The 70,760-nt window shown below is 47.3% G+C and overlaps 3 protein-coding genes across 3 annotated transcripts; all 3 read left to right on the forward strand.

The window, feature by feature from the left end:
* Window positions 1–2,928: 2,928 nt before the first annotated feature.
* On the forward strand, window positions 2,929–4,026 carry CNR2 (cannabinoid receptor 2). The gene has a single exon (XM_066638749.1). It carries the CDS (start codon window positions 2,929–2,931, stop codon window positions 4,024–4,026), a length of 1,098 nt encoding a protein of 365 aa, XP_066494846.1.
* A 9,322-nt stretch (window positions 4,027–13,348) lies between these two features.
* Window positions 13,349–36,197, forward strand: FUCA1 (alpha-L-fucosidase 1). Its single transcript, XM_066638315.1, has 8 exons — window positions 13,349–14,006; window positions 23,593–23,727; window positions 23,867–24,004; window positions 25,308–25,413; window positions 25,878–26,078; window positions 31,965–32,155; window positions 33,653–33,752; window positions 34,763–36,197. The coding sequence occupies exons 1-8, from the start codon at window positions 13,654–13,656 to the stop codon at window positions 34,901–34,903; spliced, it is 1,365 nt and encodes a 454-aa protein (XP_066494412.1). The 5' UTR covers window positions 13,349–13,653; the 3' UTR covers window positions 34,904–36,197.
* A 2,630-nt stretch (window positions 36,198–38,827) lies between these two features.
* HMGCL (3-hydroxy-3-methylglutaryl-CoA lyase) lies at window positions 38,828–55,270 on the forward strand. Its single transcript, XM_066638352.1, has 9 exons — window positions 38,828–38,910; window positions 41,000–41,083; window positions 42,513–42,620; window positions 44,307–44,402; window positions 44,700–44,848; window positions 47,014–47,077; window positions 49,242–49,430; window positions 50,826–50,951; window positions 52,701–55,270. Exons 1-9 carry the CDS (start codon window positions 38,860–38,862, stop codon window positions 52,800–52,802), a joined length of 969 nt encoding a protein of 322 aa, XP_066494449.1. The 5' UTR covers window positions 38,828–38,859; the 3' UTR covers window positions 52,803–55,270.
* Window positions 55,271–70,760: the final 15,490 nt, after the last annotated feature.

The following is a 70,760-nucleotide window of genomic DNA, read 5'->3' on the forward strand; positions in this document are numbered from 1 at the left end:
TCTCTCTTCAGGACATTCTTAGGGATCCAGGGCTGGCCTGAGACCTTCCAGGACCTGAAGTGGCATGCCAAGTGCCGCCTCCCCTCTACACAGCAACTTGCTGCCCCAAAGGCCAGCCCCAGGGCCTACGAGAGGAAATCTATCAGGCGGTAGAAAGTTTCTTCTGGGTCCCTTCCCAAAGGGGGGGGCAATGGGAGCAGGCAGACCAGGGGGGTCAAAATAGGGCAGGGGGAGGGTGCTGACAGTCACAATAGTCTTTGGAGCCCAGGTCTACTAGGCTTCTTGATGCAGAGCCCGTGTGGCATTGGCAGCTAGATACAGTAATATGGAAAACCAAACACACTCCTAAGTTTCTCTAAAATCTTTGAAATGTAGAAAATCCATTGCAGAAAATTAGCATCATTGTATTTAGGCTCACACTCAAATGGACCAAAATGAACTTCTGCAGCAGCTGTAGCTCCACAGCTTGGTCCCTGAGCTTCTATACACTCCTTCTTGGTTATAGGATCCATAAGTCAAAGAGCATTCCTGGACCTGGTGTGCAGGGCTTGCAGCAGCAGTTAACACTGCATGCACGTGGTTGTGCCCTGGCGTCATGCGCAGGCAGTGAGTTCAGGTGAGATAGGAAAATGACAGATCCCAGGAACTTTCTGGGGCCTCCTTTGGCTCCTGGGCCCACTTTCTGACACTGGGCCTGGGTACAAATTGCCCCCCTTTCCTAGACCCTGGTCAGCCCCTCTGGTGGCCCTCTATCCACCACCTCCACTACTCCTCCACCTGGGATCTGAAAAAGAAGAGGGTGCATATCTGATACAACAGCCCACATTCTCCTCTCCTTCACTCTTCTGCTTCCTCTCTGCTTTCCTGCTTCCCTTCCAAATCCAGGCAAGAAGAGGAATGGCAGAGGTGGGTGGCAGGCTGGATGAGAGGGGAATATGATAAAGACTTCCGAAATTACACATGGCAGAAAGCAGCTGTTTTCAACCAGTGCGCCGTGGCATATTAGTGTGCCACAAACGGTCCACAGGTGTGCTGTAGGAATTTGGGGGAGGGGCCATTGGGGGACGTGAGCCCCCCCCCCATCAACAGTACAGCATGCTTTGTCAATTGTAAAAAAAAACCAATGGTGTGTCCTGAAAATTTTAGTCAGTGCGCCATATGAGTTGAAAAAGGCTGAACATCACTGGCATAGAGAAAGCAGGTAGATACTTTTTCTTCCTCTCTGAGGATGGTACCAAAACTCAGGATAAATCTCATGGGTAGTAGATTCAAGTCAGACAAAGACAGGACCTTCACACAGCACAGTGAATTCCACAAATTCACTGTTAACACAATAGGGCAATGACTGCTGGCTTGGATGACTTTAAAAGGGGGTTAGACAAATTCATGGAGAAGGATGGATCTAGTGGCTATTAGTCATGGTAGCCACACATTGTCACAAAGGTTGAAGCTACATAGACCAAGATCCATCCAAAACTTTGAACTTATGCCTGCACTAAACTCTGCACTTAAAAACATACAGCAGTGATTTTCAACCAAGGTACTGTGGCACACTGATGTGCTGTGAATGGTCTGCAGGTGTGCTGTAGGACTTTGAGGGAGGGTCATTTATTAATAGGACTATTGGAGGATATGAGCCCACTGAGCATACCTTGTCAATTGTAAAAAAAAAGAATGGTGTGCCTTGACAATTTTGGAATCTTGTCAGTGTGCTATGAGATGAAAAAGGTTGAAAAGCACTGCCTTAGTGAGCCACATTGTTGCTGTGCAAAATCACCCATACATACAGCAATGTATTAATTGCTGTGCAGCTTCCATGTTTCAACCTTCCTCTGCCCTACTCCCTTGGACACAATCAACACAGAAGGGAGAGGGTGACCCTTCAGCTTGGCAGTAGCAAGAGCAAAAGCAGCAGAAACAAGAGCATGATGGGACGGAAGGCCCCAAACCTTGGGGCAGAGTTTCTAGCTCCTTGTAAATCTAGCCTGATAGCACTGCAAGCTTTACTAGATTTCCCCAAAGGGCTTCTAAGGCTGTTCCAGTTTACGAAATTTACAAAAACAGGAAGCCTAATAGAAACTACTTCCCCTTTAGAAAGATAACACCTTGAGAGCTTTCTTTTTACTCTTATTACATCACTGTTTTTGTGTTTCTGCTCGCCATTCTACATGTGGAGTGCACAGCAAATCAATACAAATCAACATGCATTTGTGCAACCTACATACACACATGCACTGAACTTCCAGTGTTACTGCACAGAATCAAAATAGAGTTTGACTGTATTTAGACCATAGACCAGTCATTTTCAACCACTGTGCCGCGGATGGTCTGCAGGTGTGCCACGGAAATTTGGGGGAAGGATCATTTGTTAGGAGGGCCACTTAGGGGTGTGAGCCCCTGCTTTCAGTGTGGTGTGCCTCGTCAGTTGTCAAAAAACTGATGGTGTGCCTTGACAATTTTAGTGCCTTGTCAGTGTGCCATGAGCTGAAAAAAGTTGAAAATCACTGCCATAGACCATAGAGAAGACCGTAGAGGTCAGTGTGCTATGAGAAGAAAAACATTGAAAATGGTTGGGCTATAGTATCAGAGACTCTCCTTCCCTTCAGACTTTTTCTTCGGCTCTGTTCCTATCTTCCTTTCTGAATCCAAGAACTGGGGGGAAGAAGCAATGGAGGCAGGACAGCAGAGGCGGCTTCTCTGTCAGTCCATTGCCTGAGGCAAGTGCTTCACTATGGGAACATAAAAAATGGATGCAGGTGGGGCAGCTGAGTGGTTTTATAATAAATTCTGGCTTTGACATGGGATAATATTTGTACTCATTTTGGTCTAATTTCCCCCTACTTGCAAATCTTTTGCAGTCTCACCACATAGACTTCCAAGGAAGACAACTCTCTTCTGAAGAAAGCTTGCTACTCTGAGTTGGCAGAAATGGAGATATGCAAGAGGAACGAAACCCTTAATGCCTCCAGCTGCGGCTCTGGGGCCATGATCTTAGAATGTTACATAGTCCTCAGTTCTCCATATCAGAAGACCTTCATTGCAGCGCTGTGTGGCCTTGTTGGAAGCCTTTGTGTCTTGGAGAACTTCTTGGTGTTGTACCTCATTTTTTCTTCCCCCAGGATCCGTAGGAAACCTTCCTACCTTTTTCTCAGCAGCCTGGCCTTGGCAGATATGCTAGCCAGCATGATATTTACTTGCAGCTTTGTGGAGTTCCACGCTTTTCAGAGGATAAATCCCTCCAAGGATATCTTCCTGCTTAAGCTAGGAGGGGTCAACGCGTCCTTTACAGCTTCCCTCGGCAGTCTGCTGCTGATGGCGGCAGACCGGTACATCTGCATCCTCAAGCCATCAAAGTACAAGGTTCTCGTAACCAGCAGAAGAGCTCTGGTGGCCCTGGTGGTGTTGTGGGGCACCACTATCTCCATTGCTGCCTTACCTCTCCTGGGGTGGAACTGCTGCAGCCTGGGCTCTGCTTGTTCTGAGTTGTATCCCTTTGTTGACAACAAATACCTCTCCAGTTGGATTGCTTTGGTGATGGTCCTTCTGGTGTCCATCTTCTACTCCTACATGCATGTCCTTTGGAAGGCCCGCAAGCATGCCCTGTATATGAAAAGGCACCACAGCCAAGTTGGCCAACAGAGCACAAGAATAAGAATAGACATTGCACTGGCAAAGACCTTGGTGATCGTCTTGGTGGTGCTGGTGATATGCTGGTCACCAGCCTTGGCCCTTATGACCTACAGCGTGTTTGCAGAACTGGATGAGTCTGTGAAGAAGGCATTTGCCTTCTGCTGCACCCTCTGCCTAGTGAACTCCATGGTGAACCCCGCCATCTACGCTCTGCGGAGCAGGGAATTGTGCTCCTCTCTGAAGGATGCCTGCCCCTGCTTCAGAAGGACACCAAGGAGCTCCGACAGCCAGCCAGAAGCGGAGAGCACTCAGAAGACCTATCCACCAGAAACCATTTGCACCGACACTGTTGTCTTGCAACATGCTGGCACAGACAGGGTGGGCTCCAGAAGGTGACAAAAACACACACCAAGAAATGGATGTTTTCTTTCTGCCGGAGGGAGCTGTAATGCTTGTTTTTTGTAGGCTAAATTTGTTCTTTAGAGATCTGGAAAAGTGGTGATTCCCCAACACGTCAGCCTTGGTGATTCCCCAACACGTCAGCCAGCCAGTGTTCTTCAACCTGTGGGTTGTGATCCCACTGGGGCGGGGGGGGGGTCACTGCTACCTTTCAAAGCCTGTGCAAAGGAAAGCTTGGATCTGATCCAATCATGGGACTGCCTTATTGAAACTGAGTTCTTGATATAATCCTGCACAGCCTCTTTCTCGCTCTCTTGCCCTGCAGCTGCTAAGGCCTGCCGTGTTCAGGCTGCAACATCACAGGGTTGTTGTGGGGCAGGGATGGGCAGATTGTGTCCCAGAAGGGGGGCAGGATTGGCAGTGTGTCCCCAGCCTCATACTTTATTTCCTTATTTGGGGGGATCATGGCACAAAAAAGGTTGAAGACCACTGAGCTAGAACAGACAAAGAGGATGCAGGACTCAGAGGAGCAACTTAAAAGTAGAGGTTCTTAAATCTTCTGTGCCTCACGCACAGGAGAAATTCAAACTGCTGTTGTTATTATGTGCTCTCCACCTGAAACTGCACTGAACATATATGGCAAAAAGTGGAACTTTGAAACAAACATTAAATTCCAATTGCAGGGGAAAATATGCACTGCAAATACTTGCCTATAAGTCAATCCCACAGATAAGTCGAGGGCAGGTTTTGAGCCAACAATCATGGAATTTTCTATGACCCTTGGATAAGTCGGGGGTTAAACTTAGGGGGTATCTGACTATAGTTTTGTCTGATTTTACTCAAGGCCAGATCCTGAAGAATAACCTACCACTAATTGTTACCTAAGAACTATAGTCTCTAATTTATTAAAAACACCGTAAAAGATCATAAGATACATTTTTATTCTTTTTAAATTCTGGTCTTCACCACCTTTTTGTAAGCGCTATCAGAGTAAGTGCACTGTAAACAACATACCAGTAAAACAGTGGTTCCCAACCTGGTATTCATGTACTCCCAGGGACACTCAACAGGACCTTTAGGGGTACTTGAAAAAGAATGGAATAATGGTAGAAAAAGGCAGGTCATGCTCCAGAATGCCTTGCAAGACTGGAGTGCCTTGCAAGGACCAGCAAGGCAGGAAGGGAGGTAGCTAGGTGGCTGCGAAAGCCCCACCAATAGCTAGTTTTTTGGTCATCAATTCATCTATGAACCAGTGACTGAAAACCAGCACAGTAAAAAAGCTGAAACATAATATAGAAAGTGATCAATCACCCAGAATTTCTCAGCACACTTCTGGTGCAAAACAGTGCAAAGGCAGAGTCTTCTGTTCTTCAAACAGATAAAAAGAGAAAACACTGTGATAAATACATGAAGTCTGGGCTTTCATACAGAGGAGATGAGGGCTTGTATTATTAATTACAAACATCTTGCTAATATGAAGGGTACAATTTATGGAACATAAGAACAGCCCCACTGGATCAGGCCATAGGCCCATCTAGTCCAGCTTCCTGTATCTCACAGCGGCCCACCAAATGCCCCAGGGAGCACACCTGATAACAAGAGACCTGCATCCTGGTGCCCTCCCTTGCATTGGCATTCTGACATAGCCCATTTCTAAAATCAGGAGGTTGCACATACACATCATGGCTTGTAACCCGTAATGGATTTTTCCTCCAGAAACTTGTCCAATCCCCTTTTAAAGGCATCCAGGCCAGATACCGTCACCACATCTTGCAGCAAGGAGTTCTACAAATTGACCACGCGCTGAGTAAAGAAATATTTTCTTTTGTCTGTCCTAACCCGCCCAACACTCAATTTTAGTGGATGTCCCCTGGTTCTGGTATTATGTGAGAGTGTAAAGAGCATCTCCCTATCCACTCTGTCCATCCCCTGCATAATTTTGTATGTCTCAATCATGTCCCCCCTCAGGCGTGTCTTTTCTAGGCTGAAGAGGCCCAAACGCGCCGTAGCCTTTTGTATTGGAATCGCAGAAGATCTGGCAAGGAGGTAGATGTGGTGTCAGCAGTGGCCCCTTTAAGGGTAAGGCCTGGGCATCCAGCAGAGTGTGCTGCACAGCTGCAGCCACTTGAAGGCAATAGGGCCCTCAGGGATATAAGGAGCACCTGAGGCAGGAAGGGTTTGTGGAGGAGACTGACTGAGTTGGCTTCTTGACTTTGGAATCTGACCTCGGATTGTGACTTGGCTTATTGACTGTGGACTTTGCCCTGGATATTCTGACTGACTGTGTGACTAAAGGACTGCTGGAACAGACTGCTTGACACACTGGAGTTTGGTGTGTGGCTGCTGTGCCCCAGACCTGCTGAGGATCAAGGGTCTGCTGTAGTGGGGGGGGGGGGAGGCTGCTGGCAGGAGAGAGGACCTCTGCAGGTTGAACAGGCGAGCTGCCCTGGAGGTGGGGTCCAGCAGGACTGCAGGGCAGAACCAGGGTCATTTGTTGGGGGAAAGAAGGGGAGCTAATTTGCTTAAAGTGGGCATAATTCTCCAGGCAGAGCTTGGATTGGGATTTGGCAGAACTCCTCATAAGGAAGGTGCCCCAGCCCAGCAATCATCTTAGTTGCCCTCTTTTGCACCTTTTCCATTTCCACTATATCCTTTTTGAGATGTGGCGACCAGAACTGGACACAATACTCTAGGTGTGGCCTTACCATTGATTTGTACAATGGCATTATAATATTAGCCGTTTTGTTCTCAATACCTTTTCTAATGATCCCAAGCATAGAATTGGCCTTCTTCACTGCCGCCTCACGTTGGGTCAACACTTTCATCAACTTGTCCACCCCCCACCCCAAGATCTTTCTCCTGATCTGTCACAGACAGTTCAGAACCCATTAGCCTATATGTGAAGTTTTGATTTTTTGCCCCAATGTGCATTACTTTACACTTACTGACATTGAAACACATCTGCCATTTTGCTGCCCATTCTGCCTGTTTGGAGAGTTCCTTCTGGAGCTCCTCACAATCACTTCTGGACTTCACCACTCTGAAAAGTTTGGTGTCATCTGCAAACTTAGCCACTTCACTGTTCACCCCTGTCTCCAGGTCATTTATGAAGAGGTTGAAGAGCACCAGTCCCAGGAATGATCCTTGGGGCACATCACTTGTCACCTCTCTCCACTGTGAAAATGGAAACGGGCTGCCAAGGGATATGCAAGTGAAAAAGGTTGGCAACTGTTACAGGAGAACCATGAATCAAATCCACCTTTAAGGTGTCTGGTGTGTTAAGCCAGAAGCTCTGCATACAACATACAACCCATAACACATAACTGGGAGTGTGCAATTCAATTCACAGCAGAGAGATGCAGCTGCATATATTTGCAACCCTTTTTACTCAGAAGTAGACCCACTGCTTTCCATGGGTGCTATTCTTAAGTAAGGGTGCATTGAATTGTAGCCTGCTTCAGATGGAAAGGAGGATTCCCATCCTAGTGTTTCAAAAAACAGACCTGCTTTGCAAGCATTTGCAAAGCAGAACCAGGCTGCAGCAGAAGGAAGGAGAATAAAAGGTTAACCAATTGCTTCTAAGGAGTTGTGCCTGCCTGAGGCTTGAGAAACTTTTCAGAGCTGAAAGGCTTTGCCCTCTGATTGACCCAGAGATAAGGCAAAGTGATAATTTGAGCTTGATTACGTGGCAAAAATTTCACATACTATAGGCGAGTATCTACGGTGTATCAGGGGAACATTTTTTAATTAATTCTGGGAGCACCTCATGGACTGCTTTCATGAACCCTCTAGGGCGGCAGGCCCCACACATTAAGAACCCCTGACTTGTAGTAAACCACCATTTACCAGCAATGGGACAATACGGCACCAAAAGTTTTAAAGGGCTTCACTTCCAGGTCAATCTATTCTAGCAGGTGCAACGAATCAAGCAACGACTACGAGCAACACCAGGTGGTCACCAGGGGATTCATCTCCACATCCCAGAGGGTAGTTCTGGCTCACTTTCACCCTTGGTTTCCATTCCAGCCCCTTGAATCAATTCTACTTGATTCTTGCTGCAATTGGGGGAGAAACTGCCTCTTCTTCTCTTTCCCACTAATCACTCAAGGTGGGGGGGGGGGGTTGCAATGAGTGACCTCACACATCCCCCAAAGCTTTTCCCTAAGGTCTAACTACATTTTACAAAGTTCTTATTATGCCTAGAGAACCCTCTCACTAAGGAAGTACAGGTTGTGCCTTGTTATCCATGGAGGTTCCATTCCGGAACCCCTCTGGTTAAAATAAAAATCAATGGATACCAAATCAGTGGAAAAATGGCTTTAAAGACCCAGTTCCAGATTTCTTGCTCCTCTACTGTCACCCAGTATACATTTATATAGACCCTATATCATATTCAGCCAATAGATGGGGTGAATAATGGAATCTAATGGAATGAAATTATAATTATTTAACAGCAGAAAGATAGGAAATGAGTTTTTGGTGCGTTTTTTTCTTTGTTGCAAGGCATTTAAAGGTGAACCTTGGTATCGTGGTGAGTCAAATCAGTGGATACAAAGGTTCCACTTGTATCCAGAAGCAGCTCACATCTTTTTCTTGAACATTAGCAATTGTCTGTGTTGCCAGCCAATGCTCTGCATATTGTTTCCCTAAGATTCAAAATGGTAACCCCACAATCCTTTTCCTAATGACTCCTAGCATGGCCTTTATCTTCTTCACAACTGCTGCAAAATGGGTCAACTGTTTCCCTGGAGCTCTCTCACACCATGACCACAAGATCTCTTTCCCGGTTAGTCACTGACTTCTCAGACACAGATGACTTCTCAGGCACAGTTATAGCAAAAGCACTTTAATTCCAATGCCTTGTCTCTTCCTACTCTTACAGCGTAATGTCTACTCAGAAGTAAGTTCCATTGTGTTTGTCATGGGGCTAACCCCCAGGAAAGTGTGCAGAGGACTGCAAACTGAGGCAGCTTCTCAGGAGTCACTTCATTCAGGGAAATGTGAAGATTGTTAGTCTCTTGATAAAAAGCTGTTAACTTGCATGTCAAGAAGTCATGATTGGTCTGCAGCAGGGTGCTCTGGAAGGGTGTTCCCCCAGCACTGCTAGGCCTGGGACAGCAACAAACCCAATGCGTGCTCAGATTTCTCAAGCAAACACAGCCTCTGTGGAATCTGTACCCAGCCCCTGCCAGCTGCCCTGTCTCACTTCTAGGAAGTACACAAGTTGCAGAAGCCATAGCCTCCTTCTCTATTCTGCAAGCCCACCCTACTTACAACTGCCAGGTGCTGACATAAATAGAGCCATCTATTGAAAAGCCAATCCCCAGGGGAGCCCTGAGGTAGAGCCAGAGGATAGATGTCCTTCTTTTTGGACTTTGACAAGTCCAAGGGCAATCCCCAGGCAGGTTGGGGAGGGGGGCAGAACTTCCCCCCTCCCCAACTTCCTGGAGTGTACAAGGCATTGTACAAAAAATGGCTGGGGTGGGTGGAAAAGTGCCTTGACTTTTGCTGTTCTGGTACCTGGTCCAAAAGCAAAGAAAAAAAAGTAGAGGTGTTTTATTTTTCTTCTGATCACATGGCAGTTTATAGGTAAGAGTCAGTGAGGACTGTGCCAACCAACTGCGTCCAGTGGGCTGTCCTTGCCCTCTGTAGGATTAACTGCTTCCTGCAAAGTTTCCTAGGCAGGCTGATTGCACCACACCAGGGTGTCAAAAGAGCAGCCACAAAAGCATGTACAAACAACCTTTTCCTTCAGTGGAAGTTCCCTCAAATACAGTAACCCAGTGTTTCTCAAACTATGGGTTGAGATCACAGGCCAATTTCAGGTGGGTCTCCATTCATTTCAATATTTTATTTTTAATATATTAGATTTGATGCTACCATGGCATGTGGCTACATTTGGGGAAATGTTACAAACCTGTACTTTTAACAAGCTACTATGCATATTCTTTTAACAATGATAATCAATGAGACTTACTCCTGGCTAAGCATGGGTAGGATTGCAGCCTAGGGGCCCAATCCTATCCAACTTTCCAGCAGTAGTGTTACTGCAATGCAGCCCTGAGGTAAAGGAACAAATGTTCCCATACCTTGATGATGCCTCTGTGACTGCCTACCCACCATAGGATGCAATGCATGCCCCATTGGCATGGTTACACTGCCCCTGGAAAATTGGATAGGATTGGGCCCTAGGATTCTTAAAAATTGTCCTGCTTGATGATGTTACTTCCAATTACGACATCACTTCTTGTAGGTCTAACAGATTTGCATTCTAAAAAGTGGGTCCCAGTGTTAAACGTGTGAGAACCACTGCAGTAACCTATTTCAAGTGAAGCCAATTTTCTCTGAGCTTCTGTCACTGACCACTTACCATACACCAGGCCTCTTGGATATTTACAAAGCAGCCAAGATAAACGTCATCCTTTACCGGTAGACACAGAACAGGACGGAATTTCGTCACTTACCAAAGGCACTTAAATAGGTTTAGGATTTATCCATCCACACAACAATTTTCCTAGCAGACTATCAGCAGTGCGAGCAGCCCTAACTGTTCCCTTGGAAGATTTCAGTCCAATTGTAAGAAGCTTGTTAAATGCTGCTCTGTGTGTTTTTAAAGATCGCATGTCAAAAAGTAGCACAGGCTCACAGCAGAGTGGCCTATTATTTAGAACAGGGGTGTCCAAACTTTTTGCCAGGAGGGCCACATTATCTCTCTGACACTGTGTTGTGGGGGGGGGGCAGGAAAAAAAAGAATTTACATTTACAATTTGAATAAATTTACATAAATGGTTAGATGGAACTTATATGAATGAATGAAGGTCATGCAGTAGTTCAAGGACCTTAAAAGGCCTTGCACAAAGCAAGGCCAGCCTTTCTGTTACCTGAAAATCCCCTTTTGCCTTTTAGTTGTGATTTTCTCTCTATCTGGTTATGTACTATGGACTAAAATATCATGCAGGTTAAACCTCAGCACACAGGCCACAATCAGGTCAAGTCACAAGCTCATGGTTACAAAATCCACCTCCCTATGATTCACATATTATAGGAAGAAGTCTGGCATAGTAAATCATTGTTTAAGTGTCTCCTACATTACTGTATTCATTCTATTGTTTTAACCCAATCACTGCTTAAGTACCATATGCAAACTTGAACTGTCTTCCTGGGTTGCTGATTCATTGTATTGTTTAAGTTCCCCCAGCTAGGAAGCCAGCCATTAGACCCCATTGAATTTTGCTGATAAGGGACATCCTGATCTTTTCAATGTTTTCCCTGCTGTGTGATAGTAAGCAAGCTACCATCCAGCTCAGGTGAAAACCCTTTTTAAGAGAGGGCTTCCTGCCACATGCTCTCTCTGCATCTCCCTCCAAGGACCAACACATCTGTGTTGTGTCAGAGGGTCCTCTACACAGGACTCCCCCCCCCAACTGCTCTACAGGACAGGTAACTATCTTGCGCCTGAAACTCTTTCCCTTCTCCCCCCCCCCTTTTTCTCCCCTTCTCTCCCCATCTTTAGTCAGCAACTGGGTTTGGCAGACCAGGGACCCTTAAAATCCTTCCCTACAAGCTTTCCTTTTTTCTAATTTCCTCAGATGCACCAAATACTTTCCACATGCAACCACCATGAAAGCTAGGTACATTGGATTCAAGTATTAGGACCAAGAAACATACACTTATCATTTTTCCATGTGCATTATGTTTACCTTCATGCTTTTGTAATAAAACTATAATCTTTTATTAAAAGTTATCTTTCTCTCAGTCTCCTCTTTAAGCAAAAGGGAATTTCTCTGCATTACGCCGTCTTGTTATCCAGCCTGCGATCCTAAAGTTTCAATAAGGGCAGTATAATAATTCCCCTAAACAAAACAGCCCTTTTGGTAACATTTCCACTGCTGCTGCTGCTGCTGCACCACAGATGTGAACAGCAAGCAGTGGAGGGAGCCCTCGTCCCACAGCTCAGGTGAGAGGTCAAACAGCTGTCCTCACACTGAGAGCAGTTGTGTTGGGCCAGCAGGGGCTCCAGCAAGTCTCTGGAGGGCCAGAGGCGGGGGGCTTCCTGCAGGCCGGATTGGGAGCCCCCGAGGGCCACAGGTGGCCCCCGGGCTGGGGTTTGGGCACCCCTGGTCTAGAACTTGCAGGTTGTGACCTGACTTAGGGTGGTTTGCACCAGAGGCACCATCACAGTGATAGCAAGATGGGTGAGGAGGGGGGCAACGAGAAGCTGAACAAGTACTGGGGCCACTTCTGCATTACAACTGTATACTGATTTGGCACAAAGTTTCATACAATCATAGAGCTGGAAGGAACCTACAGGGTCATCCAGGCCAACCCCCTGCAAGCAGCAGGAAACTGGAGCATCTCTAGCAGGAGAGGAGGGACCCCTTGTCCCACAGCTCAGGTGACAGGTCAAACAGTTGGCTGTCACACTGAGAGCAGTTGCATCAGGCCAGCACAGGCTCGCGGGTGCCAGAGGCTCATTGGAGACGGGGTGGCTCCTGGGGGCTCCCTGAGGGCCGGACTGGGCGTCCTCGAGGGCCGCAAGGGGTTTGGGCACCCCTGATTTAGAAAATTTCTATGCTGCCTTCCCCCAAGCTAAGATTCCTTATCCCAGGTTCGACAGCTGGGCTACCTTGCTCAGCACTGGCTGGCAGCTGCTCTCCAGGCCTTTGGGCATAGAAAGGGCTGACCCAGCCCTGCCTGGTGATGCTGCAAGGGCCCAGCCTGGGGCTTCTGGCACACCAAGCGAGGGTCCCAGACTGAGCAAAGGCCTGTCCAGGCCTTGGCCAAGCCTGTGTCACCCCCTTCATGGAGTCCTGAGGCCACTGTGGGGAAAAGGGCACCAGCCTAGCCAGCTACCCCCTGCCCAGTGCACCAACCAGGCTCTTCCTATGTTCCTGGAAACAACAGCACCAGTGGCCATTCACAGCCTCCTTCTCCAGCAGGAACAGGCCCCATTCCCTCTGAAGCCACATCTTGTGGCAAGGAGTTCCACAGGCAAACTGCGCACGTGCACCACAGGCCCAGAACAACCCAGTGTCTGTTTTGCGCATGCGCTAAGCAAGGGGCTCTTCGCCCCCTCGCTCGATCTCCTTCATCCGACCAATCAGGAGTGGCGTGCGCTCATTATGCAGGCGCGAGAGACGTGACCGGAACGCCATTGGCTGAGGGAGTGGCAGGAGCATCATCACGTCTGGGAATAGACTCAATAGAGCCGCGGGCGTCCGACAGCTCACAATCCTCTCACAGACCCCGGTCTGCGCACGCGCCAAGCAAGGAGACCCCCTCCCCCCGTTCGCACAAACGCCGTCGGTCGACCAATCAGGAGCGGCGCGCGCTCATTATGCAGGCGCGAGGGCGTGGCCGGAACGCCATTGTCTGGGGCTGCGGCGGGCAACAGTCGCTCGCGTGAAGGAGACTAGACGGCTATTACACGCCTCCACACAGCCCCAGTGCCGGGCCTGCGCATGCGCCAAGCAAGCGGCTCTCCCCCTCGCGCAAACTCCTTCGCCGACCAATCAGGAGCGTCGCGCGCTTATTATGCAGGCGCGAGGGGCGGGGCGAGGATACCACTGGTGGAGGGAGTAGCTAAAGTCCGCGGGAAGAGCGTCGTCCTCGTGAGGAGACTCGATGGAGCGCTGGGCACTGTTGCTGCTGAGCGCGGCGGCGTTGGCGGCTCCGGCGCCGCCGCCGCCAGGGCGCTACACCCCCGACTGGGCCAGCCTGGACGCGCGGCCGCTGCCCGGTTGGTACGACGCGGCCAAGGTCGGCGTGTTTCTGCACTGGGGCGTCTTCTCGGTGCCCGCCTGGGGCTCCGAGTGGTTCTGGTGGCACTGGCAGGGCGAGCACAACCGCGCCTACCAGAACTTCGTCGACCAGCGCTTCCCGCCCTGCACCACCTACGCCGACTTCGCCCCCCACTTCACCGCCCACGACTTCCAGCCCATGGAGTGGGCGTGGCTCTTCCAGGAGGCGGGCGCCAGGTTAGCCACGTCCCTAGGAGGGAGGGGTTTGCTAGCCCTGTGCTTCACCTCCTGCTGCACCCAGCAGTGGGACAGCTTTTCTAGGAGTTGGGTACCAAGTTAGCCACGCCCCTAAAGTGAGAATGGGCGGGGCTTGCCCTCTGCCTGCCTTCTCCTGCACCCAGCAGTGCGTGGGGCTCCTCTAGGAGGTGGGCACCAGGTTGGCCCGCCCCCCAAGGAGGGAGGGCGGGGCTTGCTTGCCCAGTGCTCTTCCAGGTGCTGGGTTAGCCATGCTTCCATGGAGGGAGGGGTGGGACTTGCTAGCCCTCTACGCTGCCCCCTGCTGCTACCACCACCACTACCACCCTGTAGTGCTCTTCCTTGACTGCAACTGGCTTCTTCGTTTATAGCTGATCAATGATTTCCATTATATGAATCAAGATATTAATGATTATGCCCATTTAGATAATTATTAGCCTGTATTAATTGATAATGTTGGCAACCTTCAGTCTCGAAAGACTATGGTATCGCGCTCTGAAAGGGGGTTCTGGAAAAGCGTCTAGTGTGGCTGAAAAGGCCAATTCAGGAGTGACAATCCCTTCCATGCTGGGAGCAAGTGCAGTCTGTCCCTGATCTGTCTCCCTGGCTATGAGCCTTCCTTCTTTGCCTCTTAGCCTCAGACTGTTGGCCAAGTGTCTCTTCAAACTGGGAAAAGCCATGCTGCACAGCCTGCCTCCAAGCGGGCCGCTCAGAGGCCAGGGTTTCCCACTTGTTGAGGTCCACTCCTAAGGCCTTCAGATCCCTCTTGCAGATGTCCTTGTATCTCAGCTGTGGTCTGCCTGTAGGGTGCTTTCCTTGCACGAGTTCTCCATAGAGGATATCCTTTGGGATCCGGCCATCATCCATTCTCATGTCATGACCGAGCCAACGCAGGCGTCTCTGTTTCAGCAGTGCGTACATGCTAGGGATTCCAGCACATTCCAGGACTGTGTTGTTAGGAACTTTGTCCTGAAAGGTGATGCCGAGAATGCGTTGAAGGCAGCGCATGTGGAAACCGTTCAGTTTCCTCTCCTGTTGTGAGCGAAGAGTCCATGACTCGCTGCAGTACAGAAGTGTACTCAGGACGCAAGCTCTGTAGACCTGGATCTTGGTATGTTCCGTCAGCTTCTTGTTGGACCAGACTCCCTTTGTGAGTCTGGAAAATGTGGTAGCTGCTTTACCGATGCCTTTGTTTAGCTCGGTATCGAGAGAAAGAGTGTCGGAGATCGTTGAGCCAAGGTACACAAAGTCATGGACAACCTCCAGTTCATGTGCAGAGATTGTAATGCAGGGAGGTGGGTCCACATCCTGAACCATGACCTGTGTTTTCTTCAGGCTGATTGTCAGTCCAAAATCTTGGCAGGCCTTGCTAAAACGATCCATGAGCTGCTGGAGATCTTTGGCAGAGTGGGTAGTGACAGCTGCATTGTCGGCAAAGAGGAAGTCACGCAGACATTTCAGCTGGACTTTGGACTTTGCTCTCAGTCTGGAGAGGTTGAAGAGCTTTCTGTCTGAACTGGTCCGTAGATAGATGCCTTCTGTTGCAATTCCAAAGGCATGCTTCAGCAGAACAGCAAAGAAAATCCCAAACAAGGTTGGTGCAAGAACACAGCCCTGCTTCACGCCGCTTCGGATGTCAAAGCGGTCTGATGTGGAGCCATCAAAGACAACAGTGCCCTTCATGTCCTTGTGGAAGGATCTGATGATGCTGAGGAGCCTGGGTGGACATCCAATCTTGGGGAGAATCTTGAAGAGGCCATCCCTGCTGACCAGGTCGAAGGCCTTCGTGAGATCTCTGAAGGCTATAAAGAGTGGCTGTCATTGTTCCCTGCATTTTTCCTGCAGTTGTCTAAGGGAGAATACCATATCAGTGGTGGACCTGTTGGCTCGGAATCCGCACTGTGATTCTGGATAGACACTCTGCAAGTACCTGGAGCCTCTTTAGTGCAACTCGGGCAAACAACTTTCCTACAACGCTAAGGAGAGAGATGCCACGGTAGTTGTTGCAGTCACCCCTGTCGCCTTTGTACAGAGTGATGATGTTTGCATCCCTCATGTCTTGAGGTACTCCACCTTCTCTCCAGCAGAGACAGAGGATTTCGTGCAGCTCAGTGACGATGATCTCTTTGCAGCACTTGAGGACTTCAGCAGGGATGCTGTCTTTTCCAGGTGCCTTGCCAAAGGCAAGGGAGTCCAGGGCCACGTGAAGTTCTTCTAGGGTTGGTTCACTGTCAAGCTCCTCCAGCACAGGCAGGCACTCAATGTTGTTCAGCGCTTCTTCGGTGACTACATTTTCTCTGGGATATAGCTCAGAGTAGTGCTGCACCCAGCGTTCCATCTGCTGCGTCTGATCCTGGATGACCTCACCTGTGGCAGACTTCAGAGGGGCAATTTTCTTCTGCGTTGGACCCAGGGCCTGCTTGATACCATCATACATCCCCTTGATGTTGCCTGTGTCAGCTGCTATCTGTATCTGGGAGCAGAGCTGGAGCCAGTAGTCGTTAGCACATCTCCTGGCAGTCTGCTGGACTTTGCTGAGAGCAGCTCGGAGGACCTGCAGGTTGCACTCACTGGGACAGGCCTTGTATGCTGCTTGAGCTCTCCTCTTTTCCTCAATGACTGGTGTCAGCTCCTCAGAGTGGGCTTCAAACCAGTCTGCCGTCTTGTTGGTCTTCTTGCCAAATATGGACAAGGCGTTGTTGTAAATGGCATTCTTGAAATGTTCTCATCTGTTGGATGCGTTTGCATCGGCCGGGCCTGGAAGAGATTCCTCAAGCGCTTGTGCAAATTCCTCCACTTTTCTCTGATCCCGGGTCTTGCTGGTATCAATGTGAGGTCTTCCTTCCATTTTCATGTGGTACAGTCGCTTTGTTTGCAGTTTCACTCTGCTGCACACCAGGGAGTGGTCGGTGTCGCAGGCAGCACCCTGATAGCTGCGTGTGATCTTGATGCTGGGAAGGCTGGAGCGTCTGGTGAGAATCAGGTCGAGCTGGTGCCAGTGCTTTGATCTTGGGTGTTTCCAAGAGACTCTATGTTGGGGCTTCGTGTTGAAGAATGTGACACAGAGACCATGATGACAGCAAAACTCTAGCAGGCGTTGGCCATTTTTGTTCATCTTCCCAGTGCCGAACTGACCTAAGCAAGTGGGCCAGGAACTGTTATCAGCACCAACTCTAGCATTGAAATCGCCGAGGATGAACAATGGCTCTTTTACGGGGATCTTCTTGATAGTGGTGGCCAGGTCATCATAGAATTTGTTTTTGGCTTCTGCTGGAGACGACAGAGTCGGTGCATAAGCACTGATGAGAGTGACAGGTCCTGCTGATGACTGGAGCTTCAGGGACAAAATTCTTTCACTTCCCACAGTAGGTGGGATGATGGATTCCAGCAGGGTATTTCTGACTGCAAAGCCAACACCATGTTCCCTGGTTTCGTTTGGTGGTTTTCCCTGCCAGAAAAATGAGAAATTTCTTTCCTTGACAGATCCGGAATCTGGCAGCCTCATCTCCTGAAGGGCGACGATGTCCATCTGCAGTCTGCTCAGCTCCATGTCGATGACAGCTGTTTTGCGTGCGTCGTCTATTACTTGCAGGTCATCAGAGAAGCCAGGTGTCATTGTCCTTACGTTCCAGGTGCCCAGCTTTAGGGCAGGAGTTTTCTGTTGCATGGTGCAGAGTTGTTGATCCGCTTGTCAGTTTTCACCCTAAACCCCACGTACCCCGTGAGGTTAACGGACCGTGGCGAGGCAACACCTTACTGACTGGGGACTGCCCAGCTTAAGGCGGGTGGTAGCTGCCCAATGAGATGCAATGATCTCTCCCACCGTCGGAAGCAGCCCCTGGCGTCACGCTCTACGCCAATCAAGCGAAAACTTATAACCGGTAACTGCTGCTTCCCGTGTTGTGCCGACGCTGTATGGCGAAGTTGGAGTGTCCTCTCCAGTGCACGAAGCCTGGGTAAAGAAGGTATGGAGGATAGGCTGTTACCCATGCAGCAAATCCCCCCTCTCCACGTCGCTGGAATGGTCCAATGGAAAGGCAAAAGCCAATACGTTTGGTTCCAGTGTCGTCGCAAGAGTTGCCAGAGTGTGACTGTGTACAGCCACGAACTGCCTCAGGGACTCCGGCTCCTGATTTTGCCTTGAGGTTGACTCCTGAAGCCTTTTCCACAACTGGATGTAGCCACAAGGCAGTGGAGGTTTGGGATCAGAGTTTTCCTTCTCTTAGATGAGCTGCCTTTCCAGGCTGACGAGGCTCATCTACCCGGTGGAAGAGAGAGCAGTGTTGAGACAAACAGGGGGTGCAGGGGGGAGGGGGAAGAGAGGGGATTGTGGGTATCTGGAAATTGGAGAGAGCAGTGGTGAGACAAACCATTATTTGTGCTTATAGTACAACACTTTAGTTCCCAGGAGAGACAGTTTTCAGTGTTCACCATCTTTGTTCTGGTTGAAAACCAGTTTTGCAGAATACTTGGCTGGTTCCTCAGTGGAGCGTACAGTCTCCATGAACACTGCTGAACCGTCTGCCTCAACCGTCATAAACATGAACCGTCTGCCTCAATACTGCCTCGGCGCTGCTCTCTCCAATTTTCAGATGCCCGTGGTCCCCTCTCTTCCCCATCCCCCCTGCGTCCCCCGTTTGTCTAGGCACTGCTCTCTCTCTCCAATTTCCAGGTGCCCACAGTCCCCCTCCCCCCTGCGTCCCCCGTTTGTCTCACCACTGCTCGCTCTCTCCAATTTCTGGATGCCCACGGTCCCCTCTCCTCCCCCTCCCCCCTGCGTCCCCCGTCTGCCTCGGCACTGCTCTCTCCAGTTTCTGGATGCCCACGGTCCCCTCTCTTCCCCCTCCCCCCTGCGTCCCCCGTCTGCCTCAACACTGCGCGCTCTCTCTCTCTCTCTCTCCAATTTCCAGATGCCCCCAATCCCCTCTCCTCCCCCTCCCCCTGCATCCCCGTCTGCCTCAACACTGCTCTCTTTCTCCAATTTCTAGATATCCACAATCCCCTCCCCCTCCCCCCTGCATCCCCCGTTTGTCTCACCACTGCTAATTGATAATATAATACAATGAATGTATTAACTGGTAAGGCTTTGAAGGTGTCAGTGTGCAACCAGGTTGATCACATTCACTCACATACATTCACACACATTCAAAACAAACATCTGGAGGAACTGAGAGTTCTGTAGAACAATAATTGTAAAGACCTCATCTGAAAAAAGGCACTTATGAGCAACCTGCCAATTTATAAACCGCCTTGTGTCTTGAGAAAGGCAGTATAAAAATCTTTTATATCAATAAATAAATAGTTGATGCTCAATAATAAGGAAAAATTGGTTAAGGGTGCAATCCTAACACACATTCCAGCCCCACCATAAGGGCAATGCAGCTCCAAGGTAAGGGAACAAACATTCCCTTACTTTGAGGAGCCTCCGTGAGTGCTCCCCAACTCCAGGATGCAGCACATGTCCCATTGGCGCAGCTATGCCAGTGCTGGGAAGTGGGTTAGGATTTGGGCCTAAGTGGGTCACCAAAGGGTGATGGAGAGATCAAATAACTGCCTCAAGCCCTGGGTCTATTCAAAAATCAGACACTGTAGCTGCTAATTACCCTGCAATGAGTTCATTCCCTCTTCTATGCAATGGTTAAAGGTACTGGCAAACTTTGTCCTGCATTATATCTGGTCACGCAGATATAATTGCATTATATCTGGTCAACGCAGAGATGCCTGCTTTGGCTCGGTCATGTCGTGAGAATGGATGATGGCCGGATCCCAAAGGATCTCCTCTATGGAGAACTCGTGCAAGGAAAGCGCCCTACAGGCAGACCACAGCTGCGATACAAGGACATCTGCAAGAGGGATCTGAAGGCCTTAGGAGTGGACCTCAACAGGTGGGAAACCTTGGCCTCTGAGCGGCCCGCTTGGAGGCAGGCTGTGCAGGATGGCCTTTCCCAGTTTGAAGAGACACTTGGCCAATAGTCTGAGGCTAAGAGGCAAAGAAGGAAGGCCCATAGCCAGGGAGACAGACCAGGGACAGACTGCACTTGCTCCCAGTGTGGAAGGGATTGTCACTCCCGAATTGGCCTTTTCAGCCACACTAGACGCTGTTCCAGAACCCCCTTTCAGAGCGCGATACCATAGTCTTTCGAGACTGAAGGTTGCCAACCCAATATCTGGTCACCCTGCCCATATTAATTACTAATTATTGTAGCTAATGAAACAGTTGACAGTGATTGATATGTGATTACTAATCATTAATATCAATGGATAATGATTTCACATATTAGATTGCATCAAATCAGTGTGAATAAAATTAATTTTTTACAATGGTGATTTTTAATTTACAATATACTTCTTTTTAACAGAAGAAGTTTGATGTATACAAATAAAGTGGGTGGGGGAATAGCTCCCTGCCCCAAAGGGGATCTCACACACACAAAGAAAGGAGATGTCAACAAACCACTGCTAGAAAAAAAAGGTGTTGGCACCAAGTTGGTGCCCTATGTAAAGCCTCCTTGTGACACCCCATTACCCTGCCAGCACGGCAACTGGTGTGATGGTGGGGGTTGGGCCAACTTCTGATTTCACCCTAGAGTATTGTTTTAATTAAACAAGGCAAGTAATCAAAACTAACATCTACAGTACATTGGTACATGTATAATCAGATTTGCCACCCCCAAATACCAAAAACTACAAGGAATATTGTTGCACTTTTGACAAATTTCTTGTGGATTAAAAATAAGGACATGTTCATTAGGCTGCAATGCTATGCTTACGTGGGAGTAAGCCCCATTGACTAAAATGGGACTTCTGAAAAGACATGCTTGGGATTGGGCTGCAAGTCTTCCTGCTGTCGCTGCTTGCTTTCAAGTTGGCATAAAAGTGCTTTACAGCACTTCAGCCATTGCACCAGCACAATACAAGGATAGGATTGCACTGTAAGAAAGTTGGTTTTGACTTATGGCCAAATCCTGCATGTCTACCCTGAAGTAAGTCCCATTGAAGTCAGTGTAAGTTACTCCCAGGAAAGTGTGTACAGGATTGCAGCTGCAGTCGAATATGCATTTTCATGGGAGTAGGTTGAACATTTCTACTTCTGAGTGGAAATGAATAGACTTGGACTTTAACCCATTTCTCCCCAGCCCACAGGTGAACATTTTATCCCTGTTGTGTATATGCAATGTTAGGCAGAAATGGCTTAAGTTCCATTGATTTCAATGGGGCAAAAATCCAGAACAAACGTTCAGTTATTGTGTGGAAATTTACTGACTTGGGATTTGTTCCATGGTGGTTTTCCACTTCAAAGTGTGCTCAGATGTTCAGAGAATTTAGTTTTTTTCCACTTTTGGGTATCTCAGAGTGTGATTAAATATATATGCTTACCTCAGAGTAACACTGAATGAAGTGGGACTTCCTTCTGAGCAAACATATGTAGGCTTGAGCAGTCAGTCAAGTCCCACCCTTCTGTGTGTCTCATCTGGTGGAGGTATTTAGGTTTACACTTCTGAATTCATGTAACCACATGAACATATCAAATGTTAATTGAACCTAGTGGGAAGGCCTGGAATCATCCAGAGCAGGGAGAAACCCTTTCAGTTGTGTGGGGTTGGGGGGGAACCTTGCATGAAAGTACTTTACCCTCTATCCTGGGTTGCAGTTAAAGAGATAGGAGAAGAATTGGTTCAAAAACAAGAGGCAAGTTTATGTGGGTGTGCAACCACTGTACAGACACCAATAGCACACTCCAGTGTGTGTTCTCAGAAGTAAGTCTCATTTACTTCAGTGTAGGTCTTACTCCTAGGTAAGAACGCAGGACAGCACCCTTAGGAGAATGTGATAGTTTAAAGGTAGATGAGCATGGCTGCTGCTTTTCATTCTGAACCACTGTTTTGGGCATGACTGCTGCTTTTGTATTTTTTCACCCTTATACTGGAATTTGGGAGGGGGAACACAATGAAATGGATGGGTGGTAGATAGGCATAAGGAAGTACTTCAGCCAACACATCTTTAACAAGTGGAATTTGCTATTGCAAAATGCACTAAGTTCCATAGAAGAGGGCAAGCAAGAAAAGGCAGAGGCATGAAATAGAGGAAGTAACTCAGAGCTTAGTTACAGCATTATAATTTGACCAATTTTTTGTTTATCTGAATATTTTGACATTTCTTTATTAATTTTGGTGTGAAGATTCAAAAAATGCTGTTTTTTGCATAGCGTCGATAGTTTAGCCACAATTTATGCTATGTATGCAGTTGTAGGATATGGTACGTATTACAATGCATTAGGCCAGCAGTCTCCAAACTGGAGACCACTGTGCAATAGGAAAGGGGTCCCCGGTTCCGTCAACACTTACCATTCTGCCAGGGAGCCATTTTTTCCTGCCACTTATCTCCCCCAAACTGAGCTCTAGCCTGCTGCACCTGCCCAGAAATCTGGGCGCAGTAGCTCCTGGGGCGACAGAACCCAGAAGCAGCAGGCCAGAGCTCAGTTTGAGGGAGATTGATGGCAGGGAAGGATGGCTCCCCAGCAGAATGGTAAGCGCCATTCAAGGGGGGAGGGAAAAGGCAGGGTGCCGGATCTGGCCCGCAGGACAGGGTCTGGAGAGCCCTGCATTAGGTAATAGGATAGATATAAACACAAAATTTAAGATAACTAATAAGTTTTGATGATACACAAATGCTAAGACAACTCTTGGAATCAGCATCTCTGAATTGTATAAGATACATTAAAAATTCAACATAAACCATTTTTGTATTATACAGTGTTATTGGCAGAGTGGAGAGAAGGAGGCAAATACAGATACAATGGAGGACAGAGTGCCTGTACCTTTAACCACTGTATAGGAGAGGGAATTTTGACAGCTCAAAATGGGTGTAAAAAGCTACACCTGCCAAAATTCCCTCTTTTATACAGTGGTTAAAGGTACAGGCACTCTGTCCTCTATTGTGTCTGGTCACCCTGGGCAAATAGAAAGAAGATGAATTTAAAAACACAATGCTGTGACTTGGGATGAGATCCAGTAAGGAAGTGGAATGGATGGAAAGGAGGTGAAATGGGAAGGGAGAGACAAAGCCAAAAGAAAATAATTTTGTAATCAGATTGTGAAAGGGTAAGAGACTAGATTAGTATCTTTGTGGTGGGTGTGAGTAAAAAGCAACACATTTTAGTCATGTCTAAAAGTTATATGCAGCATGTTTTGCATTAGCTTGAATTTAAAAAAAGTAAAGAAACTAGTCAAAAGAGATCCCCTGGGCCTAAGCATAGAGAGAAGAGGAAAAATGGAAGTGAAAAAGAAGGCACACATGGTTTGTGAAGAACAGGATGACAGTACAGTAGCTCAGTTTGGATGAGTTCTGATGATAATACATCCAGTCAAGCAGCAGGTCTTTCTCTCTGCCTACTTCAAACTACATTGACCAAGAAGGTAGCAGCCCTTTCAGATTTCCTAGTCCAGAGAATTGGCAGGATCTCCTGACAACAGTGAGGCACTTACCCAACCTATTCAGTCCCCTGTTAGTTTGGGGGGTATTTGTGGCATTTCCTTTCCTTCTGAAGCTGTGTCTTTGGTTCCCACAGGTATGTAGTGCTGACCACCAAGCATCATGAAGGCTTCACCAACTGGGGGTCCAATGTGTCTTGGAACTGGAATTCAGTGGATATAGGACCCCATCGAGACTTGGTTGGCGAATTGGGGGAGGCACTCAAGCAAAGGTATCTTGTCAAGTGCAGGACTAAGTGGGTTTAGAAGGTGGGGCTAGTGTGTGTATATGATGCATACTGGACTTAATAACTCATTGAGTTTCAAACCTCTATATTTCATGATCGACTTTCCCCTTTCTTTAATCTTCAGGAACATTCGCTATGGACTGTACCACTCCCTCTTGGAGTGGTTTAATCCACACTATTTATCAGACAAAAAGAACCAGTTCAAGAGCCAAAATTTTGTCTTGAAAAAAACTCTACCAGAACTTTATGAGCTCGTTTTAAGGTGAGAGCAAAAACTCTGACATTCCAGGTTAAATACACACTTACTTAGGGTGAACATCCCATGGAACAAAGTATGACTTCTGCGTAAATGTGGATAGGATCAGGCTGCAAGGAGCATTCTCCCTCCCATTCTGATTATTTCCCTCTCTTTGAGACAATGGCCTTAACTTGATATTTTAGGCACCAGTTGCTTTTGTTCCAGAGTGGCTTTGGAAGCCTGTGCCAGTGGGGTGTGTGCTGCATCCTGCCTTGGTGCTGGAAAGGATTGGACCCTACGCCTGAGGAACAGTGGGAGGGTGGTGGTGAAAGGAGCTGCTTCATCCATTGTCCTCTAGCACATTTGTTCCCAATCTTCTACTCGAAGTTGGAACTCTAAGGATTTGAGCGCCACTGCAACCAAGGGACTTCATTATGTGCCTGGGGGATTGCACCTTCCATTATCCACTCTGGGGGATATCACTGTCCGGATAGCCAGCGCTACCTCCTATGTATGTTACGAAGCCCCTTTGTTGCAGTGGTGCAGCGATCGCTGAGGTACCATTGCTGCCATCATTGTTGGGCCACTCTTCTTAAGGGGGAATGACCTGCTTCTTGTTCCCCTAGTGGGTCACGACTGCACTAGCAGTTTCAGCACTCAAAATTGTAAGCCCAAAGACAAGTACTTAAGGTGGTGATTTCCTGACCGTGGAGTTGTGGGAATCTTGTGGGTGGATAGCTGCAGTTGGCTACAGCACATACTGAGATTATAGGTTTTCTCTCATGTAACTCCTGACTGAATGGGCAAGAAAGCACAAGGTCTTCTTGCCACTGAGATCCAGCACAGTGCAGCTATAAGTTGAGTTACACAAGGAATCATGGAGGTCCATTGGATGCCCTGGCCAAGAAACTGGCTTGGTTCAGTGTCTTGATTAGATCTGGATTTGGCTGCTGAAAACACTGCTGTGGCCATCTCCCTCTGTGTTCCAGTTTTCTTTTCTGCTTTCACTATGATTTGCCAGAACCATAATTTACACTGACAACAGAATGTTTTGGGATGGGGGATATTTACTATTTGTTCCAAGTACCTCACCAATTTTATAATGCGAGTTTCCTGTATGCAAACACAACACGAGCAGCTGCACTACAGCGGCCTGATATAATACAGCCTTTTCCCTCTGTGCCCACTCCCCAGCCATTTGTAGTCAATTGTCATTGTCATGAAATGGTCCCTAGTGGCTTGTCTCAGCAGTACACCTACTCAGCAGTCTCAGCAGTACACCAACTGTATTGTTAAATCATCTGGTTTTGTTAATATGCATTTATAGGTACAAGCCAGATATCATTTGGTCTGATGGTGAATGGGAAGCTCCAGACACATACTGGAATTCAACCTCTTTCCTTGCCTGGCTTTACAATGACAGTCCAGTGAAGGTATACACTCTTTGACATTTATGAATCGGTTAAAAGGTATTTTCAACCTGGAGAGTTTTCTTCCAGTGCTTGTATCTGAGAACCAACCTTAGAGTGATTTCTGATGTTTTGGACAGTGGACAGAGATGAGACATGCTCGTACATTTTCCACTTTCCTCCTGATTGTCTGTGTATGTGTTGCCAATGGTGGGTTCACATTTTGCAGCTGACCCAAGTGACAGGAAAAGGAGCAAAAGTTCAACCCTGGGTAATACCAAGAAGCATGGAGAACAGAGTGTTACTCACTGGCTCTTTGTTTTCCCACCCAAACAACCCACATCTGGAATGTCCAGAGCAACTCTTTGTTTCTGAACCTTTGAATGCCGTACCCTCTTACTTGTGCCTTTCAGGTCTACAGTTGTTCCTGAAAGTTTTTAGCTTAGGCAAAGTGACCTCAGGCCTTTCTTGCTGCTGTTTCCTCCTAGGATACTGTGGTAGTGAACGATAGATGGGGCATCAATTGCTCTTGCCGTCATGGAGGCTTCTACAACTGTCAAGATAAATTCAAGCCTGGCACTTTGCCAGACCACAAGTGGGAGATGTGCAGCTCTATCGACAAAAGGTCTTGGGGATATCGAAGCACCATGCAGATCGGTGAAGTCATGAATGAACCTGACATCATTCAGGTGAGCACTTTGAAGTGAAGAGAGGTGTGCCAAGGATTAGCAGTTTAGCAGGGATGTTGTGTGTGTGTGTGGGGGGGGGGGGTGATGGCAGCCAGAGCAGAGACCTGAACTGAGCCTTGCGTCTAGACATAGTAGGCCAGGCTCTTTAAGAAGCCAGCCTAATGGAACCAGAGCAACAGACAAGGTTGCATGTTGCATTAATCGTGTCTTGACCTGACAAGCTGGGGGACAGTGCTGGGGGAGAGGTAGCGGCTGTGGTGCATGTCGGCACCAACGACGTGGGCAAGTGTAGCTGGGAGGTCCTGGAGGCCAAATTTAGGCTTTTAGGCAGGAAGCTGAAAGCCAGGACCTCAAAGGTAGCGTTCTCTGAAGTGCTACCTGTTCCACGCGCAGGGCCAGCTAGGCAGGCGGAGATCAGGGGTCTCAATGCGTGGATGAGACGGTGGTGTAGGGAGGAGGGGTTTAGATTCGTTAGGCACTGGGGAACGTTTTGGGACAAGCAGGGCCTGTACAAGAGGGACGGGCTCCATTTGAACCAGAATGGAACCAGACTGCTGGCGCATAACATTAAAAAGGTGGCAGAGCAGCTTTTAAACTGATCCCTGGGGGAAGGCCGACAGGAGCCGAGGGGCATCCGGTTCGGGACTCCTCATCCCTATGGGATGAGGATGGGGAGGTTAGAGAACAACAAGACAAAGGCAGGGTAGGAGAAGAAATTGGGAAAGGTAGGGAGATGGGATGTGATAGACAGTTTAGCACAATGAGAGGATGCGGGGACAAAGGAGCAAATAAGCAGCCCATCCTGGGGCATTCCGTGTATAAATGCTTTTATGCGAATGCCCGAAGTCTACGAGCAAAGGTGGGAGAACTGGAATGTCTGGTGACAAGGGAAAATATTGACATAGTGGGCATAACGGAAACCTGGTGGAATGCGGAGAATCAGTGGGATACCGCAATCCCGGGCTATAAACTCTACAGGAGGGACAGGCAGGGGCGTGTTGGAGGTGGGGTGGCCCTTTATGTTAAGGAAGGGATAGAATCCAGCAAAGTAGAGATTGAAGGTGGGTCTAACTCCACCGTAGAATCTCTGTGGGTTAAATTACCAGGCTTGAGCAGCGATGTAATACTGGGGGCGTGCTATCGTCCTCCAGACCAGAAATCTGATGGGGACCTTGAAATGAGGAAACAGATCAGGGAGGTGACAAGGAAGGACAGGGTTGTAATCATGGGGGACTTCAATTATCCTCATATTGACTGGGTCAATTTGTGTTCTGGTCACGATAAGGAAACCGGATTTCTTGACGTGCTAAATGACTGTGGCTTAGATCAGCTAGTCACGGAGCCCACCAGAGGACAGGTGACTCTGGATTTAATTTTGTGCGGTACGCAGGACCTGGTTAGAGATGTAAACGTTACTGAGCCATTGGGGAACAGTGATCATGCTGCGATCCGTTTTGACGTGCACGTTGGGGGAAGAATACCAGGCAAATCTCTAACAAAAACCCTTGACTTCCGACGGGCGGACTTCCCTCAAAGGAGGAGGCTGGTTAGAAGGAGGTTGAAAGGGAGGGTAAAAAGAGTCCAATCTCTCCAGAGTGCATGGAGGCTGCTTAAAACAGCAGTAATAGAGGCCCAGCAGAGGTGTATACCGCAAAGAAAGAAGGGTTCCACTAAATCCAGGAGAGTGCCCGCATGGCTAACCAGCCAAGTTAGAGAGGCTGTGAAGGGCAAGGAAGCTTCCTTCCGTAAATGGAAGTCTTGCCCTAATGAAGAGAATAAAAAGGAACATAAACTGTGGCAAAAGAAATGTAAGAAGGTGATAGGGGAGGCCAAGCAAGACTATGAGGAACGCATGGCCGGCAACATTAAGGGGAATAATAAAAGCTTCTTCAAATATGTTAGAAGCAGGAAACCCGCCAGAGAAGCGGTTGGCCCTCTGGATGGTGAGGGAGGGAAAGGGGAGATAAAAGGAGACTTAGAGATGGCAGAGAAATTAAATGAGTTCTTTGGATCTGTCTTCACGGCAGAAGACCTCGGGCAGATACCGCTGCCCGAACGGCCCCTCCTAACCGAGGAGTTAAGTCAAATAGAGGTTAAAAGAGAAGATGTTTCAGACCTCATTGATAAATTAAAGATCAATAAGTTACTGGGCCCTGATGGCATACACCCAAGGGTTATTAAGGAATTGAAGAATGAAGTTGCAGATCTCTTGACTAAGGTATGCAACTTGTCCCTCAAAACGGCCACGGTACCAGAAGATTGGAGGATAGCAAATGTCACGCCTATTTTTAAAAAGGGAAAGAGGGGGGACCCGGGAAACTATAGGCCGGTCAGCCTAACATCTATACCGGGTAAGATGGTGGAATGCCTCATCAAAGATAGGATCTCAAAACACATAGACGAACAGGCCTTGCTGAGGGAGAGTCAGCATGGCTTCTGTAAGGGTAAGTCTTGCCTCACAAACCTTATAGAATTCTTTGAAAAGGTCAACAGGCATGTGGATGCGGGAGAACCCGTGGACATTATATATCTGGACTTTCAGAAGGCGTTTGACACGGTCCCTCACCAAAGGCTACTGAAAAAACTCCACAGTCAGGGAATTAGAGGACAGGTCCTCTCGTGGATTGAGAACTGGTTGGAGGCCAGGAAGCAGAGAGTGGGTGTCAATGGGCAATTTTCACAATGGAGAGAGGTGAAAAGCGGTGTGCCCCAAGGATCTGTCCTGGGACCGGTGCTTTTCAACCTCTTCATAAATGACCTGGAGACACGGTTGAGCAGTGAAGTGGCTAAGTTTGCAGATGACACCAAACTTTTCCGAGTGGTAAAGACCAGAAGTGATTGTGAGGAGCTCCAGAAGGATCTCTCCAGACTGGCAGAATGGGCAGCAAAATGGCAGATGCGTTTCAATGTCAGTAAGTGTAAAGTCATGCACGTTGGGGCAAAAAATCAAAACTTTAGATATAGACTGATGGGTTCTGAGCTGTCTGTGACAGATCAGGAGAGAGATCTTGGGGTGGTGGTGGACAGGTCGATGAAAGTGTCGACCCAATGTGCGGCAGCAGTGAAGAAGGCCAATTCTATGCTTGGGATCATTAGGAAGGGTATTGAGAACAAAACGGTTAGTATTATAATGCCGTTGTACAAATCGATGGTAAGGCCACACCTGGAGTATTGTGTCCAGTTCTGGTCGCCGCATCTCAAAAAAGACATAGTGGAAATGGAAAAGGTGCAAAAGAGAGCGACTAAGATGATTACTGGGCTGGGGCACCTTCCTTATGAGGAAAGGCTACGGCGTTTGGGCCTCTTCAGCCTAGAAAAGAGACGCTTGAGGGGGGACATGATTGAGACATACAAAATTATGCAGGGGATGGACAGAGTGGATAGGGAGATGCTCTTTACACTCTCACATAATACCAGAACCAGGGGACATCCACTAAAATTGAGTGTTGGGCGGGTTAGGACAGACAAAAGAAAATATTTCTTTACTCAGCGCATGGTCGGTCTGTGGAACTCCTTGCCACAGGATGTGGTGCTGGCGTCTAGCCTAGACGCCTTTAAAAGGGGATTGGACGAGTTTCTGGAGGAAAAATCCATTATGGGGTACAAGCCATGATGTGTATGCGCAACCTCCTGATTTTAGGAATGGGTTAAGTCAGAATGCCAGATGTAGGGGAGAGCACCAGGATGAGGTCTCTTGTTATCTGGTGTGCTCCCTGGGGCATTTGGTGGGCCGCTGTGAGATACAGGAAGCTGGACTAGATGGGCCTATGGCCTGATCCAGTGGGGCTGTTCTTATGTTTTATATTAAGCTGAATGTGTAAAACAGTTGGCTTTTTTGCCACTGCTGCCATTTGTCACCTGGGGCAAACATCTGGAAGAGAGCATGAGGAAAGACAGACACATAAAATAGGCCCAGGGTGCTGTGAAAAGGCTTTGAGCTTTTTTGAGGTCTGTCTGGTTGTAACACATCAGGAAATGGGACCCTAGTATATGATTCACTCACTGGTTGGTTGCTCCATCTCTGCCCATACCCAGTTGTATGAGAAAAGAGGAAGTTACGCCGCTTACTTCTCAGGGACTTGGCTTGAGAGCACTTTCTTATCCTCCAGTGGTAGCAAAAGGACAATAGAGCATGTGTGGAAAGAGAACACCTTGCAAGAAAAGCCAGCAAGGAAAGAAAGCATTTGGCTGCTTGCTCCTCTCGCTGTTGGCTCTTTTGGGAACTAGCTGCCAGAAACGTCCTTCTGCACTCAGAAGAGGGAAGCAGGGAGACAAGGTGGGAGCAGTGGAATAACTCTAATGTTTACCAGCATTCAGTACAGGTGTCCCCCGGTATCCACGGGGGATAGGTTCCTGCTGCTACTGCATACAGGAAACCACAGATAGAAGTGAACCCTATAAATTCCCCCCATTGTGCAAATAACTTATCTTTGTCTGATTGCAGTCTCCCTATCACTGTCTTATCTGTCTCTGTGCCCATCTGTGAACACTAACAGGAAGCAGGAAGAGCTAACAGAAAGCAGGCTGGGGGGCTGAAAACAGTGCAATGCTAAGCTTTCTGTCACTTCCTGTTCCTGCCATTTCTGCTTCCTGTTAGCACTTCCTGCTTCCTGTTAACATTTGCAGGTGGCACAGAGAGTAGAGCTGTGTTTCTAAAATTGTGGGTCAGGACCCACTAGGTGGATTGTGAGCCAATTTCAGGTGGGTCGCCGTTCATTTCAATATTTTATTTTTAATATATTAGACTTAATGCTACCAATGTATGTGACTGCATTTGGGGAAAAGTGACAAATCTGTACTTTTAACAGGCTACTATGAAGATGCTTTTAACAATGATAGTAAATGAGACTCCTGGGTAAGTGCGGATAGAGTTGCAGCCCAGGATTGTTAGAAATTTTCCAGCTAGATGGTGTCACTTCCGGTCATGACGTCTCTTCCAGTGGGTCCTGTTCAGATTCTCATTCTAAAAAGTGGGTCCCAGTGCTAAAGTAGTGAGAACCATTACAGTAGAGACACAGGAGACAGCTTCACAAAGATAAGTTGTTTGCATGATATGAGGAGCTGGTGAACCACAGATAAGTGAAACCATGAATACAGACCCTGTGGATATGGAGGGATGACTGTACACCTTTTATACTCCTGGCAGTCCTTTGAGGTAGGTTATGCTGAGAGATGGTGAGCCTAGTGAGCTTTGCGGCTGAGCAGAGACCTGAACCCAGATCTCCCAGCCCCTAGTCTGACACTTTAACCATTAGAAACACTTTCTACCACAGGTGTTGCGGACTGGATATGGCCTGTAGAAGCACTTTATCTAGCCCCCATGATAATTGGGCTCTCCCAGCACCACCACCAGCTTTTCTCAGCTGTTGAGCTTTGAAGAGACACATTGGCATAAGTGGCACTGCTAAAAGGGTGGTCCATGTTATAATTGGGCTCTCCCATACCTTGAAAATATGATCAAAATTTGTGTATTTTCTCTTCTTTCATTTTCAGCTAATGAGTTCCTAAGTGCTTATTTCTGATCATCACCTGCTTAATGATGTCAGTTCCTGCTTAATGACATCACTTTGACCCTCAGCAGGTGCCATGAATGCCATCCAGCCCATTCTATGAAATAGAATTCTATGCCAAATAATAGAATGCCATCCAGCCCATTCTATGACACCCCTGGTTTATACAGTAGAGTGAGTAGACCCATTTCCTAGGGAGGCTTTGGAATTTGTATCCACATAAATCTTTTAGGAAAGGGTGAGCAGGTGAGTGCCTGGAATGTTTTAAGGTACAATATCCGTAGGGACGCTTCCCATTCCCTGCTTATCTTTGGCAGTGGCTCTCACTCTCTTCTGCCTCAAGTGCTTCCATATTCTGTTCCTGTCTTTGCCGCAGGAACTGGTGCATACTGTCAGTTACGGAGGAAATTATCTTCTCAATGTGGGGCCCACCAAAGAAGGGGTGATTGCTCCAATCTTCCAAGAGAGGCTTCTGGCACTTGGCAAATGGCTGAAGATTAATGGGGAGGCCATTTATGAATCAAAGCCATGGAGAGTCCAAAAGGAAAACGGCACTGACTCCACATGGTAAGGTGACTTCTTGGAGATGGGGGGAGGTCTTCAGTAGAAGTGTCACTGCTTTCATGAGAACAAATGAAGGTATAACCACATGAATGACTACGAAATTGCATTTTAGTGTTGGAGTTAATTTTTGCACATTTTTCGATACAGCATTGAAGTGTCTGACATTAGAGCCTGTAGAGAAATGGGCTGGCATGTATACAGTTTATTTTCTCCCTAACTACAGTTATCTTATGCAAAAGCAGGAATGAAAGAACATCGAATTAGCACCTTACAATAAGTAGAAGTGTTTGTTTTGTTAACACCATAAAAACAGAAAACACCACATTTTGGTGTTTTAAGATATTTTCCAGAAACTAAAATAGTTTACTTTTCCAGTTAGAAATAATACAGTGGCTGCATGTGCTGACACAATATCACCTAACCTAGTACACTTTGGAAGTGTTCAAAACTAATAAAAATGAGAACATGGAATAAAAACACATAACATCGCTTTTTGTTTTTAAATTTTTTTTCCAAATCATGAAATGTGCAAGAAAATAAAACCCATTTTCAAACACTCCTAATAATAAGCCATTAGTCAGATATTTTTGTGGGTTTTTGGGAGGCATGGAGAAGGGAACCTTTTCTCTGATAAGCAGCATGGGCTGCAAGCTGCAGCACTGTAAAGGAATTTGAAGCATTAAGGACTTCCATCTTGAAAAAAAGATGCCCAAATGACGATGCAGCTGACCAATAAGAAGATGAATGAATACTCCAAATATATATGCACACTAGTTCATTATATAAAATATATTAAGCCCATTTGGTATCCAAATCAGCTCTTCCTTTTTTTGCTGTGCTTTGTTGTACTTGGATATTTTACTTTCTGAGCGGGCTTGGACTAGAGTGCAACATCTGAAGCAAGCAATGATTGTCACCTTCATTTCATTTAAAAGGTGACGAATCTTCTCTTTGTTTTGTTTTTTGTTTTTGGAAATGTGATGAATTGAGAGGGTGGCATTAGAGTTCTTTTAATTGTGTTTAACACTCTTCCTTCCTACCAATGGTATCCAAAGCAACTTATATTGCCATTAAACACCTCGACAGTTAGACCAGTTTTGAGGCAGTGATATGTTAAATCCAAAGTAGATGAAGGAATGAGAAAACACTGGTTCTGAAAATCATTGAGAACTAGAAGAAAGGTAACGCAGTAAAAACAACGAATGGAGAGGCCTTTGCCAGACCCACCTCCGTGTTTCTGACGTCAGCGGCTGAAAAGCAAGGACAGATTGCAATGCAATGTTTACTTTTTCATAGTGTGTGTCCTGGTGGACTTTGTGAAAGGCTTTAATCACTTCTGGCTGACTAGATGTGAGGACTTAGAAAAGTGCCACAAGCTGGCCTTCAACTGTAACCAGGGCTTGGAAAGGACAGGGCTGCACAAGCAGATGCTTTGCTTCTGCAAAAGACGGTGCCTTTGTCCCTCTTCCTAATTCAATGTATTGCCTTGCATTCTCCCAGGTTCACTTCGAAAGGAGCAGTTGTCTACGCTATCTTCTTGACCTGGCCAAAAGACAGTTTGCTGACACTACCATCCCCAGTCTCATCTGGAAGCACTGAAGTAAGGAGAGAGGGGAACAACAAGCCAGGCTCTCAAAATCATCCCTCAGGATATGGTGGAATTTGGAAAAAGCTGATGCTCCCTCCTCTTTTGTTAAACAAAAACTAGCTTGTTAGTTTTTATGACTGTGGTAGGAACCTGACAAACTGTGGGCAGTATCTGCCATAGATCCATGCAGCAATCAGCACATGAGCATATGAAACTCCGTTATGCTCCCTTAAGCATGATTTGCTGCATGGGTAACAGTCTATCCTCCACACCTCCTTTACCCAGGCTTCGCGCACTGGAGAGGACACTCTGTTCCAGAACACTATTCAGAGCGTGATACCATAGTCTTCCAAGACTGAAGGATGCCAACAAGAAATGCTCCCTTATCTGTGAACTTGGCATCTGCGTATGCCATGCCTGCACCTCAGAGGGCCTCCCTGGTGTAACTGGAAGGCACTTCCTGTTTGCACTGGCAATCTCTGGAGGTATTCTGAGGTGCAAGGAGGCTGCATGTGGCCTCCCTGCATCTTAGAACACCTCCTCGATGTGACCAGAACTTACCAGTGCAGACTGGAAGTGGGCTTTAGCCTTCTGAAGAGGCTGGGAGGTCAGCACACCCTCTGGAGGGCTGGGTGCAGTCTCCAGGTGAGTAATCGCTGCACCAGGCCCTCCCCTATAGATTTCAGTATCCGTGGATTTGTTATCTATTTGGGGTCCTGGAACTGATTCCCCAAGGGCCTACTGTTTGAGGCAGTGCTCCTGCCACAATCCTGGATGACTTGAAGGTGGTAAGCTGCTTGGTACAACTGGCAATCCTTTGCAGTGTTTGGGGATTTGTCACACATGCATGCATATGTGGAGCTGGTTCATCCAGGCGATGCCCTGTGCAAGCCTGGCCAGTTTATAAGCCTGTTGGCCCTATGGAATCTGAGACTATCTGGCAACTGTGTGAAGCAGCCTCGCGTCTCTTAAAATGGGTTTTGCGTGAGCAACAGATTGACTTTGTTTTCTTCTCCTTGTAGGTGACCATGTTGGGGTTTTCCATGCCTTTAAAGTGGAAGGCATTCCCAGGCAAAGGACTGCAGATCATGCTGCCCTTGGCAACCCCTTCACTTCTCCCTCTGCAATATGGCTGGACTCTCAAGCTAGTTGGAGTGGTGTGATGGTGAAATTGGAGGGGTACCCAGAAGCTCCTCACTCCTGTTCTGTTTCCTGAAGCCACTGTAATTAGTGGCATGAGCAGATTTGAAATGGGTGTTCTTAAATTTGATTCCCTCTACTCCTGACGCATTGACATACTCCTGGAGCTCTCATGGTATTGACTCAAGCAGCATATTGGCGACAGGATGACAAGATACAATGGACAGAGTGCCTGTACCTTTAACCATTGTGTAGAAAGGGAATTGTAGCAAGTACAGTTCAACATGGAAGGGTTTAAAAAGCTGCACCTGCCAAAATTTCCTCTTCTATACAGTGGTTAAAGGTTGGAGAGCAAGGAGGCAATTAGCCCTTTAGCTCTTTTCTTGAGACAGGTGGTATTGAAAAGGGTTTATTGGAAGAAGAACAGGCAGAATATAGAACAGGAAATAGAGGACTTTGTGATCAGAAAATCCAAAGCAAGTTCAAACTACAAATTTCCTGCACTAAGCAATCTACTTGCTCAGGAGCTTAGCTGCCCTACATCACCAGAGAGGCAGGTTGTGCCAGGCTGTTGACTCAGCTCCTCAAAACAAGAAACTTGCAATTCCTTCAGATCTTGTTTCCCTTTTCAAGCTGTACTCAGGAATTGGGTATCAAACTTGCTGACTAGTCCTAAGATGGGAAAACTGTCCCCACTGTTGGGACCTCCCTGAGCCATGGTCACCTGGGAGGGTTTAGCCAATGGGCGGGCACGATCAGAGCCCAGCAAGGTGCTTCCTTGTCCATTGTTCCACAGACATAGGTGCTAGCCAGGGTAGTGTTACCCTATATACCATTAGAACAACCATCTAATGGAGTTAGAGACTCTCTGGCCTGGATAGGAAGACATAAGGGGTAGAGAGTTCAAAATGGAGGAACTGAGCCTGACTGCTTCCATTTTGATACAGAGTATGAGCATAGCAAAGGAGGAGGGCTTTTCATTCACCACACATTTATTCTGAATCATACAGGTGGAGGAATAGATTTTCAGGTAGATTGAGGCCTGTGCTACTCAGGTTAAGGAATAAAAGAGGAACTTCATCCTTCAAAAGGGCAGCTTCTGGTTGCCTGGGAGACATAGTTTTGAGTGTATGGATGCAAATCTAACATTCAGATGTTATTTTCGTTGAGGTACTTTTGTTGAGCTCAGCTAGGTTGAGTTACATTGTTTGAGGACAGTCTTTTTGATGTTTTATTCTGCAGTGTGTTGCTTGCTGGACCTTCTCCAATGTCTGATTTTCAAATTAAGTTTCAAAAATAAAAACTGGTGATACTGAATTTAAATGTGTTGCATCTTTGCTTTGCCATGGGCCACCAACTGTACAGTCTTAAACCTAAAGCCGCATACAGTGCAATCCTGTGCATTGTTTACTCAGAAATAAGTCCTGTTGTGTTCACTGAGGCTTACTGTCAAGTAAGACTGCAGCTTTAACATTGTCTCCAGCTGTCATTCTGCTACTCCAGCATTTTTCAGGTGTCTGCAAGTCAAAAGGGACGCCCCCCAAAAGAAATCCTTTCATTGTTTTCCATCAGTGAAGGCTAGTGCCACCTTTATATGTTCAAGGGGAAATACCTATGCAGTACTTATTGCAAGACTAGATTGTAGCCAGTGAACGTCACAACTCAATCATTAATTGTGGCACTGTGCAATAACAGTTGGAGCTAAAGGCCAACTGAAGAGATCAAAAATACAGTAGATGTCACCTGCCTTTTGCCCCAGCAATACATGCTGAGTCCTTGCACATGTTTTATACCATTGACAAATAGCTTTTGGCATCAACCCTCCCTTGCAACACCCTGGAATGAATAGCTGTGCGTTGACCATCTTGGCATTGGAAAGACAGGACTTTTGAAGGAGAGAGGGAGGAGAGTAGGGACACATCCCATACGTAATTCAGGTGCAGGGAAACTCTCCAGCAAATAAAATTGGGAATTCCAGAGCCAAAATAAATACTCGTCATTTTTCAGAGACACAGTCTTCTGTTGATTTAGTAGTATAAATGTCCATATACTCCAAGCAAACTGCAAACCAAGCCAAACCTATTTGCAAGCTAGATACACCAGAGTGCAAAATGGGGCCTTTACGACGAGGAAGCCTGATAGGACAGGTATATATATAATTTTTTCCCCCAGCTATTTTGCACAAATGCGAGCAGACTTGAATATCTGGGATGCTTCAAGCATTATGGAGCAAATCTAGCTTGCACCCTTACTTGGGAGTAAGCAGAAGACACGTGTGTGGAGGACCTGGCTGTAGTGCTTTGGCAGACAAACTTGAAGAAAGCTATTGCTGTTCTCGGCAAGAACGTCTCCACAAACTAGAATTGACTAGATTATGTATGTACAGTACATTAGTTATGGCACTAAGCTTAGCCATTTTTAAAGTGATATGAAGATAAAAAGTTACTGAATCAAGGAAGCTATTTTCAGCAATGAAATAAGTTTTAAAGTTTAAGTTTTATCTCAGAGCCATGTAGACACCATGCTTTTCTGCACAAGCAAAAAAAAGTTCTCCATCTTCAAGGAGCTTACAGTCTAAAAGTCTGACAATAGGGAGAGAATTGAAAGCGGAGTGGGTGGAAAAGGCAAGAGTAGCAAGAGGTGAATATGATTGAAAGATGCTTTATGAGAGTCTCAGTCTCAAAGTCAGGATGTAAATCTTCAAAATAAAAAAAAGAAATTCCATGTACAGACATTGCAATTCCAAGCATGGTTACTTGGAAGTAAGTCATACTGGGTTTACAAATCCTTATCCCTTAGGTGTGTTTAGATTACAATCTTAGAGTTTGTGGTGGATGAGATTGAAGATTGACTAGGGTGAGCTGGTGGTATGGGCTTCACAGAAAGGATGAGGATTGGGGGTTTGAAGGGGAGTGAAACAGGCACAGGGGGAGCTGCCTTTCCATGGAGCCTAGCTGGCTCTACTGGATGTACTGCCTAGTGATGCCTTTCCTTGGCATCAGACGGGTCTTTTTGTTGTAATGCTTGGAAATACTGTTAGGACTGAACAGGAAAGTTTCTGCTGCAGGACAGATGCTCTGCTATTCCAGCCCAGCCAGTTGTGGGGAGGGGGGGATTTCCCGGCACAGGGGCAATAAGGCTATATGATCAGTCCCTTAGGGTTGCAGTCCTGTCCTCTTTGCTTAGACTGCTAAGTAAGGCTGCAATCCTGTACTCAGCCTTATCTGGTAATAGGTTCCATTGAACTCAATGGGAGTAGAAACCTAAAGGATTGGGCTGCAAATCATACAGAGACTCTCCAGCAGGAAGAGAACCTCAGAGAAACTGACATATGGGGGCTGCAATCCTTTCTACGCACCTACTTGTGAGTAAGTTCAGTTGAATTCGGTAGCACTTCTGAACATACATGTGTAGGGTTTTGCTGCTGAAGACCAAATGAGGAATGTGTCCTGGTTCTGGAGTTTGTGTAGGTGCTGGGCAGTGTTACCAGATACAAAAGGGGAACAGAGTGCTCCTACCTTTAACCATTGCAGAGAAGAGGGAATGTTGGCAGGCGAAGCTCAACATGGAAGGGTTTAAAAAGCCGCACTCGCCAAAGTTCCTGCTTCTCTACAGTGGTGCCTGGCATGCACTTTCTGCAAAACGCGAGGGTTGCCAAGTATTTTGCTCCTCTGCACATGCTCAGAGGCATGCTCTGGCTTGCACATTCTACACAACGCGAGAGTTGAGTCTGGACCTGCAGCCAGGGCTTGCAAAGTATTTCAGAAGCAGCCTGCATGTCGCGTCCTTCTTGCTGAGCTGCGCTGCTGCAAGCAGCTGTTCAACAGACAGAGCCAGTTCCTCCCTCCCTTAGCAGCAGCAGCAGCACCACCTACTGTGAGCCACGTGTTCCAAAGCATGCTCACGTGACGGAACAAGGTTCTCTCTTGTCATATGATCCGCCTTCAGTTGGGGGTGCCTGGATGCAAGAGTAGTTGCGATGGTGGTAGCCAGGCGTGCCCTCCCACAGCTGGTGGCTTCCCTGCGCCCGGTGAGTGGCTGCTCCTCCTCCTCCCCCGTGGAGGCTGGAGTTGGGGGAGGCAGGTCTCTGGACTGCAGGCACTGGCATGGCATGGGGAGAGGGGGCTGCAGCTGTGCCTTTCAGGGGGGGGGGACTGAAGTTGGAGGGTCATGTAGGGTCCCCACTTGAAGCTCCCCAACTGGTGGGCAAGCTTTTGGGTGTCACAGGATGCTTCTTCCAGCTGGATGTTTGGCAAAACAGCAGACAGACAGACAGACATCTCTCTAACCTGCTGCAATAGTGTCCTGGGTGGGTGTTAGAGTTTTGAGGTGGGGTGCAGGAGGTCTGAACTAACCCCAAGGTTTGCACAGGTTTAGAGGCGATCATAATGGTTTCCTGAGAAACTGGCTCCCAAATGCTTTAGATCAGTGTTTTTCAACCAGTGGTATGAGTACCACCTGTGGTACTTAAGGTGGTATCTGCTGGTACTCTCAGGACCCCTGCCACTTGGCAGTGGGACCAGGAACATGATGTAACAAACTGCAGTAGGTGACTTGAGTCAGCGGGTAGAGCTCCAAAGCATGCTTTACCACACTCAAAAAAGCCCTCCTGCCTGTCCTGAACCTCTTACTGTGTTAGTTGCATTGCATCTGGCCTCCCAACTGAGAAGTAACTAGTGATGATGTCATCACCAGTTACTTCCGCTGCTGCTTTGAGTAGTTGGACTATGTGATGTGAAGTGGTACAGCAGAGGACAAACCTTGAGAAACACTGCTTTAGATAAGCCTTTCTCAAACTGTGCATCAGGACTCATTAGGTGGGTTGTGTGAGCCAGTGTTAGGTGGATCCCCTTTCATTTCATTGTGTATTTTATTTTTAATATATTGGGCTTGATGCTCCTGTGGTATGTGACTGCATTTGGGGCAATGTTACAGATTTATACTTTGAACAGGCTACTGCAGTGTTTCTCAAACTGTGGGTCGGGACCCACTAGGTGGGTCCTGAGCCAATTTCCGGTGGGTCCCCATTCATTTCAATATTTTATTTTTAATATATTAGATTTAATGCTACCATAGCATCTGACTGCATTTGGGGAAATGTTACAGACCTGTACCCATACCAGTCTACTATGTATATGCTTTTAACAATGATAGTAAATAGGACTTACTCCTGAGTAGGTGTAGGTAGGATTACAGCCTAAGATTGTTAAAAATTTCCCTGCTCGATGATGTCACTTCCGGTCTTGACATCACTTCTGGTGAGTCCCAACAAGATTCTTTTTCTAAAAAGTGGGTCTCGACGCTAAATGTGTGAGAACCACTGGGCTACTGTATATGTGCTTTTAACTATGATAGTTAATGAGGCCTGCTCCTGGGTAAGTGTGGAAAGGATTGCAGCCTTTAGGATATTTAGGAAACCTTTTTTTAAAACAGATCAGCATCTGGCTAGGAGGGTTCTTCTTTGTTTTAAATAAATGTTTAAACTTGTACTTACAGTAAACCTTTAATTTTCTTAATTGATGTGATTTTATCGTATGGAGGGTGTTAAAAATTTTCCTGCTGGGATTGCAGCATAAGTGGAGAGAAGTGCGGGTGGGGGAGATTCTTCATAGTTTAACAATGGCTCTTCGTGAAGGACCATCCTCCTTTCTGGGAAAGGTGGCAGGCACTGATGGGCTGTTTAAGGTTATTTTACTGTATATAAAGAACTTACTGTTTGAAATACGGTTTTTGTGTTTATATAAGGGGCTTTGAGTACCCCTAGGGGGACAAGAATTTTTCCACAGTTTTCAACCTCTGTGCCCCAAACTCCTGCGGCACACCTGCGGACCTTGTGCCACAGCACACCTGTTGAACATCGCTGAGCCAGAGCATTGCACCTTTTCTGACTAGCTTTGAGGAGGCTGGGATGCCTCCATAGAACTTCTTGACAATAGGAAGACTGCAAAATGTTGCTTCAGGCTCCTGGGTTCTCGCATGGACTGTGACTGTGGCAAGCTAGAGAACAGTCCTCTGCTTCCCGTGCGTTAAACTATCAGGTATCTTAACAGATAAGAAAAATACAAAAGTTGCCCAGTTCTGATTTTCTTCTTCCCCTCCCTTCCCACTTTTTTCCACAGCTCAGCTCAACGGCTGCTGGTGTGCTTCCCAAACATGTGAAAATCGTAGAGGTTGGCCCGAGGGATGGCCTGCAGAACGAGAAGGTATGGATCGGGGCCAGGCTGGCTTTGGCTTACACCTGAAATAGGCAATAGGTTGTGATTCTCATGACCTGCTCTTTCAACCTCTGTGCTGTACAAATTATTCTGTTTACTTCTCAGCTGGAAGGGAGTGGTGGTGGTTGGAGCTGGAATGTTCCACCTGGTTGCCACATTCTGTGTAATCCAAAAGCAGCGATTCCTAGAAAGGGGACTGTGTAGGCGGGAGAGGAGCGCAATCTGGAAAGTCACCTGATGCTGTCTCTGGTCTACTGCTTCTGTGCTACAAAAGGAAAAGAAACGCCATAAGAACAGCCCCACTGGGTCAGGCCATGGCCCATCTAGTCCAGCTTCCTGTATCTCACAGCAGCCCACCAAATGCCCCAGGGAGCACACAAGTCAGCAAGAGACCTGCATCCTGGTGCCCTCCCTTACATCTGGCATTCTGACATAGCCCATTTCTAAAATCAGGAGGTTGTGCATACGCATCATGGCTTGTAACCCATAATGGATTTTTCCTCCAGAAATTTGTCCAATCCCCTTTTAAAGGCATCTAGGCCCGATGCCATCACCACATCCTGTGGCAATGAGTTCCACAGACCAACCACACGCTGAGTAAAGCTCCTCGTGCACTGCTGTGTGCCATAGCACATTAGTTGAAAATGGCTGCACTGTCTTGTTAGAAATCATTATCCTGTTGCAGCAGCTGGGAGGTGGAGGCTGAGAGAGAGTGGCTTGCCTAGCAAGCTGATTGAGGAGGCAAGATTCAAAGTGGGGGTTTCCTGGTTCACAGCAAGATTCCCCCCGTTTGCCACCACACTTCATCGGCTCCTGCTCTGGAAATGGCGTAATTGATGCTGAACAACTTCTGTAGCGTGGTGGGGTCTGAGTTATTATGGCACATCTGACTCAATTCCATTTGTGAATCCAGAGGGGATGTAAGTGTTTCATCTCCCATTCATGGAGACCTTGACCCTGTGAAGGAATTAGAAAGCCCACCTGGAGTCAGTGGGTCATCGCTAGAGGGGGTGTAGGCCACACTGGGTGACATGCACAGGGGGAGCGACACCACTACTGACAAGTTTTTTTTAAATCTTGGTACTTTTGAGTAATACCATCATGTTATATCTCATCTGATACAGAATGCAATGAAACAAACCATGTTGAAATATCTCTATATTAAAAAAGCCAGTGGGTGCTGAGCAATGTTGCATCACTACACCTACTGCCTGGGGCACTGCCCCACCCACCCTGACAAAGTGGGAAAGTGTTTTTGTGGAGACAAATTGGTTCACCTTTAAAGTGTCCTGTTACGTTTGCTGAATGAAGTAGATCCGTGTGTATGTTTCATTTGAGAAAATAATGAGATATTAGAGGAGAGACACGCATAGCAAATTCTAACATGGGGAATGTGTTTTGTTTTTCTCTTATGCAGAATATTGTCCCCACCCAGGTGAAGATCAACTTAATTGACATGCTGTCTGAAACGGGCCTGTCAGTCATAGAAGCGACCAGTTTTGTATCTCCCAAATGGGTCCCCCAGGTCAGTACTGAAGATCCTTTCACTTCTTAACATGCTGCCAAGCAGGGCCTGACCTGGTGATGTGCCTTCATCTCATTCTACTGCTTTCTGGATTGGAAAAGGAAGAGACAGAGCGAGAGGAAGTGTGGAGGAGGGGCTGATCTGTGGATTAGAGTGTTAAGAGTGGAAGTAAAGTTCCAGGGAAGTGTTCCCAGCACTGATGGGCTTATCCTGGATATGTCAATATTTTCAGGCCTGTTTTTATCTGTCTGTAAACAACCTGTCTCTTGAACTTTGATTTGTCTGCTGGAGAAATCCATAAAGGATCAATACAAACCAAAGTTGAATTGAGAAAAGATTGGCAAGGTTTATTGCAGTGGTTCCTGACTGTACTGACTGGCAGCTCCCTTGACCTATGGGGCCATTGGCTGCAGCTCCCCAAGAGGGCTACAGTCCTAAACATCATATAGGGTGGCAGGTTTGTTGTGAGAATTCCGTGGTTCCAGGGAGCCACAGCTCACAGCTTGGGAACCAGTGGTCTATTGGAAGTGTGTAGCCAGAGCTTCTGAACAACTTAGGAAGGCCTGACCCCAAGCAGGTTGACCTTTTAGCTGTTTCTAAAGCAGGGGTTCCCAAAACCCGGCCCTGGGGCCACTTGCGGTCCTCGAGGCCTCTGAATGCGGCCCTCAGGGAGCCCCCAGTTTCCAATGAGCCTCTGGAGATTTGTTGGAGCCCACACTGGCCCGACGCAGCATGAGGGTGACTGTTTGACCTCTCGTGGCAGCAAAGGAAAGGCCAACCTTGCTTTGTGCAAGGCCTTTTATAGGCCTTGAGCTATTGCAAGACCTTCATTCATTCATATAAGTTCGTCTTTAATATATTCATTTATGTAAACTTATGTAAATTTATTCAGATTTGAAATGTAAATTAATTCTTCCCCCCCCCCCAGCCCCTGATACAGTGTCAGAGAGATGATGTGGCCCTCCTGCCAAAAACTTTGGACATCCCTGTTCTAAAGCATGAGGCTCTGTGCAAAGACTTGTCACTACAACTTACAAAAAATAACTACAACTTACAGAAATGTGACAACAATAACAGTTTGTAAATGAAAATTAAGACTTTGGCAAAGATAAATAGTTGAAAACAATCATTTTTCGATACTCTGGCAGTGACAGCCTTGGAGGAAGCCTTCCTCCAGACAGCTTCTAGTGGTTTTCTTTTAAGAATAGCTGCTCTTGGTTTGTTTACCTGCAAGCTGAGTTTGCTGGTCATAGTATAAGATAAAAGGTACTGCTTTAACAGGTCATTGAAAAGAATCAAAACCTTTTTGATCAGAACGTTAATCACAATTAGTTATTACTAAGGATCTAAGGCAGCCATTTTCAGCTATTGTGCCGCGAATGGTCCCCAGGTGTGCGCGGGGAATTTAAGAGAGGGTCATTTATCAATAGGACCATTGGGGGATGTGAGCCCCCACTGACAGCACAGTGTGCCTTGTCAATTGTCAAAAAGCTGATGGTGTGCCTTGACCATTTTAGTGCCTTGCGAGATTAAAAAGGTTGAAAATCACTGACCTAAGGGGTACCTTTTAAAATCTCTGGCAGTCATCTTATGCAGATTGACAAGGTCCTAGAATCCTTAGATGCTCCTTCTTTTTGTTCTGCAGCTCTAAAAATCTCTCTTCTCATGTTTCCTTCTACTATGTAGATGGCTGACCATGCTGAAGTCATGCAAGGAATTCGGAAGGTTCCGGGGATCAGCTACCCTGTTTTGACCCCCAACCTGAAAGGCTTTCAAGCAGCGGTAAGAGAGGCCTGCAGTGCAGAAATGCAGAGGCTGTTGGATTAGTGGGCACAATTGCATATTGTGAGCTTTCTTTGAGAAAGGGCAAAGCATGAGTGGAAAAAGCCCGTCAAAATTCTGCAGGTTGATTGTTAACCTCTCACTGTCAGGTTGCAGCCTCTTAGTACAGAATTTTTCCTGCAAGAGTTCAAAAAGATAAGTGGCAATCTCCAAGTCCCTGGGATAGAGGGGCCATTGACTGCTGGCAATTTAATGTTTGCGTGGTGCTTAGGTATGTTCTTTCCTGTGCGCGGACAGGTGGCAGCAGGAGCCAAGGAGGTGTCGATCTTTGGGGCAGCATCTGAACTTTTCACAAGGAAGAACATCAATTGCTCCATAGATGAGAGCCTGCAGAGATTCAGTGACGTGCTGGACGCAGCGAAAGCAGCCAGCATCCCGGTCCGAGGGTAAGGGTTAGTAGTCAGGTGCTGGGCATATCTGAATGGTAATCTTCAGTAATGGATTGATGCCAGAGAGAAGGAAGAAAGGGCTGATCTGATGTGGAAGGAGCAAATCTGGAAAGCAACTAGTGATAATATTTCTTCTGGATACCTGTGCATGGTAAAGTGGGTTGCCGTGGAAGGCCCATGGTGGGCTGCAACAAATTGAAATGTAACATGTAGATAAAACAGCAATAAAAGATTATACGGGGGGGCCTAGGCATCTGCGGGCGATCTGTTCTTGGACCTCCCCGTGGGCACCAAAAACTTCGGATAATGAAATCTGCAGACTCGGTCCCTTTAAACTAGAGGTTCTCACACATTTAGCACTGGGACCCACTTTTTAGAATGAGAATCTGTCGGGACCCACCAGAAGTGACATCAGCAAGCAGGGAAATTTTTAACAATCCTAGGCTGCAATCCTACCCGCCTGTAACCAGGAGTAAGTCCCATTGACTATCATTGTTAAAAGCACATACACAGCAGCCTGTTAAAAGTATGGGTCCGTAACATTTCCCCAAATACAGTCACATAGCATGGTAGCATCAAGTCTAATACATTAAAAATAAAATATTGAAATGAATAGGGACCCACCTGAAATTGGCTCTTGACCCACCTAGTGGGTCCGGACCCACAGTTTGAGAAACACTGCTTTAAACCATCCGAAAGCAACTGGAGTGTGCTCTGGTTGCCTCTGGAGGGCTTCAGAATGGCCATTTTGGCCCAAAAAAAAACCACAACTTCCAACTTCCGGAGGGAAACTGGAAGTGACTTTTTTTGCCCATAAAAGGCATTCTGAGATCTCGGGTAGCCCTCCAGGGGTCTCAGAATGCCTCGTATGGACAATAAATGTCACTTCTGGTTTTCCTCTGGAAATTGGAAGTTGTATTTTTTTTTGACCGAAATGGTCGTTCTGAAGCCTGCAGAGGCCACAGCGGATGTGCGCATTGCCTCTGCAGGCTTCAGAAAGCCCTCCAGAGGTGATGGAGCTCAGCTCTAGGTGCCTCTGTATGGCTCAGGCTGATACAGAATCCACAGATATGGAAGCCCCATCTGTAACCATATTTCAAATTTTGCCCACATACTTTCCTCTTTTGTCTGATTGCATGCAGCCTTCCACAATGTTTGTCAATATTCTTATGTTTATTTTTCTGTATGTTTAGGTTTGGTATGCCTTAGCATGTGTTGTATAGTTGTGGTTTTTTTCACCGGCCCAAATAAATTTGCCAGCTAAATACTGTAAGGCTCTTCTGTGACTTTTGACTTTTGTCCGTCAAACCATACAGCAATGCCTGGTATGGCTGTAAAATTGTCAGCACAATGAAGCAGCTCCAGGTTAAAAGCTTTCTGCAATAAGAACATCTTTGTTGCCTGATGGAAGGCCAGCAATGAGGAAGCCCAAATAATCTCTTTATTTAAAAAATAAAAATCCTTGGCTGTACCTAGTGAATTGAAAAATGAAGTCTGCATGGGGGTGGAGGGAGAGGCTGGCATTTTCTGAATAGGAATATAAGAATTCCTTTTTCAGATTGAATCAAGGTCTGTTGAGCCTCACATTGAGTTCCTAGAGCTCTGAGGCAATTAAAAAAAAAAAAAAGTGGGGCATGAAGTGGATGGTCTTTGCTGATCGATTGTTGTCAGCACCTCGCTTTCAGAGGTGCATTCACTGAGATTTTAACACTCACCTGCCAGACATTTCCTTCATGAATTTGTCTAATGCTTAAAAAAAAAAAATCTATTGCTGTATCTTGTGGCAGAGAGTTCCATAAATTAATCTTCAGAAGACATTTCACCGTAGGCTGTGACAAGTGTGTTGAAATGGTTGGATGTCTTGACTGAAATGGGTGGGCCTATATCCAAACATCTAGACTTGATCCATCTTCATCAGCTAGCCCCCAGTTATTGGGGGAGATGACTTGATGCTGTGTGGGCTGGAGCACAGACAGGTTTCTGTAACACAACCTCTGCTAAGTGTCCTTACATACATATCTGGGGTGTTTTTTTGCCTGGTGAATTAAGAATATGCCACTTGTGAGATGGGTGGAAGTGGGCTATATCTGGCTTTTGGAAAGAGGTTTGAAAACCCCCCTTGTTTGACTATAGTAATGTTTCTCCATGTCCCCCACCTGCAGATATGTCTCCTGTGTCCTTGGCTGCCCTTACGAAGGAAAGGTTGCACCTGCCAAAGTTGCAGAAGTGAGTGTGAGCCATTCTTGTCAAGATATTCCATGATGTCTTATGTATGCCCAGCATGAATTTCCAGGACCGGGCCATCCACGAGGCCAACTGGGTTGATTATTTCAGGCACTCGAGAATGCATGTCTCTGTCCACCTTCACTCCTGCCACCCCTCTCTGGATTTGAAAAAGAATTGAGGAGAAGAGGGAAAACTTGGACACTCAAGCCCACCACTCTCCTCTACTTTGTGCTTTTTCGTCCACACTGTTCCTTTGTGCATCCTGGGAGTAGAGGTGGCCAGTTGCTGCTAGGTAGGGGGATGACATTTGATAAGCCACCTCGGGGGCTGGCAGCTTTTAGGCTGGCCCTGTAAATGTCAAGACTGTTTGAGGAAGAGGAGGGAGGTTTAATCCCTGATGTTCTCCCTTATCTCAGCCAAGGGGGGACATATCAGTGCTGCATGTTGTAGCTGCTGTAGACTTTTAAATTCTTAGTCTGCAGCTAGGAAAAGCAAAAAGCACTTTTCCATGAGGAGCCACACTCATGCAAAGAACATGGGTCTGCAACAGAAGTGGCAGCCTTATGAGGCAGTTCCACCCCTGCCCTATACAGGCTCCTTCCCCCCCCCCCCATATCTGTGGGGGATAGGTTCCTGCTTGCTACTGCAGATACTGGAAACAGTGGATAGTACCAAATCCCACAGGAAGTCCCCCCCCCATCACACAAATGACTTGTCTGATTGCAGCCCTCCTGTTGCTGTCTCCTCTGTGCTGCCTGCAAACATGACAGGAAGTGGGCTGGAGGGTCGAAAACAATGTGATGCTTATCAGAGGGAACAGCAACAGGAGGGCTGCAATGAGATAAGTCATTTGCACAATGGGGGAGCACTTGTGAACCGTGGATGTGGGTGGCTCGCCTGTATGTTGTTCAACTTTTCCCTCCCTGTGTTTTTTTTTTATAAGATTATAAGAGAAGCCCTGCCAGACAAGGCCAAAATGACCAGGATCAAGCTGCCTCTGGGAAGCCCATGAGCAGGAGAGAAAAGCCATCTCCCCTCTTGCTATTGCTTCCCTGCAACTGGTATTCAGAGGCACGTTGCTGTTGACCCCACAGGTAGTGCAAGATCATGACTAGTCACTAGGATTTGCCCTCTCATCATGAATTTGTGATGTTCTCTGTCAGTTTTGCATGGCAGGGATTCACTGAAGCAGTTTCACAGTGCGACACAAGGGGGTGCTGTGGTGCAGGCAGGTCTGGAATCTGGAACAGATTTTAACACAAGCAGTTGCCTTTTCAACTGAGCTTGAACCTGGGATCTTCTGCACGCAGAGCAACTGCTTTGCCATTGAGCTGCAGCCCATCCCTTCCAGCCTGAAAATGAATAGTGGTTCCAGCTGCAACAACGCTGGATAAAGTATGAAGACCAGGTTAGGGGTGTGTGGTCCCAAAGAACCTTGGCTGTAAGCCATAAGATCCCAAGTTCAGATCTTGTTAATGCAGAAGTTGGCCTTAGACAAGCCATGGCCTCCCTGCCACCACCAGTCTGTCATCCCTTGGTATTCATGGGGGATTGGTGCCAGGCCACCCCATGGATACTGAATTCCATGGATATTGGAGCCTGGCGCACAATTGCTTACCTGCTGATCATACAAGGCCCTCTGGGGGTCACAGCAGCCCGTGGAGAACACATCCTGGATGCAACTGGAAGCTACTTTCAGTACCAACCAGGAGGCCTTCTGAGCCCAGGTTCAAGATCTGTGGATGCTCAAATCTGCAGATGCCAAGCCTGTAAATAAGGAGGGCCCACTGTATTAATTTTGTAAGAATTGTCACAAGGTAATGTTTGCAAATATTCTTATTACTGCTCAAGAGCAGTGTCATGACAAGCATTAGGCAAGAGTGTTATGTCATGACGAGCATCAGACTTTAAGCCATTTCTGCCCAACGTTGCATATATGCAAAAGGGACCAAATGTGTACATCTGTGTGCCTTTAAATGGGTTAAAGGCAGAGGTCCAGTCCAAATGTTTCTCAGCTTAACAGATGAAATGTCCAGCCCACCAAAGGATGAACAGGGAGACATAAATGCACAGGGCTACCTCCCTTTTTCAGATCTTTTCTGGGCAGAGGGGATCCTGAAGTTGAACCTGTTCTCTTGTAACCGTTCTGTTCTCTGTGTGGCAGGTATCCAAGAAACTGTACGCGATGGGATGCTACGAGATCTCCCTTGGTGATACCATCGGGGTTGGGACCCCTGGCAGCATGAAGGAGATGCTGTCCACTGTCATGAAAGAGGTGCCCGTGGGGGCTCTTGCTGTCCACTGCCATGATACTTATGGGCAGGCTCTTGCCAACACGCTAATAGCACTTCAGGTCTGTTTCCCCCGTACTGTTTGGGGCTGCCTAATGGTTCAAGAGATAATTTATTAAAACAGCGGGCTCAAGCAATTGTGCCAAGCCACATGCCACTGATGAAAGCAAAAATCTGTCTCAAATCAATATTGTTAGGCACCCTCACAAAGGATGCCAGCCGTGGCAGGGAGTCCAAAGCTGAATCCACCCAAAAGCTTGTCCTGAAAGAACATGTTACCAAAAAGGGCTGTTATGTTTTAAGGGGAATTATTATATTACCCTTTTGGAAACCTCAGGATCGCAGGCTAGATAACAAGACAGCGTAATGCAGAGATAATCCCTTGTAGCTTAAAGAGGAGACTGGGAGAAAGATAACTTTCAATCAACGATTATTTTTTATTACAAAAACACATAGGTAAACATAATGCACATGGAGAATTGATAAGTATAGGTTTCTAGTACTTGTGTCTAGTGTACCTAGCTTTATGGTGGTTGCATGTGCATGTATTTGGTGCAACCGAGAAGGAATCAGAAAAGGATAGGTTATAGGGAAGGATTTTAGGGGTCCCTGGTCTGCATAACCCAGTTGCTAACTAAGATGGGGAGAGAAGGGGAGAAATAGGTAGGATAGAAGGGAGAAGATTCCAGATGCAAGATATAGTTACCTGTCCTGGGGAGCAGATGGATAGGAGGGGGGAAGAGTCCTATGGAGGACCTGTGCCTTGGAGGGCAGAGAGGGCACATGGCGAAGTTATCTCTTAAAAGGCTTTTTGCTGACCTGGAAGCTGGATGTGAATGACCCGGATGTGGCCTCCTGGATGCGCATGCTCACTACACACAGTGGGACACGTGGAGCATGCAAGAAAAGGATGACTGGGTATCAGCCATGACTGGCCTCCTGGGGGAGGGAGGCAGTTTGCATAAGGTGCTTAAGAGAGATAAAGCTACAACAATAGAACAATTGACTTCCTCCTCCAGAGGTGCATACTTGTTTTGCATAACAGTGATTGGATCAGGAGGCATCCCTGCATTGCTAGAGGTTGTGCACTTGTGACTTCTACCAGGGCCTTGGAAAAGTGTACTGGGGGAAGGGTGTCCTGTATTCTGAGGTTTGACCTGCATGAGTTTTAGTCCATAATACATACAAAATCACAACTTGGAAGGGAAAAGGAGATTTTCACGTAACAAACATTGTTCCTGAATGGCACAAATCCTTCCCCAAATCATAATGGTTTTTGGCAATTTCTGATGCCTCAGGAGAAGGAAGGGAAAGAAGTCCTGGCTTTTGAGGGAGAAAAGGCAAGACATTCCCCTTCCTAGATCCTCTGAGTCTTGTTGGTCAGCCATAAGCTGTAATTTCTCATAGTCAGAAAGGCAATGGGCTCTTAAAAGGATTTCTGCTTCGTCTCACCACAGATGGGTGTGAATGTGGTGGATTCCTCAGTGGCTGGACTCGGAGGCTGCCCCTATGCACAAGGAGCATCTGGGAATGTGTCAACGGAAGACATGGTGTACATGCTGCACGGCCTTGGTATTCACACGGTAAGTCCCGTGGCACCGAGAGGAGGTTACTTTAGTCATGCCTACTGGAGTAGGAGTTGGGCTTGAGTGGTGAGCGCTTTGCATCACGGCCCAGCATCTACTCAGACTCTTTTTGAGGCAGTGAGGCACTGGTCCCCTAACTGTGTGCACTCACAGGGGTGCCACACAGCTTCTTCTTTCTGACCTCTTTGTGAACTACTCTGTCTACTGCTTTAGAAAAATTCTTTATATTTTGCTCTCTGCTAACTGGGCAAAGAGGCACCTTTTTAAAGTGGCGCCCTCTTCTGTTTAGCAAGGGGTAGAGCAACTATCCTCTTCATCCCAGCATGGTGCCTCTTCCAATGGCTGTTGCTGGTGTCTTTTCTATATTTTTCTTTTTTAAATTGTGAGCCCTTTGGAGACAGGGAACCATTTGATTTATTTTATTCTATAAACTGCCTTGTGAAGTATTCTTGTTGAAAAGCAGTATATAAATATTCTTAATGATATTTTAATAGTAATATGAAGAATAAAAGCAAGTGTTATAAATAAAATCCAGGACTGGATTCCGGTGATCAATTTTTGTAGGTCTGTCAGCTTGAGTATTTCTGTTGGGGGAGGGGGGGAAGGAGAGGCAGGAAATAAATTAAACCAACTAAATTTAAATATATGTATATGTTATCACCAATATATATGTGGGATAAGAAGATAAGGATCTGCCTCACCCCATTAGATTCTTGGTTCATCCAGCTCAGTTTTGTCAACACGGAGCCTACATTTTTACCTGAACTCCACATTTATCCCCTGGTGTGTTGACATCCACAGCTGCAAAGTGGCAGGGGTGGTGTGACCCCACTGCCTCTCCACTACTAACAAACACAAACAAAACAACCTTTACAAGTACACTGTCCCTGTAAATGAAACCAGAAGTCCTGCACTTTGAGGTTTGACATTAGCGCCAAAGAACGTGGCAATGAGAGAAGTGATCTGCTTCTTGCTCAAGCAAGCAGGAAACAGATCAGGGTGGCTGATTGGAGGGATGCAGCACCCGCAGACTCGGGGTGAAAGGCACCTTGAATCCACCACACTCCGTAGCCCCTTGCAGGTTACATCAGCCTCAGATTGCATCAGGTAGTCTCATGCATGGGCCGGCTGTGCAGAGTGGGAGAAATAGCTTGTTCTAAAGCAGTGATTCTCAAACTGGGGGTCAAGACCCACTAGGTGGGTCATGAGCCAATTTCATATGGGTCCCCATTCATTTCAATGAATATTTTATTTTTAATAGACTCGATGCTACCATGGTATGTGACTGCATTTGGGAAAATGTTACACGTCTGTACTTTGTACAGTCTACTATGTATATACTTTTAACAGTGATAATTAATGGGGCTTACTCCCAGGTAAGTGTGGATAGGATTGCAGCCATTTGGATGTTTGGGGAATGTTTTTTTAAACGAATCAGACACTGCTTGGAAGAGTTAGGAGGGTTCTTTATTTTAAATAAATTTTTAAACTTTTAATTTCCTTGCTTACTTAATTTGATTTAATTTTGTCATATGGGGGTGTTAAAAATTTTCCTTCTTGATGATGTCACTTCTGGCCATAACATTGCTTCCAAGTTAATGACATCACTTCCAGTAGGTCCTGATGCTTAAACCAGTTGAGAACCACTGTTCTAAAGGGTCTGTTCTGCACATGACAGTCATCTTATCTCAAATCCATTTTGCATCTTAAAGATATATTTTTCCTCCCCTTTTCTCTCCTGTGAAGGGTGTGGACCTCCTGAAGCTGCTTGAAGCAGGCACATTCATCTGCAAAGCCCTGAGCAGGAGGACGAACTCAAAAGTTGCACAGGCCTCCTGCAAACTGTGAAATGGATCAGAGCCTTTGTGGACTTGTGGGAGTAAAACCACAGCAGTGGTTCGGAGTCTGCCATGGCTTGTGTTCACTCCCGTCATTTTATTTAAGCAATCTTTGGACATCAAAAGACTGGGCGATGGGAATATGAAAAGTCGTATTTTACAATGAAAAGCCATTAAAATAGCTTTGAGCACTATGTTTGCACCAAGGAAGACACTGTAAGGATCTTCGAAAACAACTGTTTTCCAACTGGTAGCAGCTGCCTTTAAAGAATGAAGCAGTTTTGTACCCTGCGTGTGCCTCTTTCCTCCTCCTCTTCCATTTTACCTTGAGTCTCACAAGCAACTTTTGGCAAAGGGTTCCTGCAGGCTCCTCCTTTCCAACACAGGAGAATATCGATGGACAACAAGAAAACACACCTTTGTGCCTTCTGTTCACTATGCTGCCCAAGAGTTTCCCAGCTTTGCAAACCATCATATTTCATAAACCGTTTACTATTGTCTAAAACACGGGTGTCAAACATGCCTCCCATGGAAGCTCTATCCAACCTGAACGATACTTGGACTCTCCCAGCACCACCATCAGCTGCTGAGTCAGGCCGAGGTGTCACTGATGAAAGGGTGGCCTGCGTAATAATTGGGACTTGCCCATATCTTGAAAACGTGACCAAGATTTGCTTGTTTTTTTCATTTGCAGTTAATGAGTTCCTAAGTGAGGAAAAAGTGCTTATTTCTGGTGATCATGTGCTCAGTGATGACACTTCCTGCCTAGTGACATCACTTCCGGCCCTCAGCAGGTGTCACAAATGTATTTGGCCTGCTGTGTGAAACAAGTTTGACACCCTGGTCTACAGAAAAACAGCTCTCTCTGAACCCTTTGTGATGTCTCCTTGTTTAGGCCTCAGCAGGATCCTGATCTAGCCCAAGCTTTGGGGCCTCTGAAGACTTCCTGTCATGGATTTAGCTCTCCCTCATTGGAGACTTTCTGTGGCGATGTCGATGCCCTCTTAACCAGCTCCCAAGATGCTCCTCCTTAGATCCTGTGCTCTTAGAGAAAGGTTGCATGCTGGCATTTCTCCCTATGCTGGGGGTGGTGGTAGTGGCGTGGCAGGGGGTACCTGACCCTGGAATGGTGCACCTGACACCTGCCCCGGACACCTCAGTATACAGTCCTCCTTATCCGCAGGTTCAGCATCCGTGAATTTGTCTCAACGTAGGTGCTGAGTCCACAGCTGGAGGGTCTCAGGTACCTTCTGGACACGTTCAGAATGTGTTCTGAAGCATGGGGAGGTTGTGCGCAGCCTAATGCCTCAGAACACCTCCCAGACATTATGCACTTCTGGTTGCCAGCACGCCCTTGGTAGATCTAATTATCCATGGAATTCTGTGTCCACGGGGCGTCCAGGAAAGGATCCCCTGCATATAGTGAGGACCCACTGTACTGGCACTACTGTCTCCTGCTGATGAAGCCTTGCTTTGCCCCAGCCATTGCCTCTTGTCCTCAAGACTCTGGGGCTGGTGGTGGTCTCCACTCCTTATTCCGCTTCCATCCACCCTCCCCTTCTTAAGGGCTGGGGCAAGAATGGAAACTATGTACTTCTCTACCTCTGCTGTGTCTGCTTGCAGGGGTAGGGCTGGGAAGATGGACAGCACTTATTCTCTTGGTGTCCCATCTCCCTTGAGAACACTTTGCATTGCATGTCGTCAGTGGTGTTGCGCGGGGGTGCGGGCCACACTGGGTGACGCGCCCTGGGGAGGGTGATGCACTAAAATCCTGGCTTTAGGAGCTATACACTGTTGGATGTGGAATTTCCAGCAGAATGCAATGCAAAAAACAGAATTGAAATGGCCCCTTTCCTTCAAAAGTTATGGCCAAAAAAGCGGAAAGAAAAAATGGACCCCTATGGAAAATGAAAGTGAGCTGTATTGTGTGTTTACTCTTGAGTAGGCATACTTGCCATAATCCATTGGAAAGGGCAGGCTGAGAGGACTCCAATGACACCTGAATGGTCCTGATCCAATGAATACAGCCCCCAAAAAACACCCGAGAAGGAGGTCCCCTCCCTCCCAGCTGCGAGTCTATTGAACCCTATGGAAAGCAAAGCAGCCTCACGGTTCAGTTTACTTGTGAGTAGGCAGATGTGCCTTGGCTGGTGGTCAGGCCAGGCCAGACCAAGGGGAATGTGAGGACACCAGAAGGGTCCCGATCTGATGGAACTGGAGCACAACATTGTTAAGCTGCAGCAATTCTTCAGGCCGAGGTGGATGTTTGAGTAAGTCTGCCAGGCCTTTGTAGAGGAATTGGCACCAATGACAGTTAAATTATTTTCACAGACAATTACTGCCGGGAAAATTAAGGTGAGATTAATGCATACATTTGGCAAGTAAAAACAGATTTCCTACAGGCCCGTCTATTAAATTGTATGTTACAAAGTGCTTGTTATAATTCTCACAACATGAATAAAGTTCTAATAGGACATATTCAAGACAGGTGACGTTTTCTGTACTGGGGAAAATAATACTCACTATGGCATCTGTTTTGGAGTTTCCACCCTCCCTTAAAAGGATGAAATGCAACAGATGAGTGACTCGTAGTTTCAGTTCCCATTTGTTGTTTTGCAACATACTTTCCTCATCTGTTGTTACTACTCTGGAAGACTTCTGTATGTGGTATTATTCATTTGCTCTTGTAAACTAGAGTTGACTGAATTACATGTGTAATCCCAGGCCATCATGGTCATGCTTCGAGCGTCCCGTTCGTTACAGTTCAAGACAATACAGCACTTCTGAGAATCATCAATCACTCTATACATCCTGCTTCCTTCCTGGTGGTGTCCAACTTGTGACTTCTAAATGTTCATCAGATTTTCGTGGGTTAGTTGCAATTGAATTAAGGCAAAAGAAAAGGGGTATCACAAGGGCCGGTGCGACCGCAAATGCCACCTGATGCCAACTTGAGTCCACCACCCTTGCGCTAAAAAACCCCCAAAAGCCTCAACCTGTACCTTGCATGCTTCCATGAAACCCCGAAGTGCAGGACTTCCTGAATGAAGTCGGGAAGTCTTTCACTTCCAGGTTTCCCAGCAGCTCGCAAGGAGCACTTTAAGGAGGGGAATGATCTGCTTCTCACTCCATTGAGAGGGAAAGCAGATCATTGGGGCTTGCATTGGAGGCAGTGGTAGCAGACGTGGGGTACCAATGCATCCCACTTCTAGTGGCTGCGTGGACAGGCCAGCCCTGGGTATCACATGATATATCGTGTACTGGTTGGAACCTGAAGCACCCACAGATCTGGATCAATGCGGGTTCCTCAGTCCCCTCCTGAGGGCTTTCTGAAGCCCGCAGAGGACCCCTCCAGGGGCTTCCCCTGGGCCTCAGAGTGCCTTATACGGTGAAAAAACACTTCCAGTTTCCCAAGGTGTTTTTTTGCCTCTCTGGGCCATTCTGAAGCCCACATTGGCAGCAGGTGGACGCTTGCTGCCTCTGTGGGCTTCAGAAAGCCTTCCAGAGGGGACTGAAGTGCAGCTCTATATATTTTGACCTCCACAGTTCCTGGTCTCTCGAATACCACAGAACCTATACATAAATCTTGATCTGACATCAATTTATATGACTGTGGTTCCCCCAAGGCATGCTGGGAATTCACTGTGACTCGTTTCCATCTCCAACCAGAATAACTACCAGATTTTACATTTTCCAAAAATGGCAGAGAAGTTCGTATTTTTTCTTTATCCCAGTGGCCCTGAGTGCATTCCGAAATCAGTCACTGGCCCCCAGCAAGGCCAATCAAGTTAAGTGTTCAATCCTATCCAACTTTCTAGTGCCAATGCAGCCATACCAAAGGGGCATGCACTGCATCCTGCAGTGGGGTGAACATAAGAACATAAGAACAGCCCCACTGGATCAGGCCATAGGCCCATCTAGTCCAGCTTCCTGTATCTCACAGCGGCCCACCAAATGCCCCAGGGAGCACACCAGATAACAAACAGGGTGGGGCAGTCATGGAGTCCTCCTCAAGGTAAGGAAACATTTGGGGCTGCATCTGTGCTGGAAAGTGCATTGGGTCCTTTATCTCCTGCACTCCATCTAAATTAGGCTGCAATCCTATGCACACTTTCCTGGGAGTAAGCCCAACAATGAGGCTTACTTCTGAGTAGACGTGCATAGGTTTGCGGAGTTACAGAAGCTGGTGGAAACTGCAGGTTCTCTACATCACACAGAGCTTCTCCCACCCCCTTTTTTTTCTTCACCATTTGAAGACTTTTGGAAGAACTCGCAACCTTGCTAATCCTTTTGGTCAGGGGTCTCCAAACTTTTTGGTTGGAGGGTTGCATCAAATATCTGGCGTGGTGTGGAGGTCCAGAAAAAAAGTTTAAATATAAAATTTATATAAACAGAGATGGAATTTAGATGAATGAATAAATGAATGAATGAGCTCATTCATTCAATTTCTCTGGCTCTTAGAATACACTCCAGATGCAACCAGAGCATAGCTCCAATCATATTTAGCCAAGTGGGCCACAGGCTTTCAGGGGACAAAAGGCTGGTCACAGGCCGGATAGAGGCTTGCCGCGGGCCACATCTGGCCGCCAAGCCAGGGTTTGGAGACCCCTGCTTTTGGGTTATCCTAAAAGGCTTTTTCTAATGAACAAAACCAGTTACTCACAATTTTAATGCCGTGTGTTATTCCTGAAAGGGGTAATATGAGGGTTTAATTATGTTAGAGAAGAGGCAGTGACCAAAAAAAGCCTCCTCCCCCAGGATCCCACTGCTGTCCTATCACTCTTGCACTGGCTGCAATAAATGTTCAAATGTCAAAACCTGTGAAGTCCATACCAGGGAGTTCTGGAAGGAAATCTCAGATCTTCCACATGGCCAGCAGAAGGCGCCTTTCACCGAAATTTGTGTTACATCTTTAGGAAGTTGCTTTCCAGCTGCAAACTGGAGAGACCTGAGCTATGGGGAAGCAAGCTAGAAAATGCCAAACTCATTTGCTCATGTCCTTCCTTATTCTGCATGAAAAAGCACAAGTAAAGAAGCCTTGCAGGTCATATGGAGGCTGTTTCTGAATCCAGAAAAAAAGGAATAGAAAGAGGGAATCTAACCATCTTTTTTAGGCCAGCACATCTGTGAGGCCACCTGTGGGTTGCATCTGCAGCAGCTGACAAGGGATCCGGGGGGGGGGTGGATTAGGGGTGCCTTTCACCCTGAGTCTGCTGCTGCGGCCTCCCTCTGACCTGCTGCTGATGCAAGCAGCAGTGATTGGTTCCAGCCTGCTTAAGCAAGAGGCAGATCCTTCCACAGTAAGGAAGATCCTTTCCTTCCTGTGAGCTTTACATGCTGTCATCCAGGTTTTCCAGCAGTGCGCATGGCAATTGTTTGGGGTGGTTCCCCCCCTTTTTGGTAGCATGGAGGTGGCCAACCCAAGATGGCATTCCAGGTCGTGGGCACCCTTGCTTTAGGGACTTGTTCCTCACGGATCAGCCTGGGAAAAGGGAAAAGGATCCACCATCCCTCTCTGATGACCCTACAAAGATGTTGCAAAGACATCCCAGTCTTTTGGCTGTTGCCTTACTGCTTCTCTGATGTTCCTCAGTGGCTCGTGGAGGCTCAGAGGAGGTTCCTTCCTCGTGGCTGCTGGAGTCCAACTTGCTTCCTTATGATATTGCCACGTACCAAGGCCAAAGTATGAGATGTTATATTAGAGCAAACACTGCTGTACATGTGCAGACACCCTTTCCAGGGCCAGCCTAGGACCTCCTGATGGCTGGCATGCCAAATGCTTCCCCCCTTACCTGATGATGTGCCACCTGTGCTCCTCTCACTCACCAGTGTCTGAACTCCTCCCCTCCACATTTCCTTTCTGTCCCCCTCTTCCTTTTCCAGGGAATGAAGGATAAAGCGGAGCAGTGGGGGCAAGCAAGTGGACAGAGATGGGTGTTCCCCACCACCAATCCACTACCTGAGGCAACTAGTTCAGTTGACTTCATGGATGGGCCAGTTCTGCTCCTTCCCTAGTGCTTCAGTGTGATTTTGCCTCTAAACTCCTGATCAAGAAATAGACAACGAAAAGCGATGCATTGTGGGAGAGGCAGGTAGGCACTTTGGCCCTATGCCAAAGCCAAGCTCACGGCCCTCTGGCACATAGTGTGGACAGATACAAAAGAGGAGGGGCTCCTGTGCTTAAGAGCTATCTAGACCAGCTTCCTGGATTGCACAGTGGCCCACCAGATGCTTCATGGAGCACACAAGGCAACAAGAGACCTGCATCCTGTTGCCTCTCCTTTGCACCTGGTCTGTCAAAGGTAGCCTACTTCTAAAACCAGGAGATTGCACATGCCCATCATGGCTTGTAACCTGTGATGGACTTTTCCTCAATCAATCTATCCGATTCCCTTTTAAATGCATCCAGGTCAGATGCCATCGCCACATCTTGTGGCAAGGAGTTCCCCAGACTAATCATACGCTGGATAAAGAAATATTTTCTTTTGTCTGTTCAGACTCTCCTGACACTTCATTTTAGTGGATGTCCTCTGGTTCGGGTGTTGTGTGAGAGGGAAAAGGACATCCCTTTATCCACCCCCTGCATAAATCCCCCTTCCCCTTCTGGAGCTATATTCTCCTATTGCTGTTTTCAGGAACTTGCCACCCAATTTGTGCCACGAGCAGTGAGAGAAAAGCAGTGACATCCTGTGGTTTGGTTTTTAAGGGTAGTGTGGAAATGTGGACGCCCCATTAAATGCACACCCAGCCCCAGTCCAACAGAGTGCAGATGGCGCATTTGGTGTTGGGCAGGGAGGCAGGGCTGACGGAATCCAATTCATTTCCCTCCCCAACAGTTGAGTGGCAACATTTAACCTTTCAGAGAGGCCTCTGCATGCTCTGCCCCAGCTCAGAGGTGGAAGAGGGGAACCATCCACCTGCAGTCCCTATACGAGCATACTGCTCCCCACCTAGTTAGGGTTGCACACGCAGAAGCCTCTTTCCATGTTAAGAGTGCTGGATGGGAGCTCTGCTTGGAGATGGGCCTTGGCATGACACTCTTGTTTGACTGTTTACAGTTTTTCTGCTGAAACATGCACGCATTCAGACACTCAACCAGGCAAACGTGCAAGCAAATACTTGTGATCTTTGCCTGTGTTAGTTACTCTGTGGAAGGGCTATTTGTTAAGGTTCCAGGCAATGCCACAAAACTGGTTCCGTCCGTCCTTGGCTGCCTCACCACCTTATGGGCAAAGGTGGATCAAAAGGCACTCAACCACTTTCAGACTCTCAACCCTGAGAGTCTCTCTGGCAAAGGGCCCTTGAGAACCCCTTTGGGGAGAAGAGACTCCAAGTTGCTCAAGTAGCTCCCCCGGGGGGGGGGGAGGAGTGGGGGAGGGAGTTTGTCCTTAAACACTCCGGATAAAATGTCCACATCAGTCAACATCACCTTCCTTCTGGGCCGCTTGCTGGGTTTCGGGACATGTGATCACCCTGATCAAGCTATTGAGCCAGTGAAAATCTGTTCCGGGGTGGGCAGCCAGTTGCCCACTCCCTGAACCTTCCCCGGCTCCCTCCACCAGCCAATGCCATTGTTTGGGTTCAGCGCCATGCCATGTGCTCTGCTCTCCCATGGACTCTGAGCAGGGTTCAAAGTAAACACTGTGTCAATGCTCATTCTGGGAACTCTTGGCTACCGACGGGGGAAAAAAGGTGACATGAGCACAGGGACAACCTTGCGACCTTTGGAATGCCAGGTAGCAGCATGTCTACAAGATAGAGACTGACAACACAACACAACAGCAGATCACGTGATTGGAGAAAGGGGGGTGCAAACACACACACACACACACACACACACACACACACACACACACACACACACACACACACACACAAGTCCGCCACAGACTGGGCAGCCCACTTATGCTTCAAGTGGCTGCTTTGAGGCTGTGCAACTCAGAAATATGCCAAGCCTGTACTGTACCAGCTGAGTCGGACGTGGATATAATATTCTTGTCCGCTTATTTGTGGATACATAACCTTCTGTACTGGTCATGCATTCTGCTGAGCCACACTGCTGGGAGCCAAAATGGGAAGCAGTCAGAGTGAAAGATGGGATCAGATGGCAGAATGACCCTCACCTCTAACCCAGTTCAGGTCCTTTATGTACATTTTTTTTAACTCTCTGCTGGTAGGAAACTAGCACAGCAGAGAGATAAAGGAGCTGGCTCTCCTGGAACTGCTGGTTTTCCACTTGCAGGAAGTTTTTTTGTTTTGTTTTTTTACATGAGAGGAGATTCAGAAATGGGACACCCCACCTTAAGTCAAAGGCAGAGGCTAAGACAGCCATTTTCAACCACTGTGGCGTGGCACACTGGTGTGCTGGGAGTGGTCCACAGGTGTGCCACAGAAATGTGAGGGAAGGTCATTTATTAGTAGGGCCAACAGGGATGTGAAGCCCCCACTGGCAGCATGGTGTGCCTTGGCAATTATCAAAAACCTGACGGTGTGCCTTGACAACTTTAGTGCCTTGTCAGTGTGCCATCAGATGAAAAAGGTTGAAGATCGCTGGGCTAAGATATGGTAACTCTGGAGTCTCAACCACCATGGTATATATACTATGGAGTTGTTTATAGGAACTAAAGGGAGTACAGTGTATGTGTCAGAGTTCTCTTTAAACACTCCCCAGCTGTCCCCATCCCTTCTGTAAACAAGGCAGGAGGGAGTGGGATGGACTGTATGAGAACGGGGACAGCAGCGGCAAGAGGGCGGAGGGTCACATACAGCAGCTGTGAGGCTTACCAGGACAACCCAATACTTTGCAGCTCTACTCAGAAGCAGTCCCATTTGCACCAGTTGTTCAGTGAGACTCCTCCCAAGTAACAATGAATCCATGCAGTTGGCAAGTGTGGTCACTACAAACTGCCTCCTCCCCCTCCCTGGGCTTCTCCAGCCAATCCTAAGACAAGAACTCTCTTGGTCTCCTCCTGCCCCATCTCAGCAAAAGAAAATATCAGACTGCCCATCCTTTGTCCAATGATCATCCGTTCTTTCAGAGATGGGCAAGAGAGCCTGCTCCTGCCTCCCGCCTCCCGCCTCCTATTCGTTGCAAAAGCAAAACATTAAACCTTCCTGCCTCCTGGCTAGAACTTTCCTGCTGCTTGCCTGGTCTGAACGATGGCCCCATGAGGTTCTCACGCCACGAAAACAGTATAAGCAAGAACACCCAGACACTGACAGCACGTGTAGGGACAAGGGACAAGTCAAGGGGCCCTTGACTTGAGTGTTTTACTAAGTCTTCCATGTGTGTGACTTGAGTGTGCACAAGTCAGCAAAAATCATACATTTTTGCAACTTGAACCCGAGTCACCTGACTCGAGTTCCCATCCCTGGAAAAGGCAATTTCCAATTGTCCTTCCTAATGTATTGCTAGTTTTCTACATGCTGAGAGATTTTTTTTTTAATGTGACCTTTATCTGCAGGGGTACCAAGAGCCCACCACTGTATGTCATCCCCTCCACTGGCCTATGGGAGAAGGAAGCATCCATGCAAGTTTCAAGGGATGCTGCCCTATGCACCTGAACCAGTACAGTCCAGGATTCTACTGCCATATTCTGCATCATACATGAAATTTCTCTGAGTCTTGCACATGCTGGGTTGCTAGATCTATGCTGAATGCTTTGCAGGACCTCAGGCTGAAGCTGAACTTTGCTAGACCTAAGTTGCTGGATGCATTGGGCAGATAAATGGCATACTTAGCATATATGTGCTTGTGCTCTGTTACGAGGCCCAGCATCTTTCGTAAGCTGCCAGGTATATAAGCAGGAGATTGGAGGACTGCTCTCAGGCCAGGGTTTAACAAAACAGCCTGTTGTGTCCAAGTCCTTTACTGAATTGTGTAGCAACAATTTTTTTCAAGTTCCTTCATCCAAGACTGCCGGGACACTTTGCAAACATCTATCTAAGGAGCACCTGGAGCATAAGAGCCCCGATTCCCTCTCTTCACAGTGCTTCAAAGCATCTGTGACCTGCCAGAGGCCACAGGTGTCCCAGCTCACCTTGTTCCTCACCTCTCCCTCCTGCTTTCTCAGAGTCCCTCGCTCCTCATTGGCTGCCACAGAGTCAGAACACAATCCAGGATGCTGATTGGGCCACTCTGATGTGGAGATCTCCTCCTGCTAGCATTGGCAACACTTTGGAAAGAGGAGCCTCCTTCCCTCCAAGCTGGCTGGCTGCGAACGTTCAATGACCTCAGACAACATTCCCATGCCTAGCTTGCAAGCTGGGAGGTGGTGCAAAAGGGTGCCCAGATCTCAGCTTTGTCCATGTGCTATTAATTGAGTTTGGGCACAGTGGCTGCTGTCGTGGGTGGCCATTATTGCTATTCATTGAGCACGGGCACAATAATGTTGCAGGTAATGAAACAATAATCTCACGTAATTATATGTGGCCAGGTCACTTTCACAATTAGAAGGATCGGCTTCATTGATTCATTCTTACAATTCCATTTTCTTTGCTAACATCGTTATCCAAGCCCAGACTGTCATCCACCTGCTTGTGTGTGGTAAGAATTGACTCCAGATAAGCTGCTATGAGAGTTGTGTAAATGGGATTAAAGCTGTGCAAATGGGACATGCTCTTTAGGTCCACCCCCCCAACGCTGCTGATGTAACACATAGCATGCATTAGCAGACCAGCTACTAGTTTCTTGTAGTGGACTAGCTGCGGCTTGTGGGCTTGGTTGCCAGGCTGCATAATTCCCCCCACTTCTCTACATTTGTGGGATGGTGGGTGAAAGAGCATGTTGCAGATTGCCTTCTCCTGATCACTGACTGACTGCAGCCAGTGTTGACTGTAAGAGGTGGGCTTCAGGTCCCCAACTGTGCATCGCAGCTTCTTGATGAACTGCCAGGGGCACATGCTGGCCGAGCCAGTCAGCAGCGCAACTATGATGTGAAGGCAGTGCAGCAGAGCTCTGCTCCATGAGCTGCTCATCGCACGAAGCATTTTCAGGGCTTTTTTTTTTAACCCTCCTGACCTCCACATCCTCCTTACCGCCTTATTTCATTTTAGGGTCACTTCCTAGCTGTGCAACCCAGAAGTAAATGCCTATGATGTCATCATGACGCCGTTGCGTCATTGGCACTTACTTCCAGGTTCCATACTCATGCCAGCGGGGGTTACGCTCCAGGTATGTTTGGGAACCGTGGAGTCAAAGGAGGAGGCTTTGTGGCAGATTCCAGCACCTTCCTGGATCAGTAGTGTTGCTCGGTGGCGGGGGGCAGCGACAATGACAAAACGGTAAGTACTGCAGGTTCTACAATGTGCCATGTAAGCGGCCTCTCCCACTTGCCATTGGAGCCATTCCAGGCAGCGATAGCAAGTGCAGGTACTTGCTGAACCAGACTGTCTCCTGCGAGTTGCCTTCACTGTGTAAAATGGCTCTGGTAGCATGTGAGAGGGGCCACTTACATGGTGTGTTGCGGTACCTGCAGTATTTACTGCTTTGCCCCCCCCAGCTACGCTTCTGTTCTGGTGACACCTTTAGGCCTATGTTGGAGGAACCCTCAAGGAAAGAATTCAGCATGACCCAAGCCAGCTGTTCTCTACTGGACTTGCCTCACAGGAGGACCCAGTCACTGTCTCTGTGAAGCCAAAATTCAGTGTTTCACAGAGTGCCAGATGTGCCCAGTGGCCTTTGGAACGCAGCTTGACAGCATGGATGGACTTTGGACCCTCTGTACAGTATGCACAGCTTTCCCATTGCAGCCACTCTTCATCAGAGATGCAGCCGTTCGTGGAGATCCCACCCATCCCCAGGACAGGCATCAGACTTCCCACCAACTGGGGGGCTCCAAATGATGCTCCTTTGCCCAATGGCATCCCCTGGCTACTGCTTCCTGGGTTCAAAAAGGGAGAGGGGAATGGAGCAGAAGAGGATAAGTCACTGGAGACTCCACACTTCCTATTCCTTTCCATTCCATCCATCCCTTCCTTTCTGAAAGAAATTTGGGAACATCCCTAGTAAATGGGGACAGCTGAAGTGCAAGTCATTGTCAGAGAGTTTAGGAACCTTCATTGCAATGAATAAATGTGCAGAATATGACTTCCAAGAAGACTGTGGAGTTCCACTCATTCCCTTCATGCTTTCCCTTAAATGACATTTTCATGATTCTAGTTCTCATGATTTCAGAGAAAAGTCTGAACAAGAGTCGGCTGTGTTTCTGCATAAGCCCAACCTTGCATATATGCAACAGGGATCTAATGTGTACGCCTGTGGGCTGGGCAGAAATAGGTTAAAAGGATAGCTCCGGGTGGAGCATCAAGAGAAATGACCCTTCTTCACATGGCCATGTACTGTATCCTGTACCTGCTCTCCCCAACTCCTCTACCAAATGCATCTGCTCAGAGCGAGCCTTTGATGGAGTAGAGGAACTGTAAGTCAGAGGTCTTGACAGATGTCAAAGTGCTTCTAGCAGAACTCACTAGCCAAAATCCACACCTTAGTGTCTGCTTGTTTAATCTTATCTTAACTGGCTGTTCTGACCTGACCTGACCTGGCAGGATAATAAACAAACTCCCTCCAACCTGGCAAGGATTATCAGGAATCCTCCTGATTAGCTCCATGCGCTGACATGAGGGAGCCTGTGGGCTCTGTCCGACATCACCTGAGACTTGACAGCTAGGAAGAGGAAGACTACCAGGGACATTCTCTACTGGTTGAACCAGCCACCAACCACCAAGCAGCCAGACATTTTTCCGGAAAAAAGGGGAAACAGGAATTGTCTTTTAGAGCAGCTGTTTTCAACCAGTAGGCCACGGCATACTGATGTGTCATGAAAGGTCCACAGATGTGGCACGGGAGTTTGGAGCACAATAGCTGAAAAACTCCCCTGGGTTCTGCAGCTCTGTTTCTAGGGCAATTGTCTGTAGGAACAAATTGCTTGTTCCTCCTCCAGCTCTGTCAGTAAAGGAAGATGGACAGATAGACAGATGGACAGATAGTTGTCCTAGAGAAAGAACCGCAGTACCCGGAAGACTCTCCCAGAAACCAGAAGTGACATCACAATGACCATAGAGAAGAACATAGAGGTCAGTGTGCCATGGAGGAACATTTCTCATTAAAGAACATGCGGGAAGCAGTCTGTTTGATGCCTGTTACAGCTCACTGTCCTTCCATACCTTCACAATGTCTCCTAAGCATATTGTGTGAGAAGTCACAAGCCATGATCCTTCTTTTCCTTCCCCCACACACATAACTTTGCAAGCCCACCTCAACTATAAAAAGTCAGTTGGACCGTTTCTCGGATGCCCGTATTTTTGCCCAGATCCAGGGTCAGGGGTCAACATGGTGGGCAACTGCAAAAGACCCAGGGCCGAGCAAAAGCTGGTGGAAGCATGGGTGTTGCTTTGTTCATTTCCACCCCACTTTTTGGCCATATGACTCCCAAAACGGCTTACAATAATTTAAAACATCACAGTGAAACAGAGTAATAAATACTTGAAATTGCTTTCTTTTTCTTTTCTTTATGGTTCTCTCTTCCTTTGGGCCTGGGGCCTGCTGTCTGTGTGGGTGGTATTGGTTTGTGCTGTCGCTGTAACTGAAACAGAAGTCCCACACTTTTGGGATTCATGAGAGTGCATGAGGAGCACAGTAAGGTTTGCGGATTTTGTTTTGTAGCACAAAGGCGGTGGAGTTGGGACAGCATCAGACAGCATTCTGGGTCACACCACCTCTGATTGAACTATTTCTATTGAAAAGCAGTATATAAATATTCTTAATAATTATCCCCATATTGCATTGAGGGAGTCGTGTTCCTAAAGCCTCCTAAAACATTCATGGCTGAGATGGGATCTGAATGATGATTTTGCTAGCTCACATCTGAACATCTTTGGGCTCCAGTTATCAAGGACTGGGTGCCATCTGCACTCAGATAGACTTCTCTTGGGGCTACCACATGTGGCTCCCATGAATCCCATGCTCTTTAGGACCTTTACAGCGCAATCCTAACCAACTTTCCAGCATTGACATAGCTGTGCCAATGTGGTGTGCACTGGATCCTGCAGTGGGAGGTAGTCAAGGGGGGCCCTCCTCAAGGTCAGGGCATGTTTGGGACCTTACCTTGGGCCTACCTGGAGGCTAGGTCAGTGCTGGAATATTGGTTAGGATTGCGCCCTTAATGGCGCATCCGGTGCATTATGCCAAGGACATGGGTGTCAAGTCACAGCTTCCACATCAAAAGCCCTTATGCTCAGCTGATGAAGTCTGCCAGGCAGTAAGACACAGCAGGGAGGCAGACAAAGGGGAAGGGGAAGGACAAAGTGAAAGAGAGGGCAAGGTTTGATCCATGGAGAAGCAAGCCTGGGAGTAGGGGATGCCCAATCTCGTCTGATCTTGGAAGCTAAGCAGGATCAGGCCTGGTTAGTACTTGGATGGGAGACCGCCTGGGAATACCGGGTGCTGTAGGCTTATACCATAGTCTTTCGAGACTGAAGGTTGCCTGCCAACCAATCCAAAGTTGTATGCATTTGACAAGATTAGAGTAGGGTACCCTAGCATGGTGGGCCCTTACTTGTGGGGCACAAGTGGGAACAATGGGTCCAATTGGCTTAAAGCCTACCCTTTGTGTGTGGATGTGTAGGAGATTGGCTTCAAAGGGATTTAAAGGAGGGGAAACAGTGGTGCCATGGATGGAAAGGTGGTAGCAATTCCCACCTGGCAGCAAGCAGTGGCATAGCTAGCTCATTTCACATGTGGGGCCCATAAATTTTTGACACTTAGAAAATTTGCATGCAACCCTAGGAGGAATAGTTCCCCCCCCCCTTCCCAGAATAGTGCACTGCACGCCTGGCTTTGACTGGCAGAGCAGAGGAGGTAGCGGCTTGTCCCTTTCATGAGGTTTTGAGGCACCCTATCGAAAAACAGAGGAGAAATTCAGCTTTGTAAGATGGTTGTTTTTACTGTAATCAAGCCAGACCCAGGAGGCCTCTTGCTTTATCCTCATGGGGTGCAATTGCTCACTCAGCTTTAAAGAGGCCAGTGAGTGGAGCAAGCCAAGCAGCACTCCTGCCAACCTAATGCTTGCCAACTGCCTGAGGCACCCCGTGGCCTTCTTTGCATTTTATTTCCAGTCCCTTTGCTCCTCATAGGCTCACACTCCCTTTCCCACCCTCTGATACACACACACACCTCCACACACCCTTCCCTTCCCTGAAGGGCTTCAGGTATAATGTTGGCTGTCTGGTTTCACTCATGGCTGCCTTCCCTCTCCTTCCTGGCTACGTCACCCTCCCGCTTTTCACATGGCTGCCCAGTCAACACTTCAAATATGCCAAGGGTCTCCTTGATTTTGAGGCTGGTGTTCTGGGGAGGTTCAAACAGCCAGGATGGTGTAGTGGTTGGGGAGTTGGACTTAGATCTAGATTCAAACACTGCTCAGCCATGAAGCTTCCTGGGTGACCTTGCACTACTCACTCTCTCTCTCTCAGCTTCCCCTACCTCACAGGGTTGTTGTGAGAACAAAAGGAAGGGAGGAACCATGGACACCATCCTGAGCTCCTTGAAGGGAGGGTGGTATAAAAATATGATAAATCAACAAAAAAAAAGGCTCCAGTTGGGTTTGAATTCCCCATCAAGTGGGAGGGGATGGGACAATTTAAATTTAAATTAAAGTTTGCAGGGAGTTCTCTTCACTGTAAACATGTTTGAGGGACCTTTCATATTGCGCAGTCTTAGTTAGGGCACATTTCTTTGTCACATTTGGACCCAAATGCTCCCCCCCCCCCAAAAAAAGTTTATTTCCTGCTTCTATAATTGATTGAGAAACCAACCTTGCTTAGAATGTACATTTGATTTTTTTTAAAATGTTCTCTTTCCATCTGAAACAGAAAATGGAAAGGAAGTTAGGAGAAGGGTTCCACCTAGCCTTTAACCTGGCAGGCTAGTTTTCTGTGTGCAGGGATTGTTTTCCTGGGGGAGCATGCAAACTTGCCATCTGGCCCGATTGGTGATGGCCCAAGAATAGATTCAACTGGTTGCGTCACTTCACCTTTCATCATAATTTTGCAAACTGAAACATAAATTGAGTGTCCTTTGTGATTTTAGTTTTGTCCCCGCTCTGCTTTGCTAGTCCTAATGGCTTCCATCTTCCTGTGCCCCCATAGAATTCTTGCCAGTTGGGGGCCCAATCCTATCCAACTTTCCAGCACTGATGTAGCTGCAATGCAACCCTGAGGTAAGGGAACAAATATTCCCTTACCTTGAGGAGGCCTCCATGACTTCCCCCTCCCCACTGCAGAATGCAGCGCATGCCCCATTGGCACTGGAAAGCTGGATAAGATTGGGCCCTGAGTCAGCTGATGTGCAAAAGAACACAGCTTTTGCAGCCTTATCTAGGTGGTCAATAAAGCTGATTTTAAAAGATCAGTCAGACTGAGAGCAAAACCAATCACAAGGAGGTAGATAACATCCCAGAGGTGGGTATGAAAGAAGGGTGAGAAGGGGGTGTTGGGGTGGGGAGACAGGCATTCAAGCAGTTTATCTAATCTGAAACAACAAAGAGTCTTGTAGCGCATTAAATTCATCAGACGCTTGATGATTCATTCATTGAGGTGAACTGCAGCCCATAAAATCAATATGTTATCTTTAAGGTGCCATGCGGTTCTTAGGGCACAATCCTAACCAGGTCTACTCAGAAGAAAGTCCTATTGTGTTCAATAGGACTTACTCCCAGGAAAGTGAGGTTAGGATTACAGCCTTAGTTGTTTTGGTTGCAACAACTAAGATCAAGGGGGTTACTCTTGCAACAGACCAAGGCAGTTACTTCTCAGAAAATTATTTTATCTATACCAGGGGCATCAAACATAAAGCCCACAGTCCTGTCCGGAAGCATCTGCCCCCCCCCCCATAATTGGGCTCTCCCAGGCCACCCTTTCAGCAGCTCCACTTCCACTAAGGCATCATTTTGCAGACCACCTCTCAGCTGCTGAGCTCCAAAGTGGCATCTTGGCAGAAGCAGTGCAACTAAAAAAGTCTCCCTTTTTTAAAAGCAGTGTAACTAAAAAAGTATCTTGAAAAGATGATCAAGATTTGCATATTTTCTGTCATTTGCAGCTAATGAGTTTCTATGTAAGACCAAAGTGCTTATTTCTGGCTGCAGTCTGCTAAATGACATCACTTCTGACCCCCGGCAGGCACCAGGAATGCTGTTCAGCTCGCTATAGGAAGCCAGTTTGACACCCCTGATCTAGATTATTGGTTTATAAACTTTGCATAGTTGGAAATAAGAACACCCATAACACCTTCTTCTTGTCCCACGGCTCACTGCTTAAGTCGCCACCCTTTTCTTGAAGCAGTGCTTCTTCTCCAGCTGTGATGTGCTGTGATATTAGGGACAAATCCTATTCAATTTTCCTGTGCCGGTACAGAGCCCAATTCTGAGCTACTGTGGCGTGTGGCTGCGATGGTACCAAAAACGGCTGTCGCCGCATCCTGCACTCCCACAGCAGCTGTGGCAGCCCATCGGGAGAAGGGGACTTTAGTCCTCTTCCCCCGGATAAAGGGAGTAGCCCCGCAATGGGGCTACTCGATTCACTGCCAACCAAAATGTTGGCAGTGAAGTAAGAGCCTTTGTGTCAGGCACAGAGGCCAGGTGCCCACCTGGTGCTAGCCCAGCACTGGCCAATGCGTGCTGGCACTAAGCTGGCGCATCGAGCTCAGGATTGGGTTCACAGCTGTGCCAATAGGGCAGGCACTGCATCCTGTGGTGGGGAACAAGTCACAGAAGCCTCCTCAAGGTATGGGAACATTTGTTCCCTTACCTTGGGGCTGCATTGTGGCTGCACCAGTGCTGGAAAGTTGGATAGGACTGGGCCCTTATTTGATCCTGTCCTCCACTGATTTAAAAATGAGGGGTTGTGTGTTCTTTTGGTTAAAGGTCTGCTGGAAATTCATTTAACTACTGGAGATACATTTATGTCTTGCTGC

The sequence above is a fragment of the Tiliqua scincoides genome, chromosome 10 (assembly GCF_035046505.1).
Source record: "Tiliqua scincoides isolate rTilSci1 chromosome 10, rTilSci1.hap2, whole genome shotgun sequence".
Lineage (NCBI taxonomy): Eukaryota > Metazoa > Chordata > Lepidosauria > Squamata > Scincidae > Tiliqua > Tiliqua scincoides.

Coding starts and splice junctions, on each gene's coding strand:
- CNR2 (XM_066638749.1), top strand. CDS start 2,929: ATGGAGATATGCAAGAGGAACGAAACCCTTAATGCCTCCAGCTGCGGC.
- FUCA1 (XM_066638315.1), top strand. CDS start 13,654: ATGGAGCGCTGGGCACTGTTGCTGCTGAGCGCGGCGGCGTTGGCGGCT. Junction 24,005..25,307: donor CTTTATGAGCTCGTTTTAAG/GTGAGAGCAAAA, acceptor ATGCATTTATAG/GTACAAGCCAGATATCATTT. Junction 26,079..31,964: donor ATGAACCTGACATCATTCAG/GTGAGCACTTTG, acceptor TCTTTGCCGCAG/GAACTGGTGCATACTGTCAG.
- HMGCL (XM_066638352.1), top strand. CDS start 38,860: ATGGTGGTAGCCAGGCGTGCCCTCCCACAGCTGGTGGCTTCCCTGCGC. Junction 42,621..44,306: donor CTCCCAAATGGGTCCCCCAG/GTCAGTACTGAA, acceptor TCTACTATGTAG/ATGGCTGACCATGCTGAAGT. Junction 47,078..49,241: donor CACCTGCCAAAGTTGCAGAA/GTGAGTGTGAGC, acceptor TCTGTGTGGCAG/GTATCCAAGAAACTGTACGC.